At 44.8% G+C, this 72,089-nt stretch overlaps 1 protein-coding gene across 1 annotated transcript; it reads right to left on the bottom strand.

The window, feature by feature from the left end:
• Nucleotides 1-20,371: 20,371 nt before the first annotated feature.
• slc52a3-1 (solute carrier family 52 member 3-1) lies at nucleotides 20,372-63,092 on the bottom strand. The gene is made up of 4 exons (XM_072243811.1): nucleotides 62,960-63,092; nucleotides 50,657-51,807; nucleotides 36,875-36,998; nucleotides 20,372-26,038 (listed from the first exon to the last, which is right to left on the bottom strand). The coding sequence occupies exons 2-4, from the start codon at nucleotides 51,724-51,726 to the stop codon at nucleotides 25,826-25,828; spliced, it is 1,407 nt and encodes a 468-aa protein (XP_072099912.1). The 5' UTR covers nucleotides 51,727-51,807; nucleotides 62,960-63,092; the 3' UTR covers nucleotides 20,372-25,825.
• Nucleotides 63,093-72,089: the final 8,997 nt, after the last annotated feature.

Genomic DNA, 72,089 nt, shown 5'->3' with positions numbered 1-72,089 from the left:
ATGAATGGTAGAGGTATGGAGTGATATGGTACTGGTGCAGTTTGGTGGAACTAGGCAGTTTAAATAGTCTAGAGTGGACTAGATGGGCCAAAGGGTCTGTTTCTGTGCTGTACTTTTCTGTAACTCTATGACATCCATGCAGAATTGTCACAGTGAATGGAAATAAGTCCTTCTGCCCACCAAATGTATGCTGAACACCAACCGCCCATTTAAATTAACTTTATACTAATCTATTTTAATTTCTCCTGCATTCCCTTCAACACCACCGCCCTCCCCCCCCACCTCAGAATCTACCATTCACCTACACAGTACGGGCAATTTCCATTGGTCTTTTGGCCTACAACCTGCACGCCCGTGTGGTGTGGGAGGAAACTGAAGCAGCCGGAGGGAATCACAGGGGGAATAACTGAACTCCACACCCACAGCACCTGAAGTTAGGTCAAAGTAAATTTATTATCAAAGTACCCATATGTCACTGGTAGACATGAAGCAGCCTCTTTATTTGACAGTCATACAAGATCTTAGTTAGACCCCACTTGGAGTACTGTGCTCAGTTCTGGTCACCTCACAACAGGAAGGATGTGCAAACCGTAGAAAGGGTGCAGAGGAGATTTACAAGGATGTTGCCTGGATTGGGGAGCCTGCCTTATGAGAATAGGTTGAGTGAACTTGGCCTTTTCTCCTTGGAGCGACAGAAGGTGTGATGGGACCAGATAGAGGTGTATAAGATGATGAGAGGCATTGATCGTGTGGATAGCCAGAGGCTTTTTCCCCAGGGCTGAGATGGCTAACACATGGGGGCATAGTTTTAAGGTGCTTGGAAGTAGGTACAAGGGGGAAGTCAGAGGTAAGTTTTTCACACAGAGAGTGGTGGGTGCATGGAATACACTGCCAGTGATAGTGGTAGAGGTGGATGCAATAGGGTCTTTTTTAGGAGACTCTTAGATGGTACACGGAGCTTAGAAAAATAGAGGGCTATGCAGTAGGGAAATTCTCGGCAGCTTCTAGAGTAGTTTACATGGCCGGCACAACATTGTGGGCTGAAGGGCCTGTAATGTGCTGTAGATTTTCTATGTTCTATTCTGCATACTACCTTGAGATATGTTTCCTTGCGGACATTCGCAGTAAATACAAAGAAACACAATGGAAGCAATGAAAAACAGCCACACAAGAAGATGGACAAACATCCAATGAGCATAAGACAACAAAATGTGCAAATACAAAATCAAACATAATAAATAAATAAATTAATTAATTAATAAGCAAGCAAGTAATGTTAAGAGCATGAGATGGAGAGTGCTTGAAGTCCTGATGAAGGGTTTTGGTTCGAAACACCGACTGTTTACTCTTTTCCATAGATGCTGCCTGGCCTGTGGAGTTCCTCCAGCATTTTGTGTGTGCAGCAGTATCTGCAGATTTTCTCGTGTTTGTGTAGAGTCCTTGAAAGTGAGTCCATGGGTTGTTGGAACAGTTCAGAGTTGGGGTGAGTGAAGTTATCCCCTCTCGTTCAGGAGCCTGATGGTTGAGGGGCAATAACTGTTCCTAACTGGTGGTGTGAGTCCTGAGGTTCCTGTACCATCTTCCCAATGTCAGCAGCAAGAGGAGAGGTTAGGATCGAACCCAGCTCCCTGGAGCTGTAAGGCAGCAACTCTACCAGCTGTGCCACTCTGTGATTATGTAAGGAGGCGAGAAGCCGGGGAACTTGAACCTTGTTTCGAGGAAGTCACCTGAATCAATAAATGAGGACAATATTGATCCAAAGTCATTGACCTGAAGTAGTAACTCTGTTTCACTAAGCACAGATACTGCCTCAACCGCTGAGTTATCTACAAGCCCAGAGTTGAAGGCCTGGAGTTTGGGGTCCTGTCACAGGCAAGTCTGACAATTGAAGCCCGAAAGTCGATTGGAAGTCCAGAAGTCAAGGTTCAATGGCCAAATTCCTGGGGCTGCGAGTCTGCGAGTCCACTGGGGAAACTGGAGTCCTGATGTCTGCGAACCTGTGAGTCAAATGGAACTTTCAGGCCCAGAGGCAGCATGTCCTGGGGTTGGACCACTGTGTGTGTGAGTCTGGTGGGTGGGTGTAGGGGAAGAAAGGGGCTTGCTTTGCTGTTACTGTTGTTTCCTGTGTTGGTTCTCAGCACAAACAACACATTTCACTGCATGTTTCAATGTTCCTGTGATAAATAAGATAACCTGAATCTGAATCTGAATCTGTGTGTTTCCAACATATTTGGTTTATTATTTACTTATCTCTATAAGATTGTAACAAAGAGTAAACCATCTACTTGCTGTCTCTATCCTGGTCCTACTACACTTTGTAAGGACTCTTTTAATAGTGCTTTCAAATATGCTAGGAAAATTATTATAAAGCCAAGCCTTGATAGTGAGGTAACAGCTAACCACAAGCCGATGTAAAATCTTCCCGTCCTCGGCAAGACTCTTGAGAAAGTAATTTCAAATTCAACAACTTTCTGAATCGGGATAATATCCTAGAAGAGTTTCAAGCAACACACACAAGATGCTGGAGGAACTCAGCAAGCCAGGCAGCAACTATGGAAAAAAGTTTCAGGCTGAAACATCGACTGTACTTTTTTTCCATAGATGCTGCCTGGCCTGCTGAGTTCCTCCAGCATTTTGTGTGTAACGCCTGGACTTCCAGCATCCGCAGATTTTCTCTTGTTCTAGAAAAATTCCGGTCAGGTTTTAGAGCAAACCACAGCATGGAGATGGCCCTTTCCGCAATTGTCAGTGCACTTCTGCTCAGCACTGATGCCAACAGAATCTCAGTTCTAAATCTTCTAGATCTAAGTGTTGCCTTCGACATAATTGACACGTCATTCTCCTAGACTGCCTTGAAAACTGGGTTGGCCTCTCTGGTAATGCTCTTAATTGGTTTCATTCAGAGACCATTTATCTAAGAAATATAATGTAGTTTTTGGTGTTGCTTGGGGAGGCTGTCTTGGTTTACTACTTTTCTCTTTGTACATATCATGAGAGACCATAAACTTGATTTCCACAGTTCTGCAGATGACTCACAATTGTATCTCTCAGTTAAACCTGATAAGGATAACACACTATCTTCTCTAACTTCTGGTCTGGCTGCATAATCAAGTGGATGTGCAATAATATCCTAAAACTAAATAAAGATAAAACTAAAATACTTCTGATTGACCCCAAAGTCAAAAGAGAGAAACTTCATTCTCAACTTGGGAACTTGGCCTCCCTTTTAAAATCAGCAGTAACTACCTGGGAGTTACTCTTGATTCAGATTTGAATTTTAAATCCCACATAAAGAAAGTAACCAAAGCATCATTTCTACACTAAGAGATATTGCAAAGGAATGTTCATTTCTGCCATGTAATGATACTGAAAAACTAATTCACACTTTTGTATCGAATAGAGTAGATTACTGAAATGCACTTTTTACTGGCTTTCCAAAGCAATCTATTGACAAACTTCAGCTCATTCACAAATGCCTGCTTGACCTTTAACCAAAACCAGGATAACAGAACATATCATCCCATACTAGCTACTCTGCGTTGGCTTTCTGTATCTTTTAGAATTAATTTTAAGGTTCTCTACTTGTTTTTAAAGCTCTTAATGGTCCGGGACCAGAGTACATCACAGAATCGTTCTTGTTTTGTAATCCTGCTCGAGTTCTCAAGTCATCTTCCATCGGTCTCGTAAATTTAAACAATGTCCCTCAAAAGATAATTGGCAGGTCTGCTGTTTTGAACTGTGCTCCTGAACTGTGGAACTCAATACCAAAAACTATAAGGGATGCAAGCTCAGTTGACACCTTTAAACGCCAACTCGAAACCTATTTATTTAATCTTACTTTTAACTATTTATTTAATCTTACTTTTACTTTTTGTCTTTTATTTTCATGTTTGCACTTTATCCCATTGTGAAGCACTTTGAACTACATCAGCTGTGTGAAAAGTGCTCTGTAATTAAAGTTATTATTGCTATTTATTTTTATTTAGAAATACAGCACAGTAACAGGCCCTTACAGCTCAGTGATCCTGCACCACACAATCGTATGTATATGACCAATTGACGTGTGCGTTTGGAATGTGGCACAAAACCGGTGCACTCGGAAGAAACCCACGCAGTCATGGAGAGAACGTACAAACTCCATACAGATGGCAGTGGGAAGCTTTTCTTCCCACTTTCATATCATAATGACAGACAAATGTACCTACTCGGCCGATGCAGCAAGAATTTTCTGCTTGGAGGAGTCCGAAGCCCATGAAAGATTTGAATTCATAACCTTGGAAGTAAATTACCCTGAAGTCTTATTCTGTTGTAAGCTTTCTACTGTAAGGCAGACTCAGAATTCAAAACAAGGTCAGGGGCCATTATCATCCCCTTCCCTCTCATCGCCAAAGGGTGACAGGAGGCTTGAATAATATGTTCCAGTTTTATTAAGATTCAAGTCAAATTTAATTCTACTGAAGATCTCCACACTTACCATCTGTAGCACAAGGGAAATATAACTCATAGGGATGCATTTGCCTCTGATTTTAATGGATAAACTCTTACCCTGTGACCCTATATTGTGTGGTGGCATGGTAGCATAACGCCATTGCAGTAAGTGACCCAGGTTCAATTCCCACCGTAGTTTGCAAGAGTTTGAATGTTCTCGTCGTGACTGCGTGGGCTTCCTCCAGGTGCTCTCGTTTCCTCCTACATTCCAAAGATATACAGGCTAGTAGGATAATTGGTGTGGAAATGTATCTGCAACCCTTAAGTCTTTATGAATTTGTAACATTTGCAAAATGTGATGTGACAAAATGGAGCCTGTGAGATCCCAGGGTGCTTTGCTGGTTTGCTGATTTGGATGAGAGGCTTACAAGTCTGTGTGCATTTTATCAAGGTGTGCGTTTTATGACAGGAAGATGTGTGTGGTTATGGTGGGGGGGGGGGAATATTTTGACAACCAAGAAGAATAGAACACGGCTTCTAAAGATGCATTGAAGAACAAATGTTAGGAACTAGAGATGATGCAGATAACAGAAGAATGTTATGGACTGGAACGACCTAAGTACTGTTCTCTCTAAAAAGTATAAAAGTGCTTTGTTTGAGTTGTGAGACTGAAGCTATTCTCCAACGATAATGTGTGAGTAGCTTCCCTTGCAAGTGAATAAAATGTGCCTATAATTTGATCCACTCTGAACCTGTTGTAGTTTGTTACTGTCTATTGAGAAGACCTAGCTCTACGGTACATAATAATGGTCACATGGGTGTAATTGGGTGATGCAGGCTTATTGGGCCAGAAGGACCTGTTACCATGCTGTATCTCTTTAAATAAATAGACTGTTTGTTTTCTTATTTTTAAAAGAACCGACTAGAAGTTATTCACCTTCAAGCTGTGGGAATTAAGGAGCTGATTGGTAGTGGGTAATTGATTTATTATTGTATCATGTACAGAAGTACAGTAAAAAACTTTGTTTGGCATGCTGTCTGTATGGATCATTTCAGGTAGCGCAAGAGCAAATCAACAGCCAAGTGTAGAACAAAAGGTGTTTCAGTTACAGAGAAAGTGCAGTGCAGGCAGACAATATGGTGCAAGGCCATGACGAGGTAAATGGGTGCCATGGTAACGTGATGTCATTACAGCTCAGGGTGTCCTGATGAAGGGTTTTGGTCCGAAACGTCGACTGTTTACTCTTTTCCATAGACGCTGCCTGGCCTGTGGAGTTCCTCCAGCATTTTGTGTGTGTAGCTCTAAATTTCCAGCATCTGCAGATTTTCTCATGTTTGTGTACAGTCCTTGAAAGTGAGTCCACAGGTTGTTGGAACAGTTCAGATTTGGGGTGAGTGAAGTTATACCCTCTGGTTCGGGAGCCTGATGGTTGTGGGGTAATAACTGATCCTAACTGGTGGTGAGAGTCCTGAGGCCTCACTGTGATTCAGTGTCAGTTCAATAAGTGTTCATGCCTTGTTCCCATATGATGTTATTTCCGTTTCCTTAACCCCTGGCTTGGTTTGTAATCTTTTCAAATGGACACACAAGTACTCTGGAACAAATCTCCAGTGACATATTGCTACCATTCTCTGAGAGGGTTATTCTGTGCACTGTTCACCATCTCCCTCTCTTTTCAGAAGGTGGGTGAGCTGAAGTGGGAGTTAAATATATTCCAGACAAAGTTAGATAGCAGGGGAATTAGGGGTTATGAGTGAAAGATAGGTAGATAGAGCTGAATCTGGCACTTTGCTGTCTCTGAGGGAGTTTGGTGAGGTTACAGGGAAGCATGCAGCCTGAAGGCCAAGGCCAGGAAACTTGAAGATGGGGCATGAGCCCAGGATCGACTGAATTTCTCTCTCTCTCTCTCTCTCCCCCTCTCTCTCCCCCTCTCTCCCTCCCCCTCTCTTCCCCCTCTCCCCCGTCTCTCCCCCCTCTCTCCCCCTCCCCTCTCTCCCTCCCCCTCTGTCTCCCTCCCCCTTCTCCCCTCTTCCCTCCCCTCTCTCCCCTCCCCTCTCTCCCCTCCCCTCTCTCACTCTCTCTCCCCTCCCCTCTCTCCCCCCTCCTCCCTCTCCCTCCCCCTCTCTCCCTTCCCCTCTCTCTCTCCTTCCTCTTCCTTCCCCTCTCTCCCCCCCTCCCCTCCTCTCTCCCCCCCCCACTTTCTCTCTCTCTCGCTCTTTCTCCCGCCCTCTCTCTCTCCCCCCTCTCTCCTCACAGAGTGTGGTAAACCATATATATGTTGTGACTGGGTTAACTCTGGACAAGCCCCTCTGCTGACTGCCCCTGCGGCTCCTCCAACAGAGACCTGTATAAAGGTGTTCGCCTTGCCCCTCCCCCTCAGTCCGGGGGCAGACACTCACTGTGAAGGTCGTATTGTACAGAGAATAAAATCCTTTCAGTATTTTACCCAACCTCAGTCTTTTGGAGTTATTGAAAGTGCTTCAATTTTATTCGCTGTACATTTTAAGGCATGGAACATGCACTGAGACCTGACAAATTAGACCTCGATCCGCAAACACCTGAAGCTGGAAATGCTTTCGAACTCTGGCTGGCCTGCTTCGAAGCGTACCTAGAGGAGATTAAAGCGACCGACCCCGTAGCGAAGCACAGACTTCTACTCTCCAGGGTCAGTCCACGGGTCTATTCGCTAATCGGAGACCAGCCGAGCTACGATGGCGCAACGAGCGTACTCAAAGGACAATACCTGCGGCTGATAAACAGCGTCTATGCTCGGCACCACTTAGCGACACGGCAACAATGCCCCGGGGAATCAAGTGCTGAGTTCGTCCAAGCCCTACAGACACTCGTGTGGGCCTGCAATTGCCAGGAGCTGATGGCGACGCAGCATGCAGAACTCCTAGTGAGAGACGCCTTCGTCATGGGGCCCAGGCCAGCGGCTGTTGGAAAAAGCCCATCTTACCTTAAGTTCAGCAATCGAGCTGTCCAATATGCTGGAGGCCGCTCTGCACAACTCTGAGGCTCTCCAGGCACGCGATCCCCCGATGGCCTCGTGGGCGCTGCAGACCCCACAACCCGCCGGCGAATCGACCTCAGCTGCCGCCAGTCGCAAGTCCCCGCAACCCGCCGGCAAATCGACCTCGGCTGCCGCCAGTCGTGAGTCCGCGAAGTGCTACTTCTGCGGACTGGAGAAGCACCCCCGGAAACGCTGCCCGGCCCGAGAAGCTACCTGCTCCGGCTGCGGAAAGAAGGGCCACTTCGCCAAGGTCTGTAAGTCCAAACCGCGAGTGGGTTCGACCAGCGCCGCGTACGAGACATGGGGGTCGCCATCCTGCCTGCCACCATCTTCCCTGCATGCCGCCACCACGTGTGAGACATGGGGGCCACCATCTTTCCTACACACCGCCACCACGTGCGAGACATGGGGGCGGCCATCTTGGTTGGTGCCACCTCTCACCGCCTACGACCAATGGGTGCTCACGGGCACCCCACCGTGCCGGAACAAGACAGCGACCCCACCCTGGCTTCCGTGACCCTCGACCAAAGCGCTCCCCACCAGCTCGCAAGGTCAATGATGGACATCCTGGTGGAGGGGCGCAGGACAAGCTGCCTGTTTGACACAGGCAGCACGGAGAGTTTTATCCACCCGGACACGGTGCGGCGTTGCGGACTCGTGATACGGCCGGTAAGTCAGAAGGTCATCATGGCCTCCGGGTCGCATACAACAGACATCCGGGGGGGTTGTGTAGCGACGCTAGTGGTACAGGGCACAGAATATCGGGACTTTACATTACTGGTCATGCCTCAACTGTCTGCCCCTGTGCTGTTGGGGTTGGACTTCCAGAGCCACCTGAAAAGCATGACAATGGAGTATGATGGGCCCCTCCCACCAATTACTGTTGTAAATCCCCAGTTTTGTAGGGATGCATCACATACCCCGCTACTGACCACACACACACACCGACCCGCACATCCCACCCAACATCATGCCAACTGCCACACTACCGACACCACTTGCGGCCTCTCCACCCTCAGGATCCCTCCCCCACCGCTGTTCGCCAACCTGACCCCCGACTGTAAACCTGTGGCAACTGAAAGCAGGAGGTACAGCGCGGGGGACAGAACTTTCATTAAGTCGGAGGTGCAGCGGCTGCTCAGGGAGGGGGTCATTGAGGCAAGCACAAGTTCTTGGAGGGCGCAGGTGGTGGTTGTTCGGAACGGGGAGAAGAATAGGATGGTCGTGGACTATAGCCAGACCATCAATAGGTTCACGCAGCTCGACGCGTATCCTGTACCCCGCATCGCGGATATGGTCAATCAGATAGCACAGTACAAGGTGTACTCGACCATAGACCTAAAATCCGCTTACCATCAGCTCCCCATCCGCCAGGAGGACCGCCCTTACACTGCCTTCGAGGCGGACGGCAGGCTTTATCAATTCCAGCGCGTCCCCTTTGTTGTCACGAATGGTGTATCTGTCTTCCAGAGGGCAATGGACCGGACGGTGGACCAGTGCCAACTGAAGGCCACGTTCCCATATCTGGATAACATCACCATCTGCGGTCACGATCGGCAGGATCATGACAACAATCTCCAAAAATTTCTCCAAGCGGCCAAAGCCTTTAACCTCACCTATAACAAGGACAAGTGTGTATTCGGGACCACCCGACTTGCTATCCTTGGATGTGTCGTGGAGAATGGAGTCATTGGCCCTGACCCCGACCGTATGCGCCCCCTGTTGGAACTCCCTCTTCCCAACACCCTCAGAGCCCTCAAAAGGTGCCTGGGCTTCTTTTCATATTACGCCCAATGGGTCTCTAACTATGCAGACAAGGCCCGCCCCCTGGTCAAATCCACCACATTCCCCCTCTCTGCTGAGGCCCGCGCGGCCTTCAGCCGCATAAAAGGGGACATTGCCAAAGCAGCAATGCATGCGGTGGATGAGGCCATTCCCTTCCAAGTAGAGAGTGACGCCTCCGACTTTGCGCTGGCTGCTACCCTCAACCAGGCAGGAAGACCAGTGGCGTTCTTCTCCCGTACCCTTCAAGGCCCTGAAATTCGGCACTCTGCGGTAGAGAAAGAGGCCCAGGCCATAGTGGAAGCTATTAGGCACTGGAGGCACTATCTCGCCGGCAAAAGGTTCACCCCGCTAACTGACCAGCGCTCAGTTGCATTCATGTTTAATAACCAACAACGGAGCAAAATCAAAAATGATAAAATTCTGAGGTGGAGAATCGAACTCTCCACCTACAACTATGACATCATGAACCGGGTTGGGAAGCTCAACGAGCCCTCCGGTGCCCTATCCCGGGGATCGTGCGCCAGTGCGCAGATCGACCGGCTATATGCCCTACATGTAGATCTTTGCCACCCGGGGGTCACCCGGCTTTTCCACTTCGTGAAAGCCCGGAACCTGCCTTACTCCCTTGAGGAGATCAGGATGATGACCAGGGACTGCCAAGTCTGTGCAGAGTGCAAACCGCACTTCTACCGACCCGAAAAGGCACCACTCATCAAGGCCACCCGCCCCTTTGAGCGACTGAGTGTTGACTTTAAGGGCCCCCTTCCCTCCACCAACCGCAATGTGTACTTTCTTAACGTTATCAACGAGTACTCGCAGTTCCCCTTCACCATCCCCTGCCCCGACACCATTACCACGTCAGTTATAAAAGCCCTGCGCAAGCTCTTCACTCTGTTCGGATACCCATGCTATATCCACAGTGACAGAGGGTCCTCGTTTATGAGTGACGAGCTGCGCCAATATCTACTGGCTAGGAGTATTGCAACGAGTAGGACCACGAGCTATAATCCCCTGGGGAATGGACAGATGGAGAAGCAGAATGGCACAGTGTGGAAGGCCACACTCTTAGCCCTCAGGTCAAAGGGACTGCCGGTCTCCCGCTGGCAGGAGGTCCTTCCCGAGGCACTCCACTCCATCCGCTCCCTGTTATTCACGGCCACCAATGCCACCCCTCATGAGCGGCTCTTTTCTTTTCCCAGAAAATCGACCACTGGAACCACCCTACCATCTTGGCTGACATCCCCGGGGCCAGTGCTGCTCCGGAAACATGCGAGGAGCAATAAATACTCCCCGATGGTCGGGAGGGTTCACTTACTTCATGCGAACCCCCAGTATGCCTATATGGTTTTACCTGATGGGCGGGAGGACACGGTCTCCATCCGCGACCTGGCGCCCGCAGGAGCTCCGGGCCCCTACCCTGAACACTCCGTGGTGACTATTGACCCCGTACCCACCAATGTATGTACCTACGAGACACTGTGCACCCCAAACCCTATACAGACACCACACGACACTCCCATACCGGGCACGACACACACGCACGAGGGATTACTGACGCCTAACATGCTGGCACCTGAAGTCAGGCCGGAGCCAGCACAACCGCCATCGCCGGTGCAATCACCGCCGGTGCTACATAGATCACAGCGACGGACTCGACCGCCTGATAGACTTAACCTGTAAATATACTTCTTGTAAATATTGTCAGTCACTTCACCCCGCGGGACTCTTTTTAAAAAAGGAGGAGTGAATGTGGTAAACCATATATATGTTGTGACTGGGTTAACTGTCTGGACACGTCCCTCTGCTGACTGCCCCTGTGGCTCCTCCCACAGAGTCCTGTATAAAGGGATTTCGCCTTGCCCCCTCTCCCTCAGTCTGGGGGCAGACACTCACCATGGAGGTCATATTGTACAGCGAATAAAAGCCTTTCAGTATTTTACCCAAACTCAGTCTTTTGGAGTTACTGAAGGTGCTTCACAGAGCCAGCTCGATGGGCCAAATGGCCGACGCCTGCTCCTATTTCATATGTTCTTATGTTCACTCCCTTGTATTTCCTACCCGATGGGAGGGTGGGGGAGAAGGGAGACTGTCCAGGCCGGGCGGGGTCTTTGATTATACTGGCTGCTTTACCGAGTCAGTGAGATGTGTAGACAGAGTCCATGGAGAGGAGGCTGGTTCCTTTGACGTGCTGAGTTTTGACCTCTATTCTCTGCAGTTTATTAATTTAGTAATACAGTGTGGAACAGGCCCTTCTGGCCCTACGAGCCGCCCCACCCAGCAACCCCCGATGTAACCCTAGGCTGAACTCAGGACAATTTGCAGTGACCTATTAACCTCCAAACCCATATACCTTTGGACTTGGGAGGAAGCCCACACATTCACAGGGAAGACAGGCAGACTCGTTACAGAGGATGGCTGAATTGAACTCAGAACTCCGACTCCCTGAGCTGTAATCGCGTCGCACTAACTGCTAGTCTGGAGCAGAGCTAGGATAGAATGATGGGCTGAGCAGCCTTCTCCCATGCTCTACCTTTGGAGGAAGGCATCACCTTGCAGGATGGCCTTGCCAGTTTGTCACAGTGCGCAGAACAGAGAGACGATGGATTCTGCAGCCGGATGGGGGGAAGCAGACAGGCGAGGGTTAAAACTTCGAGCAGATGGAGGAGCAGTCTCTCTCACAGAGCATTCCTCGTGGCACTGATCGAAACTTGTGGAAGAAGAGAGGAGTGCCAGGTGGCAAAGGTACCACCCAACCAGCTGCGTGGCTCTGACCATCTGATGGCGCTGCGCTGCCTACCCACCCGCAGCCGCAGTGATACAAAGAGACCCAGGCTGGACTGAAATCTTCCCTCTCACCCTCACCCCGAACACCCCACCATCAGCAGAGGCAGCAACTCTTAAAGGGACTCCATGTCAGCTGAGAGGTCGAGAGAGAATGGGGCATGAGGTGGGCATCTCATTGAAACCTATGAAAACTAAAAGGCCTTGATAGACTGGACCTAGAGACAATGTTTGCCTTAGGAAGAGAGTCCAGGATCTAAGAACGAAACTTCAGAATAAGGGGATATTCCTTTAAAACTGTGATGAGTATCATTTACCTGCACTGCACTTTTTCCATAGCTTTATTCTGCACTGTTATTGTTTTACCTTGTTCTACCTCAATGCATTGTTGTAATGAACTGATCTGCATGAACAATATGCATGACAAGCTTTTCACTGTAACCTGGTACATGTGACAATAATTAACCCATCCTACCAACTGCCTGTTACACTGCTGGCACCTGGTGCAGCAATGAAGGTCCTCCATCTCTGGCGGTGTTCAGGGTTTTCACAGCTTCCTCTCGGTTTTCACTACCGTCAGTCACGCAAGTCCCAGGTGGAGACTCAGGAATACCATCACACTCAGGCGTAGAAGGACTCTTCATTGCTGTTTCCATAACAATTTTGTTTAGTATTACTAGTCAAGGCGGTTAACACTGAGCTGAACCCCTGAACCTGGACCACTCTTAGTCTAGCCTCTACCCTTTGACCTGTTTGGCAGAGGTGACCTTACCAAGACCCAAGGCACAAAGCTCTGACTCCAACCAGCATAGTGCTCCGCGTCACTGAGCACGCAAGCCTCCAAATTCTACAAGTTTGTGGTCCTCTTGGAGGCATAAACCAATACCATTATCAATTTCTTCGGCCACATGGTGGTGAATGTGTGGAATTCAACGCCACAGAGGAGGCCACGGCACTGGGTATATTTAAGGCAGAGATTGATGGGTAAGGGGATTAAGGGTTCCGATCCAGACTTATGTATCACATGTACAGTGTTACAGGGAGAAGACAGGCCAATAGGGATGAGAAACAAACTCAGCCGAGATTGAATGGTGCAGCAGACTCGGTGGGCTGAATACCCAAATCCTGCTCCGATATCTCATGGTCCTATGTAGGTAGAGGAGGGAGACATAGATGTTTCAGACGTCTCACACCCACGGTCTTTTGCTTCCATTAGGGAGAGAATCAGTGACCCTTTTGTGGCTTTCACACTCTACCTCATCAAGGCCTTGTACCTGCACACAGCACTGTGTTTGGGATGGGGAGCATCTAGGGCCAGAGATCACAGCTTCACGGTAGAAGAACATCCCTTTAGAATGGAGATGAGGTGGAATTTCTTTGGCCGGAGGGTAGTGAACTGTGGAATCCATTGGCACAGATGACTGCGGAGGCCAAGTTATTCGAATATTTAAAGGGGAGAGTGATAGGTTCTTGATTAGTAAGGGCATCAAAGTTTATCAGCAGGAGGCAGGAGAATGGGGTTGACTGTAAGACATAGGAGAAGGCTAATAAATCAGCCATGATTGAATGATCTAAATGGCCTAAATCTGCTCCAATGTCTTATGACCTTATGGTCTTAACTGAATCCTCCTTTGTGATACACAAGGGTGTGGAATATCTTTGGGAACTATTTAAAATGTGCTCATTATGTGTGACATGCTTTGTTATTGGACTTGTCCAGTTAAAATTATACTTGGTTCATGTACAGTGTACTCAACCCATGGATTTTAAAAGACAGTGACTACTGACTACTTGCGAAATCTGGGTCAAAGCGCTGATACTGTGATTCAGTGTCAGTTCAATAAGTGTTCATGCCTTGTTCCCATATGATGTCATTTCTGTTTCCTTAACCCCTGGCTTGGTTTGTAATCCTTTCAAATGGACACACAAGTACTCTGGAACAAATCTCCAGTGATGTATTGCTACCATTCTCTGAGGAGGTGATTCTGTGCGCTGTTCACCATCTCCCTCTCTTTTCAGAAGGTGGGTGAGCTGGAGCGAGAGGGAAGTTTTCAATCTGATCCCGTTGTTTAGCTTCTCTCGGGTTAGATGCTCCAACGGGAATCGGTGCCTTTGAGTGATGTGGGGTAAAGTTGTTTTGTGACCAGCTCCTCCTTCATCCTGACCTCACCAGTCCTTGCTCCTGACCATTACCCATTCTGATATGCAGGGATAATAGGACGAGCAGGTTTAGCTCTGCAACCAGCTATGAAGGAGATTTAAAGTACAAATCATAAACAGGAGAAAATCTGCAGATGCTGGAAATCCAAAGCAACACACAGAAAATGCTGGAGGAACTCAGCAAGCTAGGCAGCATCTATGGAAAAGAATAGAGAGCTGACTTTTCAGGCCGAGACCCTTCTTCAGAAATGAGAAGGAAGGGGAAGATACCAGAATAAAAAAGTGGGGGGATGGGAAGATGATAGGTGAAGCCAGGTTGGCAAGAAAGGTCAAGAGCTGGAGAGGAAGGAATCTGACTGGAGAGGAGAGTGGACCGGGGGAGAACGGGAAGGAGGAAGGGACCCAAGGGGAAGGTAATAGGCAAGTGAGAAGCGGTAAAAGATCAGAGTGGGAAATGGTGGGGGGGGGGCGTGGGGGAGTGGGAATTTGTTTTCTGGAAGCAGAAATCAATATTCAAATGATAGTTAGGTTGCAAAGCAATGGGGATAAATTATAAAGTGAAAATTACAGACAAAAAGTGCAAGATGAGACCATGCAGTAAACTCTTCACCAAAGACTGTGACGATTTTTGTCATTGGGCCAAGCCAAGACTATTTCTCTCATCTGCAGGGTATGGGTGCCCCCTGTTGGTGCATCCCTGCCACTGCAATGAGAAAAACTGCGTAACAGCAATCACGTACACAAAACGCTAGAGGAACTCGGCAATGCAGGCAGCATCTATGGAGGGAAATAAACGGTGGACATTTCGGATCGAGTCAACTCAAAATGTCGACTGTTTACTTCCCTCCAAAGATGCTGCCTGACCTGCTGAGTTCCTCCAGCATTTTGCATATGTTGTTCAAGATTTCTAGCAACTGCAGAATTTCTTGTGTGTCTCAATTACAAACGTAGATTTGACCAAAGCATTCTATATTGAGCGTGGGTGAACGTTTTTGATGTTGTACCCTTCAGTGATGTACAGCTACAGTGTCTACCATATAAGTTGCATTAAAGCAACCCAACTAAGCATCTACCATGACCTCTGCTACCCAGGACAAGTGCAGGGAAGTCGTAGAGTCATAGAGCACTACAGTTCAAACCCAGACCCTTCAGCCCATCTAGTCTGTGCCAAACTGTTATTCTTTCTAGTTTATTTACCCACACCTGAACAATAGACCTTTATTACCCCTCCCATCCATGTACTATAAAAGTTCTCCCTAGTCCCATCGACCCACGCCCACCCCTTCTGCTGACAGCTTGTTCCGCACTTGTACCACTCTCTGAGTCAAGACCTTCCTCCTCCGGTTCCCCTTAAATATTTCATCTTTCACTCTAAATCCATGACCTCTACTTATAGTTTCACCCAACCTCAGTGGAAAAAGCCTGCTTGCATTTACCCTGTCTATACCTGTCATAAGTTTGTCTAACTCTATCAAATCTCCCCTTATTCTGCTACGTTCAAGGGAATAAACCTATTCAAGATTTGAGTGCACAATACTCCAGATTTGACCTCACCAACATGGTGGAAGTGGTGCCTCTTGAAGGTGGCATCATCACTAAGCATCCTCACCACCCAGGACATGCCATCTTCTACAGGAACCTGACGACCCATGCTCAATGGTTCAGAAATGGCTTCTTCCCATCCGCCATCAGATTTCTAACATTCCATGAGCCCGTGATCACCACCATTCTATTCCTCTTTCATGCCTGTGATATTAAACCATGATACTTGGGTACCATGATAGAATAGCAGGTTAGTGTGGCACTATTACTGCTTGGGCATTCTGGAGTCTCTGTACGTCTTCCCCGCGGAATGCATGGGTTTTCCCTGGGTACTCTGGTTTCCTCCCACAGTCTGAAGGTGTACCGGGTAGGTTAATTGGTCATTGTAAATTGTCCCCTGATTAGGTTAGGGTTAATCAGGGTTGTGGGCTTGCTGGGGAAGTGGGGCTCAAAGGACCAGATGGACATACTGTATCCCTAAGTAAATAAACACGATTTTGATTTATTATTGTAATTTATAATAGTTTTATTTCTTTGCACTGTACTGCTGCTACAAAGTAACAAATTTCATGTCATCTAGGTTAGTGATAATAAACCTATTTCTAATTTAAAATCCTTGAAATGTATGGCACAGAAGGAATTTATTCAGTCTGCTTTCTGCATGCCAGCTGAAACCCTTATTCACCTCCAAGATCTTGGAGCTTAAACAGTTGATGTCAAGAGGAAATCCTTCATTTCCAAAAAGGAATATGGGTTTGCAGTTGTAAGGTGACAACTTTTGCCGGTGAAATGTCAGTCATGTGACCTGCGCTGGATGGATGAGCTAAGTTAAACAGTTGGATAATTTTCCCAATAGTAGCTCTCATGTGAAGCATTCAGCAAACAGTCACATGCTATCTGCTGTTACCCAGGGCCAACAGAACAAGCTGGATGTCCAGCAGCCTCAGGTCCCACACCACCAGGTTCAAGACCAGTTATCAGCCTACAACCACCAGGCTCCTGAACCAGTGTGGATCACTTCATTCACCTCAACACTGAATTGATTCACAACCTATGGACTCACTTTCAAGGTCTCTACAACTCATGTTCTCGGTATTATTTATTTAATTTCTGTGTGTTTGCAGTTTGGCGTCTTTTGTACATTGTCTGTCTGTTTTTGCTCGTGTAGCTTTTCATTGATTCTAGTGTATCTCTTTGTTTTACTGTGAATGCCTGTAAGAATCTCAGGTTAGAATATGGTGACATATGTATACTTTGATAATAAATTTACTTTCAACCCAGTATCACATTTAGCATCCAAGTACATCAGAGCATCTTCCCTGATCTTTGTACCAGCAACATTTGAAGTATTGTGTGCCGTTCTGGTCCACTCTATCTATGTCACTTATCATCTTGTACATCTCTACCAAGTTGCCTTTCATGCTCCTTCAGTCCAAAGAGAAAAGCCCTAGCTCACTCCACCTATCCTCACAAGACATGCTCTGCAACCCAGGCAGAATCGTGGTGGATCTCCTCTGCATTCTCTCTGAAGCTCCTACATCCGTAACTGATCACCATGGTCCAAGTGTGGTCTAACCAGAGTTTTATGGAGCTGCAACATTACTCATGGCTCTTGAACTCAATCCCTGGACTACTGAAGGTCAACGTATCATATGCTGCCTTAGCAGGAACTTTGAGGAATCTATGGACTTGGACCCCAAGATCCCTCTGCTACTCCATACTGGATGTGAATCCTGGCATTCCTTGTCCAACAGCATTTATGGAAGCAGCTTCCCCCGAAGGACTGAAAGAAAGCACTTCATTCCCCTGAGCACAGGAAATTTGATAGAGGTATACAAAATTATGGAGGATATAGACAGGATAAACACAGGCAGGGTGGAGGTACATCGATACCAAAGGAGGTGTAAGGTGCTCCTTCCCTCCGCTAGCCTGCAGGTCACCCTTGGGAAAGGTGTAGCACCTGCTTAGCCTGCCCAATCAGGGTCATGTGAAGCCATGCGAGCAGGTGGTGGATGGTCGTGTGAGCAGCTGGTGCAGATCACAAGTCCTGGTTACGTGACCACTGACGCCAGGCAGACAATCTCTGAAGAGTCACACTCACAAAATGCTGGAGGAGCTTAGCAGGCAGGCAGCATCTATGGAAAAGGGTAAACAGTCGACCTTGGGTCAAGACCCTTCATCAGGACCGGAAAGGAAGGGGAGAAGTCAGAGAGAGAAGGTGGCGGGAGGAGGGGAGGAAGAAGTACACAGTGGTAGGTGATAGTTGAAACTGGGAGAGGGGGAGGAGGTGAAGTAAAGAGCTGGGAAGTGATAGGTGAAAGAGGTAAAGGGCTGGAGGAGGGAGAATCTAATAGGAGGGGATAGAAGAGCATGGAAGAAAAGGAAGGAGGAGAAGGAGGACCAGAGCCAGGTGATGGGAAGGCAATGAGATAAGGTAAAAGAGGCAAACAGGAATGGGGAATAATGAATGGGGCCAGGGAATTACCAGAAGTTTGAGAAATTGATGTTCATTGCATCGGAGGCTATCCAGATAGAATATAAGGTGTTGCTCCTCCAACCTGAGCATGGCCTCATCATGGCAGTAGAGGAGGCTGTGGACTGACGTGTCGGAATGAGAATGGGAAGTAGAATTAAAATGGGTGGCCACTGGGAGATCCCACTTTTTTTGGCAGATGGGAGTATGGGTGCTTGGCAAAGCTGTCTCCCAGTCTATGGCGGGTAGAGTAGAAGACCCCAACAAACTCAGAGGTGAAGTGTTGCCTCACCTGGAAGGACTGATTGGGGTCCTGAATGGTAGTGAGGGAGGAGGTGTAGGGGCTGGTGTAGTGCTTGTTCTGCTTCCCAGGGTAAGTACCAGGAGGGAGATTAGTGGGGAAGAAGGAGTGGATAAGGGAATTGCATAGGGAGTGACCCCTGCGGAAAGTGGGGGGAAGAGAAAGGTGCGCTTGGTGGTGGGATCTCGTTGGAGATGGCGGAAGTTACGAGAATCATGTCTTGGATGCAGAGGTTGGTGGGGTGGTGGGGGAAGACAAGAGGAACCCTATCCCTGTTGTGGCACCAGGAGGATGGAGTGAAGGCAGACATACGTAAAATGGCAGAGATGCGGTTGAGGGCAGCGTTGATGGTGGAGGAAGAAAAGCTTCTTTCTTTGAAGAAGGAGGATATCCCATTTGTTCCGGAATGAAAAACCTCGTCCTGAGAGCAGATGCAGCAGAGATGGTGGAACTGAGCGAGGGACAATAGACAATAGGTACAGGAGTAAGCCATTCGGCCCTTTGAGCCAACACCGCCATTCACTGTGATCATGGCTGATCATCCACAATCAGTACCCCTTTCCTGCCTTCTCCCCATATCCCTTGACTCCGCTATCATTAAGAGCTCTATGTAACTAAGAGGGAGGAACTAACTGAGAGGGAGATGGCATTTTTACAAGTGACAGGTTGGGAAGAGGTATAGTCCAGGTAACTGTGAGAATCAGTGGTTTATATAAGATATCAATCGATAAACTGTCTCCAGAGATAGAGACAGAGAGATTGAGAAAAGGGAGAGAGGTGTTGGAAATGGAACAAGTAAATTTGAGGCAGGGTGGAAGTTAGAGGCAAAGTTGTTGAAGTCGATGAGATCAGCATGGGTGCAGGAAGCAGCACCAATGCAGTCGTCGATGTAGTGTAGGAAGAGTTGGGGAGCGATACCGGTGTAGGCTTGGAACATGGACTATTCTACGTAACTGACAAAAAGAGCAAACATGGCTACACCTTTAGTCTGAAGGAAATTGGAGGAGCCAAAGAAGAAATTATTGAGAGTGGGGACCAGTTCCGAGAGACAGAGGAGAGTGCTGAAGGGGGTTCTGGTTTGGTCTGTTGTTCAGAAAGAAATGGAGAGCTTTAAGGCCATCCTGATGGGAGATGGATGTGTATAGGGACTGCACATCTCTGAAGAGTAATGATAATGGCTGGGGTCCACTGTCTTATAAAGACACTGCTCAGAAGAAGGCAATGGCAAACCACTTATGTAGAAAAATTTGCCAAGGACAATCATGGTCATGGAAAGACAATGACCGCCCACGTCATACGAAATGGCACATAACAAACCAAGCTATCGAGCAAGCGTTTTCCACTGAGATTGGGTGAGACTAGAACTAGAAGTCATGTGTTAAGGTAGAAAGGTGAAAGGTGGAGGGAAGAACTTCTTCACTCAGAATAAGGAATGAGTTGCTAATAGAAGCAGTGCATGTGGTTCGATTTCAAATTTAAAGAGAGGTTTGGATAGGTTCACAAATGGGAGAAGTATGGAGGGCTATGGTCCAGGTGCAGATTGATAGGACTCGGCAGAATAATATTTTGACACCGACTAGATGGGCTGAAGGGCCTGTTTCTGTGCCGTAGTGCTCCATAACTCTAAAGCATTTCATCAATCCATCCTCCTTGATGAGAGTTCATGATGATTAGCAATTCCCACACCCTACAGTGAATAAACCGACCAGACTGTGCTTCTCACGTGGCAACTCTCCCGCATGCAGAAATTGTCAATGGCTGTTGGAAACTCTGCGAATCCAAGGCTCCGGCAAAATTTTCAATTAGAACCCAATGATCCAGACACAGGTTAGTCTCACAGCCATCTCTAATACAGAAGAAAAAACACACAATTTTATGGATAATTTATTTTTAATGCATTTGTGATTTTTAGCAGTGTACAAGGATGCAACCAAGCAGTAATCTTAATCCTATATTAGTTGCCTCCCACCATCTCTTTTCAGCAGAACGCTCTCCAACCGATTCTTACAATTGACATGATTTTTCATTCAATAAAAAAAATCCTGTTGTTAGAGCACCTTTAAAATTGTAAAACTCGCAAGGGTTCAAAGAAGGATTATCAAAGTACAGTGCATCGACTCAAGTAGTGTTTCACAATCACACAACGCCTTGTAATCTGCTGCTGATCCCTATCCTAAATCATATGTCTCTGTTCCTTTGTAGTGGTTACTCAACCATTGGAAACAGCCTGCTTATCTGCAAACACCTCAGAGAGCAGTGAGTGCCCATTAGCATCACGCTTAAGGAAGGGGCAATTTCAGAATGCAAATCCATAGTTCAAAGGCGGCAGATTAAAATCCACTTTCACTTCCCAGTGAGTAAAATTAATAAATGCAAAACAAGGTGCTGGAACTATAGAGTAAAAATGGAAATTGCTGGAAATCCTCAGGGCTGATGGTATTTGTGGAGAGTGATGCAGTTAACATCCAGGGCCTTTAATCAAAACTGGAAGAAGTTAAAAAAAAAATTAAACCATTTTTAAAATGAGTGAAAGCGATAGGAGGGAGGGGGATCAAGAAGATGGATTAGAAACTTATTGATGGTGAGAGGCCTCAAAAGAATGGATGTGGAGAGGAGGTTTACTATGGTGGTAGTGTCTAAGACCAGAGGACACAGTCTCAGAATAGAGGGACGTCCTTTTAGAACAGAGGTGAGGAGGAATTTCTTTAGCCAGAGCGTGGTGAATCTGTGGAATTCGTTGCCAAAGGCAGGTGTACAGGTCAAGTGACTGGGTGTGTTCAAGGCAAAGGTTGATAGATTCTTGATTACAGGTACTCAGGGCATGAAGGGATACAGGGGGAAGGCAGGAGATTGGGGCTGGGAGGGAGAATAGATCAACCATGATGAAATGGCGGAGAAGATGATGAGCCTCTGCTCCTATATCTTATAGAACATAGATCAGTTCAGCATTGCAACGGCCCTTTCAGTCCACCATGATGCCCGGAACCAAATAAATTAGTAATCAAGTGATCAACCAAACTAATCCCTTCTGCCTGAAGAATATTCATACCCTTCCATTTTCCTCACATTCATGCGTTTATCTAAATGTTTCTTAAAAGTTCCTAATTTTTCTGCCTCCTCCACCACCCCAAGCACACAACGATCCCTGTGTAAAAAAACTTGCTCTCATTATCTCCTTTGAACTGATCTCCTCTCACCTTCAATACATGCCCTCTGATATTAGAAATTTCAACCCTGGGAAGAAGATACTGTCGGTCTACTCTATCTATGCCTGAGGTTAGCATGAGGATAAGGAGGAAATGACTGAAGGATAACTGTTTAAGAAGGGCTGGTTCAGCTCGCTGCTCCATGATTTCTGAGCTGGACTGCACCCTCTTGCTAAGCTCTGGCATTGACAGAGTAGACAGACAGTATTTCTTGTCCCAGGGTTGAAATGTCTAATATCAGAGGTCATGTATTGAAGGTCTTTGGAATGTGGAAGGAAACCAGGGCACCCAGAGGAAACCCATGTGATCATGGTGGGAACATGGCGGGAATTGAACCCCAATCAGTGATTGCTAGTGCTGTAGTAACATTACGCTAACTGCCATGCTGCTGTGCCACGAGCATTTTGCAATGACCTGTATGGAAGGCATGCAAAGTAAGATTTTTCAGTGTATCACAATATATGTAACAATAATAATTGACCAACGACACGTATGGTCCATTTCCCAGTCATCTCTCTCACCCTAAATGTGCAGACTATGTTCTAAACATAGAGAAAATCCAAAAATCTGAGATGCAAAGGGACTTGGGAGTCCTTGAGCAGTACACCCTAAAGGTTAACTTGCAGGTTGATTTGGTGGTGAGGAAGGCAAATGCAATGTTAGCATTCATTTCAAGAGGTCTGGAATACAAGAGCAGGGATGTAATGCTGAGGCTTTATTAGGCACTGGCGAGGCCTCACATTGAGTATTGAGAACAGTTTTGGGCTCTTCATCTAAAAAAAAATGTGCTGGTATTGGAGAGGATTCAAGGAGGTTCACAAGGATGATTCCAGGAACGAAAGGGTTATCATACGAAGAACGTTTGATGGCTTTGAGTCTGTACTCGCTGGAATTCAGAAGGATGAGGGGGGATCTCATTGAAATCTTTTGAATATTAAAAGGCCTGGACAGAGTAGATGTGGAAAGGATGTTTCCCATGGTGGGAGAGTCCAGGACAAGAGGGCACAGCCTCAGGATAGAGGGGTGTCCATTTAAAACAGAGATGCGGAGAAATTTCTTTAGCCAAAGGGTGGTGAATTTGTGGAATTTGTTACCACAGGCAGCTGTGGAGGCCAGGTCATTGGGTGTATTTAAGGTGGAGATTGATAGGCTTTTGATTGGCCATGGCCTCAGAGGTTATGAGAAGAAGGCTGGAGAGAGGGGCTGAGGAATCAGTCATGATTGAATGGTCGAGCAGACTCAATGGGCCAAATGGCCTAATTCTGCTCCTATATTTTATAGTATTATGGTACCTCTCCTCCCACACAGAAAAAGCACAGTGTTTTCCCTGACCTTGCCTTCTCACTCCACTGGACTACAAAGGATCCTCTTGCACAATTCCCAACAAGTCCTAAGTGACATCCTCCCTTCTCCTCTCCTTTCAGAAAAACTAAGAACTCTGTGATACTCTGGGTTATTCTGGCATCTCCATCAAAATCAATAGGTTTTGCATTTTGGAATCGGGCAGATGGGGCTTGTCAGGCATGGCTGGCAGCTCATCTAGGAGAAGGAAAACTCTAACCTCTGCTGCCTTGTGGCAATACCCACCCATGGGGAAGGCTTTGGGAGTAAACCCCCAGGAAAAATACAGAGCTGGAGTTCCCAAGGCAGTCTTACATTGAGTCCAACACTGACTGGCATCTCCTGCGATTCCGCTGGGGCCAAGCTATATCGGTCCCTGCCGTTCCTTTGGATTCACTGGCTGTGTGGAGAAAGGGAGCCTGCTGCATGGGTAACAGCTTGCTCTCCATATCGTACTGCCGTGGCTTGTGAACTGGCTTGCGTATCATGTAGGCAGCCAGAACACAACATCCATGGTCAACCACAAACAAGAGAGGGCCTTGGACTTTCATCTTGGAAGGTTGAATCCAGGTGAGACTTTCACAGTAAATGACAGGGCCCCGAGGAATATTGTAGAACAGAACGACCTTGGAGTAGAAGAACATGGTTTGCTGAAGGTGGGGTTTCTGATAGACAGGTTGGTGGAGAAGACTAATTCCTTCTGCCTATACAACGTACATACCTCTGCATTCTCTGTACATTCAGGTGTCTATCTAACAGCTTCTTAGATACCTGTTTCATATTTTCCACCCGCACCTCCCCTTGCTGTGCATTCCAGGCATTCACTGTAAAATAATTTGGCCTACACATCTCCTTTGAACTTTCCCCCTTTATCTTAAATGCAGTTCTTCTTTTATTAGACATTTTGACCCTGGAAAAAGATGCTGGCTGTTTACTCTATCTGTATCTCTCATAGTTTTATAAACATCTCTCAACTCTCCCCTCAGCCTCTGACGCTCCAGGGAAAACAACACAAGTTTGTCCAGTTTCTTCTGATAGCTCATGCCTTCTAGTCCAAGCAGCATCTTGGTAAACCTCTTCCGCACCCTCACCAAAGCCTCCACATCCTTCCTGTAAGGTGTAGCCATGACTATGTTGCCAGGCACAGCTCAAACACCATCTATTGTTGGCAGAATTTCAGATGGTAGCAAGGGGGTGTACAGGAGCGAGATAGATCAGCTGATTCAGTGGTGTTGCAGCAACAACCTGACACTCACGGTCAGTAAGACCAAGGAGCTAATTATGGATTTCAGAATGAGGAAGTCAAGGGAACACACACCAGTCCTCATTGAGGGATCAGAAGTGGAAAGGTGAGCAGTTTCACGTTCTGGGTGACAACATCTATGAGGATCTATTCTGCACCCAACATATTGATGCAATTACAAAGGAAGCACAACAGCAGCTATATTTCACGAGGAGTTTGAGGAGATTTGGTATGTCACCAAAGACTCTCACAAATGTCTACAGATGTACCATGGAGAGCATTCTAACTGGTTTCATCACCATCTGGTATGGAGGGGCCACGCCATAGGATTGGGAAAAGCTGCAGAAAGTTGTAAACTCAGCCAGCTCCATCATGGGCACTAGTCTCCCCAGTATCCAAGGCATCTATAAAAGGAGATGTCTCAGAAAGACAGCATCCATCAATAACGACCCCCATCACCCAGGTCGTGCCCTCTTCACATTGCTACCATCAAGGAGGAGGTACAGGAGCCTGAAGAGACACACTCAACAGTTCAGAAACAGCTTTGTCCCTTCCACCAATAGATTTCTGAATGGACAGCAAACCCATCAACACTTCCTCTGTATTTTTCCCTCTCTTTTTTTACTACTTATTTATTTTTTATATATATTTTTCAAAACATATGCCAGTGATATTAAACCTGATTCTGATTCTAATGGAACAAGAAGAACTAAATGGAATACTCCTGGTGTGATTGAAGCAGAGTTTTATAAAGCTGCAGCATAACTTCTTGACTCTTTAATGCAATGCCTTAACTAATGAAGGCAAGCATGTCATCTGCTTTCTATAATACAAGACTAGCCTTCACCTCCCTGTCAGCCAGCACCACCACCACTTTGTCACTCATCACCCTCTTGATGTCCAACCAAGCACAGACCTCCCACTATGTGCTTCATTTGCTCTTACATTCCTAATCTCTTCTCCATTCTAACGAAAGGTCACCAATCTGAAATGTTAACTATGTTTCTCTCCTCACAGAAACTGCCTGGCCTTCTGAGTGTTTCCAGCATTTTATTCTAAAGTAAAATTAGCCTTTAAGTTGGAATCTGACAGGTGAAAGGACAATAGATAGGTCTGGAGGAGGTACATGTGAGACCGAGTTGTAAATTATTCAATGACTTGGAAAGAGTAAGTCCATTGCCACAGTTTAAGAATTAGGGGTAGGCCATTTAGAACGGAGTTGAGGAAAAACTTTTTCACCCAGGGAGTGGTGGATATGTGGAATGGTCTGCCCCAGAAGGCCGTGGAGGCCAAGTCTCTGGATGCTTTCAAGAAAGAGATGGATAGAGCTCTTAAAGATAGCGGAATCAAAGGTTATGGGGATAAGGCAGGAACTGGATACTGACTGTGGATGATCAACTATGATTACAGTAAATGGCGGTGCTGGCTCGAAGGGCTGAATGGCCTACTCCTGCACCTATTGTCTATTGTCTAAATCCATTCAAGTTTTGAACAGCAAGACTCCTTCCCCTCTCTTTCTTCACCACTGGAGTCGCCTTCGTTGCTGTTTGGTTAGAGGGAGCAGTTTGCATTGCAGCTGTCCCCGGTTTTGAAAATCTTAAGCACGTTTACAAGCGGAAACATAGTCAGTGCTCCAATCATGGAACCGAGCTGCACTGCTGCTCCACACCACACCAGGGCGCTGTGGCTCTCATCACGGAAAATGATTCCAATCATCACCTTGACATAAGACAAGGTCCCGGTAAATAAAATCCACGATAGGACCTGTACAAACAGGAATCATACCTTGTTATACAAAAACACATAAAATAATCAAGAAAAATAGACATAATATACAATAGTTTTGTACTGAAAACAAACACGAGAAAATCTGCAGTTGTTGGAAATCCAAAGCAAGACATACAAAATACTGGAAGAACTGAACAGACCAGGCAGCATCTATGGAAAAGACGTTTCAGGCCGAGACCCTTCATCAGGACTGGAAAGAATGAAGGGTCTCAGCCCAAAATGCTGAAAATTTACTGTTTTCCATAGATGCTGCCTGGCCTGCTGAGTTCCTCCAGCATTGTGTGAGTCTTGTATTGGACCCTGCCTCCCCCACTATGGACTCCATCTGCACTTCTCACTGCCTCAGTAAAGCAGCCATCATAATCCACATAGAGACCCCCATCCACATAGGATGCTCTCTCTTCTCCCCTCACCCGTCAGGCAGAAGGTACAAAAGCCTGAAAGCACGTAGCATCAGGTGCAGGGATAGCTTCTACCCTGTTGTTATAAGACTATTGACTGGTTCCCTAGTATGATAAGCTGGACTCGACCTGACAATCTACCTAGTCGTGACCTTGCGCTTTTTTTCCTGCACTGCACTTTCTCTGTAGATGTTACACTTTATTCTGCATTCTCATATCGCTTTACCTTGCACAACCACAGTGCACTTTCGGATGCATTGATCTGTGTGCACTGTGTAAGGTATTCACCTGTATTTAGTGTACCTCAGCCTTGCTTGGCCTCACTCATTACAGCAGAAATATTACTTAACAAAGGTCACCAAAAGCAGGCACAACAGTGATGCCACAAAAACGAGGAATTCAAATGTAAGTTGTTGCTGCAAGAAAAATTAGCACTTTGGGATTTTAAAAAAGGAACAGTATTATTAAGGCAATCTCCATATTATGGTAAGTGTGATTATATAATTACAGCGTTACTTTACGATGAGAGGTAATATCTCTGTAAACCACAAAAATGCTGATATACTGTATAAATGCATTAAGCAGAAACTAATTAGAATGATGTTTTTATATTATACAAACTTAGCCTCAAGGGAGCAGTCAAGTGCTCAACCACAGCCACAGCGTTGATTTAAAAGTCTCTCTGGATCCAGTTTAACTCGCTATTAATCTATTGAGATACTTGGAAGGAATAGAGAAAGAGAACGCATTCTCACTGTGTCTGACTTTGTGGAACGAGAAAGCAGGGAAGGGGATAGGCACCTTGTCTGCTCTACCAATACCAGCTCTTGCTTGACTCCTCCCACCCCCTCCATTTTAGACCATAAGATCATATGATATAGAAGCAGAATTAGGCCACTTGGCCCATTGAATCTGCTCCACAATTTCATCATGGCTGATCCATGCCCTCTCAGCCCTCTCCCTGTAGTCCTTCATGTCTTGACTAGTCAAAAATCTGCCTTACATATACCCAATGACTTGGCATCCACAGATGCCCGTGGCAACGAATTCCACAGATTCACCACTCTTTAGCTAAAGAAATTCCTCCTCATCTCCATTCTAAATCAATGTCCCTCTCCTATCAAGGCCTTTCAATATTTGATAGGTTTCAATGAGATCCCCCCCCTCATTCCTCTCAATTCGAGTGAGTACAGGCTCAGAGCCATCAAACGCTACTCGTATGATAACCCTCTCAATCCCGGAATAATCTTGTGAACCTCCTTTTCCCACACCCATGGAAATACCAGTGTCCAAGAACAGAAAAGCCTACAGAAAGTGGTTGGTAAGTTGATGAAGAAGATCCTGAGAAGCGGAATTTATGAACATTTGGAGAGGTATAATATGATTAGGAATAGTCAGCATGGCTTTGTCAAAGGCAGGTCGTGCCTTACGAGTCTGATTGAATTTTTTGAGGATGTGACTAAACACATTGATGAAGGTAAAGCAGTAGATGTAGCATATATGGATTTCAGCAAGGCATTTGATGAGGTACCTCATGCAAGGCTTATTGAGAAAGTAAGGAGGTATGGGATCCAAGGGGATGTTGCTTTGTGGATCCAGAACTGGCTTGCCAACAGAAGGCAAAGAGTGGTTGTAGACGGGTCATATTCTGCATGGAGGTCAGTGACCAGTGGTGTGCCTCAGGGATCTGTTCTGGGACCCCTTCTCTTCGTGATATTTATAAATGACCTGGATGAGGAAGTGGAGGGATGGGTTAGTAAATTTACTGATGACACAAAGGTTGGGGGTGTTGTGGATAGTATGGAGGGCTGTGAGAAGTTACAGCAGGACATTGATAGGATGCAAAACTGGGCTGAGAAATAGCAGATGGAGTTCAACCCAGATAAGTGTGAGGTGGTTCATTTTGGAAGGTCAAATATGATGGCAGAATATAGCATTAATGGTAAGACACTTGGCAGTGTGGAGGATCAGAGGGATATTGGGGTCTGAGTCCATAGGACACTCAAAGATGCTATGCAGGTTGACTCTGTGGTCAAGAAAGCATACGGTGTATTGGCCTTCATCAATCGTGGAATTGAATTTAGGAGCCGGGAGGTAATGTTGCAGCTATATAGGACCTTGGTCAGACCCCACTTGGAGTACTGTGCTCAGTTCTGATCACCTCACTACAGGAAGGATGTGGAAACCATAGAAGGGGTGCAGAGGAGATTTACAAGGATGTTGCCTGGATTGGGGAGCATGCCTTATGAGAATAGGTTGAGTGAACTCAGCCTTTTCTCCTTGGAGTGACGGAGGATGAGAGGTGACCTGATAGAGGTGTATAAGATGATGAGAGGCATTGATCGTGTGGATAGTCAAGAGGCTTTTTCCCAGGGCTGGAATAGCTAGCAAGAAAAGGCACAGTTTTAAGGTGCTTGGAAGTAGGTACAGAGGAGATGTCAGGGTTAAGTTTTTTTCACGCAGAGAGTGGTGAGTGCGTGGAATGCACTGCCAGCGACTGTGGTGGAGGCGGATACAATAGGGCCTTTTAAGAGACTCTTGGAGCTTAGAAGAATAGAGGGCTATTGGTAACCCTAGGAAATTTCTAAAGTAAGTACATGTTCGGCACAGCATTGTTGGCCAAAGGGCCTGTATTGTGCTGTAAGTTTTCTATGTTTCTGTGTTTTCTAAAGTGGTGGGTGCAATCCAACTCATCACAAGAAATGCCCTCCCCACCGTTGAGCATGTCTACAAAGCTCGCTCCCACAAGAAAGCAGTGTACATCATCAAGAACCTCCATCTTCCAAGCCATGCTCTCTTCTCACTACCACCATTGGGCAGAAGGTACAGGAGCCTCAAGACCCACACTACCAGGTTCAGGAGCAGTTATTACCACTCAATCATTAGGCTCATGAACCAGAGGGGATAACTTCACTCATCTTCACTGAACTGATCACAGAACACAACCTATGACTCACTTTTTGAGGTCTCTACAGTTCATGTTCTCAGTATTATTTATTTATGTATGTATGTGTGTACGTATGTATGTATTTAGAAACATAGAAACATAGAAAACCTACAGCACAATACTGGCCCTCCGGCCCACAATGCTGTGCCGAACATGTATGTACTTTAGAAATTACCTAGGGTTACCCATAGCCCTCTATTTTTCTAAGCTCCATGTACCTATCCAGGAATCTCTTAAAAGATCCTATCCTATCTGCCTCCACCACAGTTGCCGGCAGCCCATTCCATGCACTCACTCTGCGTAAAAAAACTTACCCCTGACATCTCCTCTGTACCTACTTCCAAGCACCTTAAAACTATGCCCTCTCGTGATAGCCATTTACACAGTTTGTCTTCTTTTGCACACTGGTTGTTTGTCAGTCTTTGTGTGTATTTTCACTGTTTCTATTGTATTTCTTTGTTCTATTGTGAATGCCTGCAAGAGAATGAATCTCAGGGTACCACATGGTGATATATCGGTACTTTGATGGTAAATTTACTTTGAACTTTAAAATACCTACATTGTATGAATTGACTGAATTCTCTCTTGAGAACTACCAGTGAACCTACTTCCAATGCCTTCTGGTGACAGCTCACAACAAAACCAATATTTTTATTTTGGTTGCATTTCATTTGACAATTTCCTTGAATTTCCTTTATCACTGAAATGGGTGGTGGGGTGGAGATATGCCTCTACCAAAGGAGGTGTAAGGCGCTCCTTCCCTCCACTAGCCTGCAGGTCACTCTTGGGCAAGGTGTAGCACCTGCTCAGACCCCCATCCCCCACCGGTCAGGGTCATGTGAAGCCATGGGAGCAGGTGGTGGATGGTCGTATGAGCAGCTGGTGCACATCACAAGTCCTGGTTATGCAACCACTGACGCCAGGCAGGCAATCACTGAAGAGTGTTAATAATGGCTGGGGTCACCCATCTTGTAAAGACACTGCCCAGAAGGCAATGGCAAACCACTTTTGTAGAAAAATTTGCCAAGAACAATCACGGTCATGGGATCAAGCTCGACTATGTCATATGATACGGCACAGAATGATAATGATGATCACTGGAAGTAGCTTCCTCCGTTCAAAACATTTAAAGGTTTCATGTAATATTAATCCTCCCTTTAATTAACTCTCAGCAATGGAAAGCAAAAAAATTGCAGAAAAGAAGGAAATGATTGCAGGAATGTATGGGTTAATGTATGAGGAGCATTTGATGGCTCTGGGCCTATACTCGCTGCTGTTTAGAAGAACGAGGGGTGATCCCATTGAAACATATTGAATATTGAAAGGCCAAGGTAAAGTGGATGTGCAGAGGATGCTTGCTATGTGAGGAGTCTAGAACTAGGGTGCACAGCTTCAGAAGAGAAGGATGTCCTTTTAGAGCGGGGGTTCTCAATCTTTTTTATACTGTGGACCAAACCCATTAAGCAAGAGGTCCGTGGATACCAGGTTGGGAACTACTGCTTTAGAAGATGATGAGGAAGAACTTCTTCACCAGAGGGTGGTGAATCTGTGAAATTCATTGCACAGACAGCTGTGGCGACCACATCATTGAGTACGTTTAAAGCAGAGGTTCATAGGTTCTTGATTAGTAAGGGTGTCAAAGGTTATGGGAAGAAGTGGGAAGAGTTGGGGAGTGATGCTACTGTGAGCTTGGGACATGGACTGTTCCACGTAGCTGACAAAAATGCAAGCATAGCTTACCTTACACCATTCTTTTAAAATAATACATAAGACCCTTTGGTCTCCTTGCTTACTCTTTGCACCACCTTGAATTCAAGATTCAAAATTATTTGTCATGTGTACATTGAAACTTACAGTGAAATGCATCTTTTGAATTAACAGCCAACACACTCAGGGGTATGTTTGGGGCAGCCCGAATGTGTCGTCGCCATTGTCTCCTCTAACTTGTAATGAGCAATGTGCCCAAAAATCATGTGCTGTGCAATTTTTTGCTCAGTGACAACAACAGGTGTGCACTGAATTTTATATACAGAGGTATTAATTTTATCAGCTAGCAAAACACTGACGATAAGAACTTTCATCTCCTCTGGGTTTGATCATTTTCATCTCGTTCATCTGCACTCTCACAAAACACGCGTAGCAGGTAATGAAGGAATTTCTTGCTGGTGCTTTTGCACACCATCCATATGAGATTTGCTTGCTAAATGACGCTTTAAAAAGTCAAGTTTCCAAATATCACTCCATTTCTTCCCACTTGCAAATTTTCCAGCAACTTTTGCATCACGGCAACACCAGTTTCTGTATTGTACGTAAATATTTCTCATAGCTGTGTGTTCCTGACCTCATGAGCTTTCAGTGTAGCAGCTTCTACTGTTTCATTAAGACATTCCACTTTAAATGAACTAGCAGTTCTTTTGTTTTACACGCTGTTTGGAATTTGACATACTAAATCAATAATTTCTTCTATAAAAACAGTACAAATAATCTAGTTCTAAAATCTGCAGACAAGTCATAGAAACATAGAAAACCTACAGCACAATACAGGCCCTTCTGCCCACAAAGTTGTGCCAAACATGTCCTTACCTTAGAACTACCTTGGCTTACCCATAGCCCTCTATTTTTCAAAGCTCCATGTATCCATCCAGGAGTCTCTTAAAGGACCCTATCGTTTCCGCCACTGGCAGCCCATTCCACGCACTCACCGCTCTCTGCGTAAAATACTTCTGACATCTCCTCTGTACCTACTTCCAAGCACCTTAAAACTATGCCCTCTCATGCTAGCCATTTCAGCCCTGGGAAAAAGCCTCTGACTATCCACACAATCAATGCCTCTCATTATCTTGTACACCTCTATCAGGTCACCTCTCATCCTCTGTCGCTCCAAGGAGAAAAGGCCGAGTTCCCTCAACCTATTCTCATAAGGCATGCTCCCCAATCCAGGCAATATCCTTGTAAATCTCCTCAGCACCCTTTCTATGGTTTCTACGTCCTTCCTGTAGTGAGGCGACCAGAACTGAGCACAGTACTCCAGGTGGGGTCTGACCAAGGTCCTATATAGCTGCAACATTACCTCTCAGCTCTTAAACTGAATCCCATGATTGATGAGGGCCAATGCACTGTATGCCAAGTCATTGCAAACTCCATGTTGTCAACACCGTCCAGATCAGAAACTGGAAAAGGAAATGTGGTTGTGTTTGATCATGAAATATATTTAACATGCCAACGAGGTAGAGGGTGACAAGCTTGTGTGTGCAGTTGCGGGCTAGTAGCAAAAGATGTATGTGTTCGCACACGCGCACACCCTAAAGGGAACACTGGTCGCCACACATTCTGGCACCAGAAAAGCATGTCCATAATACAGAACACCACAAGCAACAAAACAACAGCAAGAACCAGCCTAATTCCTCCTTGCCACCCACACACACACAGTCCTTCAACCCCAGGACAGGACTCCAGCCTGCAGCGGATATGGACTCAAGCATTCAAACACCGCGCTTCGATCTCCTCAGCAGGCTTGCAGAAGCCTGATGTCTGTGGGCCGCCTCAGTTAGCATGATACTATTACAGCTAAGGGTGTCGGAGTGTGAGGTTCAATTCTGGCATCCACTCTAATAAGTTTGTACGTCCTTCTCATGAGCACACGGGTTTCCCCCAGGTGCTCTGGTTTCCTCCCACAGTCCAAAGACGTACCAGCACAGAAAAGAGTTAAAGTTCCACTTACAGTTTCTGAATTGAAGCAGGTGGTGCTGAAAGAATTAAGTAAGCTCATGATTGATTTACGGATTGTACTGAGAAATCAATCCTTGTGTGAAAAACTCAGGTCAATTCTCACGACCTCTAGCCTACATGAATCAAGGAAGTGGAGGAAGTGTTCAGATCTTTGACAACAGATGTTGGGCGGGAACGGTGCTGAATGGGAGTGAGTACGAGTGGGAATGAGGGACTCTGCATAATGGGCCATTGTAAAGCGGAGATTTTAACAGCTGAGTTCATCTGAATAAACTCGCAGCCTAGCAGGGCGGCATGGTATCGCAGTGGTCAGCGTGACACTTCACAGTGCCAGTAATCAGAAGTCTGCAGTTAAATTCCTGCTACTATCTGTAATTTGTTCGGCTGGTAGTGCAGTGGCATCCACACTGGACTTTGAGGCGAGTGGTCACAGGTTCAGATCCGGCCGACTCCTTGCACACTTTCCATTTACGCTCGGTCTAGTGTCAAGCATCTGATACACCACAAGGTGTGGAGAGGAACAATGACAATCTGTAATCTGTATGTTCTCCCTGTGACCATGCAGGATTCCTCTGGGTGCTCTGGTTTCCTCCCACTTTGCAAAGATTACAGGTTAGGGTTAGGGTTAAGAAGTTGTGGGGAGATGCTTTGTTGCTGTCCAAGTTGCATGCCATCTTGGACAATGTCTCCCATCCACTACATAATGTACTGGATAGGCACAGGAGTACATTCAACCAGAGACTCATTCCACTGAGATGCAACACAGAGCGTCATAGGAAGTCATTCCTGCCTGTGGCCATCAAACTTTACAACTCCTCCCTTGGAGGGTCAGACACCCTGAGCCAATAGGTTGGTCCTGGACTTATTTCCTGGCATAATTTACATATTATTATTTAATTATTTATATTGTTATATCTATACTCTATTCTTGGTTGGTGCAACTGTAACGAAACCCAATTTCCCTCGGGATCAATAAAGTATGACTATGACTATGACTATGATGCCAGAAGCATGGCAACATTTGCAGGCTGCCCCCAACGCATCCTCTGATTCTGTTGGCCTTTGATGTGAATCAACGCATTTCACTCTATGTTTCAATGTTTTCATGTTCATATGACAAATAAGGCTCATGTTTATCTTTAATCCAAGACAAGGATGTAATTATGAGGCCTTATAAGGCATTGGTCAGACTGCACTTGGAGTATTGTGAGCAGTTTTAGGCCCCTTATCTAAGAGAAGATGTGCTAGTGCTGGAGAGGGTCTAGAGGAGGTTCACAAGAATGAAAGGATTAATGTATGGGGAGTATTTGATAATACTTGCTGGAGTTTAGAAGAATGAGGGAAGATCACATTGAAACCTATTAAAGATTGAAAGGCCTAGTTAGAGTGGGTGTGGAGAGGATGTTTCCTATGGTTGAGGAGTCTTAAACCAGATTACATAGCCTTAGAACAGAGGGACATCTATACAGAACAGATGAGAAGGAATATCTTTAGCCAGAGGGTGGTAAATCTGCAGAATTCATTGCCATATTCAGCTATGGAGGGCAAGTCACTGGATATATTTAAAGCAGGAGTTGATAGGTTCTTGATTAGTTGGTGTGTCAAAGGTTATGGGGAGAAGGCAGGAAAATGGGATTGAGTGGGATAATAATCAGCCATGATGGAATGGTGGAGCAGACCTGATGGACTGAATGGCCTAATTCTGCTCCTACAACTTACCTTTCTGTTCAACAGATGCACTCCTAGTCAGCTTTGCAATGAATAACTAATGCTCTTGTGGGGGGAGCCATTCATTGGAGAATCACCACAGACCTTTACAGCATGGAAATAGGCCCCTCGGCCTACATCATCCAGACCCATCCAGTTATGGCTGACTTTTTTCAACCCCTTTCTCCTGCTTTCTCCCTGTAATCCTTAACAGCCTTACCACTCAAGAACTTATCAATTGCTGACTTAAATGCACCCCCAATGACATGGCCTCCACAGGTATTTCTGGCAACAAGTTCTACAGATTCACCACCCTTTGGCTGGAGATATTCCTCCTCTTCTCTGTTCTAAAGAAACATCCCTTTATTCTGAGTCTGTGCCCTCAGATCCTAGCCTCTCCTACCAATGGAAACATCCTCTCCACATCCATTCTATCCAGGCCTTTCAATATCTGGTAGGTGTCAATGAAAATCCCATCTCATCTTCTGAACTCAACCAAGTACAGGCCCAGAGCCATCAACCATGCCTGATATGCTTGAATAAAGGGGACAAACTATTTTTGGGGGACTCTTCTTGTTCCTCAGTATATTTGTTTGCACACTCTACCAATGGACTGTATCAGGAATCCACAGAAATCACACATCCCAAAACAGTGCAATGCACACAAAATGCTGGTGGAACTCAGCAGGTCAGGCAGCATCTGTGGAGAGGAATAAAGAGTCAATGTTTCAGACCAGGGCTCTTGGTGCTCATTGATGCCACATGGGGAGTGAGATGGAAGTGGGTGTGACATAGATTCATATAGCCCAGAGACAGGCCACTCATCCCAAGCTGCCCACCTCAGCTAGTCAAAGTTCCAAGTAAGTTTATATTCAAAGTACATATATGTTTTGTGGGCACATGGCCAAGTGCTTAAGGCATTGGACTAGCTCCCTGAAGGTTGTGAGTTCGAGCCCCAGCCGAGGGAACGTGTTGTGTCCTTGAGCAAGGCACTTAATCACACAGTGCTCTGCGACGACACTGGTGCCAAGCTGTATGGGTCCTAGTGCCCCTCCCTTGGACAACATCAGTGTCGTGGAGAGGGGAGACTTGCAGCATGGGCAACTGCCGGTCTTCCATACAACCTTGCCCAGGGTGAAGACTTCCCAGGCGCAGATCCATGGTCTCGTAAGACTAACAGATGCCTTTACTTTACCTTACATATAAATCACCATATACAACCCTGAGATTCATTTTCTTGCGGGCATACTCAATAAATCCAATAATGGAATGAATGGAAGGCCGCACCAATCTGGGCATTCAACCAGTGTGCAAAAAGACCACAAACTGTGCAAACACAAAGAGAAAGAAAGGATAATAATAAATAAATAAGCAATAAATATCGAGATCTTACAAAGACTGAGTTGCTTTTGGTCTGTATTCCTCTTTCCTATCCATATCCTTATCCAAATTGCTTTTAAATATGTTATTGCACCTACCTCAGCTGCTTTATTTATTTATTTAGCGATAAAGCACAGAATCGGCCCTTCCAACCCTTCGAGCCAGTCTGACCAGCAACCTCCAACAACCCTGATTTCTGGCAGGAAGCTTGTTCCATAAATCCACCGCCCTTTGCGTGAAGGAGTTTTCCCTCTGATCCATTTTAAATCTCACCCCCCCCCCACCCCATGTTAACCCCCATACCCTCTAGTTTTTGGTTCCCCTTCCCTAGAAGTAAGACCCTATCTACAATACGCCCTTCATGATTTTATACAAGTCTATATACTTTCCAAGGAATAAAGGCCTACCCTGCCATTATCTCCCCATAACTCAGAATCTCAAGACCTGGTTACATTCTCATAATCTTTCTTCATGTGATGTCAGGAATCGTGCTTTTAACAGGCTCTTGAACTGCATGGACATGACTGCCCAATGTAGCATTATCTTCAGCAACACACACAAGTGCTGGAGGAGCTCAGGCAGCATCTATGAAGGAGAGTAAACATTCGACATTTCAGCCAGACCCATCTCTTCTTGTCCCATACTCACAATCAGGGCAGAGCCAGTCCAAGAATGCAGCAGCAAGGGGCAGGGACTCAGGGCAGCTATGGCCATGTTATAGGCACCGAACATCGTCCCAAGCAGAGACAGGGATCCCAGCAGCACTAAGGACCTGCAGAAAGGAGAAGACAAAAGGCTTGGCAACTTTTTTTTTGCAACATTTGCTAAAAAACTGCCTCTTTGATTGTAGGTCTAGGCATTCTGATGATCTGTGCTATGGATCTAGAACATTCTTTTGTGACAATATAATCTATGGTTTGATAAGAGAAAGAGTTACATTAGTCACAATGTTAATGAGTGACCAGAAAGAATTGGAAATGGAATTGGGTGACTGTCATCACATGTACGAAGGTACAATGAAAATCTTTTTTATTTATATGACATTCATACAGATCATTTCTTTACAACAGTACATTGAGGAAGTACAAGGTAAAACGATAACAGAATGCAGAACGGAGTGTTCCAGTTACAGAGAAAATGCACTGCAAGAGAACAAGATGAAGCAAGGTCATAATGAGATAAATTGTGAGATCAAGAACACATAACACAGGACATTTCAGTATAGTACAGGTTCCTCAGCTTACAATGTTGTACCAGCCTTTAAACCTACTCCACAACCAACCTAACCCTTTCCTCCTACAGAGCACATAACCCTCCAATGTGCCTATCTAAGAGTCTCTTAAATGCCCCTAATGTATTTGTCTCTAACACCACCCGGTAGGGCATTTCTAGCACTTACCGCACTCCATGTAAAAAACCTACCCTCTGTCATCCCGCACCCCCCACCAAATGTTCCTCAGCTTAAAAGATACCATATTATCATATGAAAGACCACTCAAGAATCTCATAACAGAAATCTTTATAACAATGGAAGTGCTTTATAATCTGGATATTTCCACTCACTTGAGAGTCTAGTGGACATGATAGTCAATAGCTTCAGATGTGATTAGTGCATTATAATTGACCAGCCTGGAAGTTATTTGAAGCAAGTAATATTTGTGGCAGGGTGGTGGGGTGGAGCTATGTCTCTACCAAAGGAGGTGTAAGGTGCTCTTTCCCTCCGCCAGCCTGCAGGTCACCCTTGGGCAAGGTGTAGCACCTGCTTAGCCTCCGATCAGGATCACGTGAAGCCATGGGAGCAGGTGGTGGATGGTCGTCTGAGCAGCTGGTGCAGATCACAAGTCTTGGTTATGCAACCACTGACACCAGGCAGACAATCTCTGAAGAGTATTGGTAATGGCTAGGGTCAGCCAGCTTGTAAAGACACTGCCCAGAAGGCAATGGCAAACCACTTCTGTAGATAAGTTTGCAAAGAACAGTCATGGTCATGGAAAGACCATGATCGTCCATGTCATACGACACAGCACATGATGATGAGGATAATGGACCACTCAGGAGTCTCATAACAGAAATCTTTATAACTCTGGAAGTGTTTTGTAGTCTGGACGTAGAGCAGGTATAACTCCACTTGCTAGAGAGTCCAGTCTGGTGGACATGAATATCAATAATCCTCAGGTGTGATTAGTGCAATGGAATTGACCAGTCTGGAAGTATTTTAAGTAAGTAGTGTTCATGGAACACAAATTCAGCTTCAGATTCATTTACTTATCACGCGTACATTGAAACAGACCGTGAAATACATCGCTTGCATTAACGACCGAGGATGTGCTGAGGAGCCGCCTGCTGGTGTCGTCACACATTCCAGCACCAACACAGCCTGCCCATGATGTCCAGCAGGACAACAACAGCACCACAAAACAACAAAAGAAAGCATCAGCAGCAAAACGAGCTCCTTTCCTCCCCCGCACTCAGACTGTCCTCTAATCCCAGCACAGGCTGCTTCTGGGTGTCCAGCTTCTAGCAGGCTCATGGACTCTTCGACATCAGGCCGCTAATTTCCCCATTAGACTCACAAACAGTGGGCCTACAACTTCTGGACACAGCAACCCAGGGTGCAAACCATCGCCACTCCACTTCTGACTCGCTGATTTCACTCCTCGGCCTTTGGACTTTCATCTTTGGTATTGACTCCCGAACTCGCTAATCATCTTGGATGCTAGCCTACAAAGTACCCAGGATATCTTTAGGGAATGGTGTCTCAGAAATTGTTAAGGACCTCCAGCACCCAGGGCATGCTCTTTTCTCATTGTTACCATCAGGTAGGAGGTACAGAAGCCTGAAGGCACACACTCAGCGATTCAGGAACAGCTTCTTCCCCTCTGCCATCCGATTCCTAAATGGACATTGAACCCTTGAACACTACCTCACTTTTTAAATATATATTTCTGTTTTTTTGCATGATTTTTAATCTATTCAATATATGTATACTGTAATTAATTTACTTATTTATTTGTTTATTTTTTCTAAATTATGTATTGCATTGAACTGCTGCTGCTGAGTTAACAAATTTCACAACACATGCCGGTGATAATAAACCTGATTCTGATTCACAAGACTCCAGACTCCAGGCCTTGAACTCTGGACAGGCAAGGACCTCCAACCCCAGAATAAGGGGACGAATGTAATAGGAGGACATGTAGATAACCGGGTGGAGGAGTGAGAGGAAACTGTTGTGGAGCACAAACACTGCCGATGACCAGCTGGGCCGGAGATAATGTGTCAGAGCCGTAAATTCAATGAATTCTGAGCCAGGCTCCCAATAGTCTTGTTGAGCTATTTGGCCTTTTCATGCCAGTTCTTTTAATGACAACCTTGCATTCTTGGTCAAGTTACAACTTCGCAACAGCACAGTACCAGGGTGGCATAGTGGCACGCGGTTGGAGATCGCGTTACAACACCAGAAGATCATCAGTCTGGGTTCTATTCCTACCACTGTCTATAATTTGTTCTCCCTGTGGCCCCCATGAGTTTCTTCTGGGGGTTCCAGACTCCTCCCGCTTGGCAAAGACATATGGGTAAGTTATGGGCGTGCTAGGTTGGCGCCAGGAGCATGGCAACGCTTACAGACTGCCCCACGCAATCCACTTTGATTTGACGCAAGACAATGCATTTTGCTGTATGTTTTAACATTTTGTTGTTCGTGTGACAAATCAAGCTAATCTTTATCTTTAATGTTTCTCCTTTAACCTTGGGCAATTCACTTCTACAAACCCAGTGCCAGCTCCATCCTGTGAATAGTTCCAGTACTGCAATCATCCTGTGCTTACATCATCCTTCCAGTCGTAATGTGTTCTTTATACTTGATACTTTATTGTCGCCAAACAATTAGTACTAGAAGGTACAATCATCACAGTGATATTTGAATCTGCGCTTCACACTCCCTGGATTACAAATATTAAATACTAAAAATATTAAAGTAAATATTAAAAAATTAAATTATAAATCATAAATAGAAAATAGGAAAATGGGAAGAAAGGTAGTGCAAAGAAACCGAGAGGCAGGTCCGGATATTTGGAGGGTACAGCCCAGATCCGGGTCAGGATCCGTTCAGCAGTCTTATCACAGTTGGAAAGAAGCTGTTCCCAAATCTGGCCATACGAGTCTTCAAGCTCCTGAGCCTTCTCCCGGAGGGAAGAGAGATGAAAAGTCTGTTGGCTGGGTGGGTCGTGTCCTTGATTATCCTGGCAGCACTGCTCCGACAGTGTGCGGTGTAAAGTGAGTCCACGGACGGAAGATTGGTTTGTGTGATGCGCTGCGCCATGTTCACGATCTTCTGCAGCTTCTTTCGGTCTTGGACAGGACAACTTCCATATCAGGTTGTGATGCACGCTAGAAGAATGCTTTCTACGGTGCATCTATAAAAATTAGTGAGGGTTTTAGTGGACAGGCCAAATTTCTTTAGTTTTCTCAGGAAGTAAAGGCGCTGGTGGGCCTTCTTGGCAGTGAACTCTGCTTGGTTGGACCAAGTCAGGTCATTTGTGATATTGACCCCGAGGAACTTAAACTTTTTGACCTGTTCCACTTGCGCACCACCGATGTAAACTGGGTCGTGCGGTCCACTACTCCCTCTGAAGTCAACAACCAATTCCTTCGTCTTGCTGACATTGAAGGATAGGTTATTGTCTTCGCACCATGCCACCAGGTTCTTAATTTCCTCTCTGTACTCAAACTCATCATTACCTGAGATATGGCCTACAATTGTTGTGTCATCAGCAAACCTATATATTGAGTTTGATGGAAACTTGGCTACACAATCATGGGTGTACAGTGAGTACAGCAGGGGGCTGAGTACACAGCCTTGTGGGGCACCGGTGCTCACAGTGATTGTAGAGGGGAGCTTGTCCCCTTGTTCTCATATTGTATCTGTGAACCCTACACCTTCACAGAAAAGGTGAGTCTCTACACTGATAGCAACCAGCAAGAATGGAAAGTACGTTCCTTATTCAGCTGTTTGTATGAAGGTGGAGTGAACCATGGTTTTGCCATGGAGTTAACAGGTAACTTAAAACCCGACCAGAACCAGAAGGTTTATAATATCTTACATACAGTACATGACCCAAGTATAAATAGTACTATAAATATACTATTGTTAGCAGAAAGATCTTCAGATGGTGAAGAGAAGGCATATGGGAGCAAGGTAGATCAGCTGCTGGAGTGGTGCTGCAGCAACAATCTTGCACTCAGCGTTATTGATTGTGGACTTCAGAAAAGCCAAGATGAGGGAACACACACCAGTCTTCATAGAGGAATCAGATGTGGAAAGGGGGAGCAGTTTCAGGTGTCAACATCTCTGAGGATCTGTCCTGGGCCCAACATATTGAGGCAGTCACAAAGAAGACACAACCATGGCTATATTTCATTAGGAGTTTGGGGAGACTTGGTATGTCACCAAAGACACTTGCAAATTTCTACAGATGTACTGTGGAGAGCATTCTTACTGGCTGAATCACTATCGGGGGGGTCATGGGGGGGAAGGGGTGTGAAGCTACTGCACAGAATCAAAACAAGCTGTGGAAAGTTGTGAACTCAGTCAGCTCCATCATGGGCACTGGCCTCCCCAGCATCCAGGACATCTTTAATCAGCGATGCCTTAAAAAGGTGGCATCCATCATTTAGGACTCCCACCACCCAGGACATGCCTTGTTCTCACTGCTACCACCAGTGAGGAGGTACAGGAGCCTGAAGGCACACACTCAATGATTCAGGAACAGCTTCTTCCCCTCTGCCATCAGATTTCTGAATGGACATTGAACCTACGAACACTACCTCACTATTTTTTAATTTCTATTTTTGCACAACTTATTTAATTTAACATATATATATTTACTGTAATTTACAGTTTTTTTATTATTATGTATTGCAATGTACTACTGCTGGATAACAACAAATGTCACGACGTATGCCAGCAAGATTATATCTGATTCTGATTCTAAATGTATTAATTGTAAACAACTGGAGTATTAAACACCAAACGTTGACCGAGAATAGAGAACATATGAAGCAATCCTGAGAAAATCATCCCAACCTGATAAAGATCCATTCAATCTCAATCCAAACACCAAATGTTTCATCAGAATACACAGCCAGCCAGACCTGACTCTGACGTACGTAGTCAGGGTTAATCAGGATAGGGTCAGGTAGGCAGGCATTAAGTGAAAGTTCAAAGTTCAAATGTACTATCAAAGTACGAAGTATGTCACCATATACTACCTTGAGTCTTGTTTTCTTGCAAGGATTTACTGGAAAATAAAGAAATACAATAGAATTTCTGAAAATCTGTAAGTAACAAAAACAGACAAACAACCAATGTGCTAAAGAAGAGAAATTGTGCAAATAATGAAAAATAAATACATTATACTGCGTTGTAATGTCCTTGAAAGTGAAGTTGTTGAATCAGTTCAGGGTTGAGGTGAGCAAAGTTATCCACTTTGGTACAGGAGTCTGACGGTTGTACACACAGAGTGATAGGTGCCTGAAGTGGGCCGTCGAGTTGGTGATGGAAGCAGATGTGTTTAAAAAACTGTTAGATCAGGGGTTCCCAGCCTTTTTTCACCAATAGCATGACCTCTGTGGTTAGACAGACACATGAATATGCAGGGAATGGGGGGATATAGATTGTGTTATTTAGTACAGACTCATATTTGGCACAGACATTGTGAGCATCAGGGCCTGTTCTGGTGCTGCACTTTTCACTTGCTTATTTAGAGAGAGAACGTGGTAACAGGCCCTTCTGGCACGATGAGCCCGCGCTGCCATCATGTGACCCATTAACCTACTTTGGGCGCTGGGAGGACACCAGAGCATCTGGAGGAAACCCCTGTGGGAGAACGTGCAAACTCCTGACGGGCAGAGACAGGAACTGAACCTGGATCGCTGGCACTGTAAAGCGCCACGCTACCGCACCACCCTGTTTTGTGTTACCAGTGCCGCCAGTATTTTTCTCCCAGGGTCAGACTGACTATTACAAAATGGAAGGCATTTAAGGTGAGAAAGTTCAAAAATGATGTGTGAGGCAAATAAGTTGCTTTAACAGCTTTAGAGTTTGGACCCTACCAGGGGTGGTAATGGAAGTAAATATGATAGAGGTGTTTAAGAGGTTATTAGACTGGCACAGGAATATGCAGAGAATGGAGGGAACTAGAGATACAATGCAGAAAGGCTACTGACCAGTAACCCAACTATTAAACCTAGCCTAATCACAGGGCAATTTACAATGACCAATTAACCTACTGACCGGTACGTTTTTTTGACTGTGGGATGTAACTGGAGCACCCAGAGGAGAGACCGTACAAACCCCCGACAGACAGCACCGGTATTGAGCTCCGAAATCCAAATCGCCTCGAGCTGTGATAATGTCACGCTAACCGCTACACTGCCATGGCGCCCATACGGACCTTGTCTAGGGAGTAGGAATTGGGCTCTTACTGACTAGTTTAATTTATCCAGCACAAAACAGTGGGCTGAAAGGGCTGTTCCTGTGCTGTTTATTTCTTTTTTTATTTAGAGATACAGTGTGGGGCAGCCCCTTCTAGCCACTGAACCGCACCACGCAGCAACCCACTTATTTAATACTAATCTAATCACACCTAATTTGTGTTGAGCACGTGGCCAAGTGATTAAGGCGTTCGTCTAGTGATCTGAAGGTCGCTAGTTCGAGCCTCAGGTGTACCAGCGTGTCTGTGTCCTTGAGCAAGGCACTTAACCACACATTGCTCTAGTGTCTGCGCGAGGAGTGGTGCCCCACACAGATTTCCAATTTTCATGTAAGGCATGAAAATGCCCGACGCAGGCCTCTCAAGGTGTGAGTCAACATTCCCTCAATTTACAATGACCTATTAACCTACAAACCAGTCGGTCTTTGGGCGGTGGGAGGAAACCAGAGCACCCGGAGGAAACCCACGCATTCGCAGGAATAACAGAGGACACAGGAATTGAACTCCAAACTCCAGAGAGCCTGTTACTATAATAGTATTGTGCCAACTGCTACACACAGTGGCGCCCTTATTGGCCTTGTGTAGCTGCCGAAGGGGTTAGGATTTTAGTAACGAGCTTAATTTGTTTAGCACAACATAGTAGACTGAACAGCCCATACCTGAACTATGTTGTATGTTCTAAATCGGCCCTTGCTGAATGATGAAAACACAGAACGTGGCGAAGTGACCATGACCTGCAGAGTAACAAGGAAGTGCTGACGGAAGGGAAAATCAGCAGCGCGAAGGCAAAGAGCAGAGTGCAGCCAACAAAATGCTAATTAGTGCTTTCCACAGGGAAAGGAGAAAATATTATAAATGGTGATTGCTTCCCAATTTGAGACTGCTCTGCATTAATATAGACTTTAACTGTTGCAGCTCTTCTGAAGTGTAAGGGAGATTTGATAGAGGTATATAAAATAATGAGGGGTATAGATTTGGGTGGTGGGGAGGAGATATGTCTCTAACAAAGAAGGTGTAAGGCGCTCCTTCCCTCCGCTAACCTGTAGGCCAGCCTTGGGCAAGGGGTAGTACCAGCTGAGCCCCCGATCAGGGTCACGTGAAACCACGGGAGCAGGTGGTGGATGGTCGTACGAGCAGCTGCTGCATATCACAAGTCCTGGTTACGTGACCACCAGCACTAGACAGCCAATCCCTCAAGAGTATTGATAATGACTTGGGTCACCTGTCTTGTTAAAGACACTGCCCAGAAGAAGGCAATGGCAAAACACTTCTGTAGAAAAATTTGCCAAGAACAATCATTGTCATGGTTAGCAACTCACACAAAATGCTGGAGGAATTCAGCAAGACCTGCTGAAGTGTCTCAGTCTGAAACGTTTTTCCATAGATGCTGCCTGGCCTGCTGAGTTCCTCCAGCGTTTTATGTGTGTTGCTTGGATTTCTAGCATCTACGGTTTTTCTCTTGTTCGTGAATGGTCATGGTTAGACCATGATCGCCCAGGTCATACAATAGGGCACATAACGAACGAAAAACAAGGTAAATTGCATCAGGCTTTTCCCATTGAAACTGTAACTAGAGGTTATAGGTTAAGGTTGTTTAAGGGGAACATGAGGGGAAACTTCTTCACTCAGAAGGTGGTGAGAGGGTGGAATGAATGGCCAATGCAAGTGGTGAATGCAGGGTAGATTTCAACATTTAAGAGAAATTTGGATAGGTACTTGGATGGGAGGGGTGGGGGGCTCTGGTCCCGGTGCAGGTCAATGGGAGTAGGCAGAATAATAGATCAGCATATACTAGATGGGCCGAAGAGCCTGTTTCTATGATGTACTACCAGACAGGTATATGGAGGAATTTAAGGTGGGGGGTTATATGGGAAGCAGGGTTTAAGGGTCAGCATAACATTGTGGGCCGAAGGGCCTGTATTGTGCTGTACTTTCTATGTTCTATGTTCTATGTAGTGCTCTATGACTAAAACTCTATAGCATATTCAATCCATTGCAGAATCATTAGAGCACAGGAGGAGGTAACTCTGCCATGCATGGTTCCTGGCCTGACTGTGAAAGGATGAGGTTTTGGCATGAGGCTAACAACCCCATCCCATAAAAACCCAGAGCTACAAACACAAACAAGAGCTCCAAACAACTTAATCCTGAGGTAGGAAGGATCTTCGACAACTTGAAAAACTGACCCAGGACAGAGAACTACACCCCAGTAGGGGTGATGGGCTTACTGACTGACCGGAAGCCATTTGGCCCATTGCCAATCCTAGCAATGCAATCCCTTTACCTCCAATCCTTCACTAATTCCCCATCACCCTGCAAGTTATTCCCCCTGAGTCCTCTTCCAGTCCCTGCCATATGTAATGACAGAGTTTGTTTCTGTAGGCAATCACCTCTACAGCTAGACTAGAGCCAGGTTTGGGTCACACAGCCCAGAAGAAGGCCCTTTGCCCATCGAGTGTGTGGTGGCCATTACTTTCATATTCAGATTCATTTATTTATCATATGCATATTGAAAAATACAGCAAAATGCATCGTTTGTATTAACAGTCAACACAACCTATGGATGTGCTGGGGGCAACATTCCCTGTAAGGTGAGTGCATGTATGCACGCACACACATATTTTGCTACTAGCACAGAAAGGAATTTAAACTGCGCACAAAAGGTCGTCACCCTCTACCTCGTTGGCATGTCAAGTATATTTCTCCATCGTACACAATCACATTTCCTTTTCTGGTATCTGATGCAGACGGTGTTGACAACATGGAGCTTGTGATGATTTGCCTGCAGATTTTAGAACTGGCTTATTTATACTGGTTTTATTGAAGGAATTATTCAGTGTGCACACGTAGTTGTCACTGGGCAAAAAATTGCACAGCAGAAGGTTTTTGTGCACACTGGTCATTACAAATTAGAGACAGCATTGGCTGGGGGCACCCCACAAGCGTCGGTATGCATTCCGCACCAGCATAGCATGTCCACCATGTTCAGCAAAACAAGCCCCTTTCCTTCCTCCCACCCTCCCACCCACCCACTCACACAGAGCCCTGCAACCCCAGGACAGGGTGCCTCCAGGCCTCCAACCTCCATTTGACATAAGGCCTCACAGACTCCAGGCTTCAAACTTCCCCAGTGGACTCACAGACTGACAGACCTACGGCTTGCCTTGACCTCCGGACCTCGGATCAAGCATTGGGCTCCCATTTGCAGGAACCCCTTGATTCTTCCCACCTTCTCATCAATCTCCCTGTACTTCATTCACCTACTGTTGTCTGATTACCTCCATGGAGCTCCATGGGGGAACTGCAGCATCGAGAGGAATCTCACTCAGTCACAGGGAGAACGTGAGCAGATGCCAGCAGAGATTGGGATAGGACCTAGATGACTGGTGGCTCTACAGTGCTCACTGTTTACCTCTGAGTAAATATGTTTGTCCTCTCATTCCTTCTTGTGTCTTTCTGCCCAGAATTACACACTCAGTGGTCATTTCATCCGGTACACTGTACACCTGCTCATTAATGCAAATATCTAATCAGCCAATCACGTGGCAGCAACTCAATGCCTAAAAGCACGCAGACGCAGTAAAGCATGAAACACTGCTGTCTGCAAGGAGTCTGTGCGTTCTCCCCATGACCACGTGGGTTTCCTCCGGGTGCTCTGGTTTCCTCCACAGCCCATAGACGTCCCGGTTTGTACTGGTTTTGTAGGTTAATTGGTCATTGTAAATTGTCCTGTGATTAGGCCAGGGTTAAGTCAGGGGTAGGTAGGTAGTGCAGCTCGAAGGGCTGGAAAGGCCTAATTCACGCTGGTTTCCTCTACATTCCAAAGGTGGACCGGTTGGTAAGTTAATTGTCCATATGGGTGTAATTGGGCGGTGTGGGCTTGTTGGGCAGGAAGGGCCTCTTACCTTGCTGTATCTTTAAATAAATATTTCTCAATATACATATAAGCCATTCTAATAACAGCAGTTATCCTCTTTTTATTAAAGAGTTTATTCAATTATGAGATGTGAGCAAGGCCACTGCCATCCCCTGATTAAAATATTATTAATAATATCTGTCCTTACAGTCAGGCCAGTGTGGATCAAAACACTGGAAAATACAAATGAAAAATGCAAGTGACGTTTGCTTTTAGAACATTGATGGTCGGGGACACAGCAGTAACCCTGCTGTTGAATCTCACACGCGGCTGCTTAGGGTTCGCCCTTGAAGTATGAGTTCAAGTTTGTTGTCATCAACCACATTCATGTATACTGTTAGACGAAACAATGTTCCTCCGGGCCAAATTGCACAACGCAGCACGTAACTCACACACAACGTGGTAAAGAAACATTGTCACAAATAAATTAACAAATAATGAAATATGTTCCAGGAGATTGACATTTAGCATATGGTGCATTTATGTCTCAAGCCAAAGAGTAAATAGTAAAACTCCACTGACACTTCAGACGTGATGAGATCTGGGTGGTGGCGGGGAGTTCAGTAGGCTCACGGTCTGGGGGAAGAAGCTGTATCCAATCCTAACCGTCCTTGTCCTAATGCTATGGTAACTCCTGCCCGATGGTAGAGGATTAAAGGGATTGTGGGAAGGATGGGAGTGATCTGTGAAAATACTGAAGGCCCTGAGGATGCAGCGTTCCTGACAAATATTTATTTATTTATTGAGATACAGCATGAATTAGACCTTTCCAGCCCTTCGAGCTGCACTGCCCACTGACCCCTGATTTAACCCTGGCCTAATCACAGGACAATTTACAATGACCAATTAACCTACAAACCAGTACAAACCGGGATGTCTATGGACTGTGGAAGGAAATTGGAGCACCCAGAGGAAACTCACACAGTCACGGGGAGCAGTAGGAATTGAATCCAAGTCTCTGGTACTGTAAAGCATTGAGTTAACCACCATGCTACTGTGCTGCCTCGAAGGGTGGAAGAGAGTCTCTGACGATCCTCACAATCCTTTGTAGGGACTGTCCTTACCCTTGCTCTTGTCCTTAATAATAAAATTGTCAATCGTACTTGCAGGCAGGTATTTACTGATCATAACACATTTTTCTAAGGGTGAAGAAATAGCAGGTCAGCAGATCTCTTTTTCAATAACAGGTCTATTATTAAGCTTTCTGCAAAACAGAATATTTCATTCTGATTAAAATGCATATTTGCTTGCAGGCGAATTCCACTGCATTCCATTTCTGCCTTTCCTGGCAGATTATTGTTTGAAAATTACAGGCTCAGTAGATGCATTAAGACACAGGAGCAGAATTAGCCCATTCAGCACATCGAGTCTACTCCACCATTCAATCATGGCTGATTTATTATCCCTCTCGTCCCCAATTCCCTGTCTTCTCCCCATAACTTTTCATGTCCTTACTAATCAAGAACTTAGCAACCTTCACTTTAAATATACCCAATAACTTGGTCTCCACAGCCGCCTGTGGTGATGAATTCCACAGATTCATTTCCCTCTGGCTAAAGAAATTCCTTCACATCTCTGTTCTAAAGGGACATCCTTATATTCTCAATCTACTCTGATCATAGGCTCCCCCGATATAGAAAACATCCTCTCCACTTCCACTCTATCTAGGCTTTTCAATATTCACTGGGTTTCAAAGAATCACCTCCTCATTCTTTTAATCACCAGTGAGTACAAGCCCAGAGCCATCAAACAGTCCTCATACATTAACCCTTTCATTCCTGGGATCATACTCATGAACCTCTTCGGGACTCTTTTCAATACCAGCACATCTCTTCTCAAGGAAGAGACCCAAATCTTCTTACAATACTCGAAGTGTGGTCTGACCAGTGCCTTATAGAGCTTTAGTATTATACCCTTGCCTTTATATTCTCGTGCTCTTGAAATGAAGGCTAAATCTCAGCCACTATAGAGGCACTTCAAGTAATTAAAATTAATCTGTAATGTTTAGAAACTCATAGACTGTACACCTAAAATAGCACACTGGACAACAAAGATTTTGCTTCCTGAGTACCTTTAGGTGTATCTTATGAATTTTGGGCTACTGGTCATGAAAATCACCATGAAATTTCCCTATCACGCACCATTTTTTTAATAAACTTATGTGTTTGTTAAGATTATGAGGACACTCAGTCCTCGTTTATTGACATTTAGAAATGCGTGCATTAAAAAATGATACAATGTTCCTCCAGAACATTGTTCAATTCATAATTCAAGTCAATTAAAATGTTGCCTACAATGTAAGCTGGAAAGTTTCCTATCTTGTCCAGGCATGCTTGGGCATCCTGACCCGGGTTCAGTTCCCGCTGCTGCCTGTAAGGAGGTTGTATGTTCTCCCCCTGACTGATTGGGTTTCCTCCGGCTGCTCTGGTTTCCTCCCACACTCCAAAGACCTCCCAATTGGTAGGCTAATTGGTCGTTGTAAATTGTCCTGTGATTAGGCTCGGGTTAGGTTGGGGGTTGCAGTGCAGGGTGACTCGAAGATACTGGAAGTATCTATACCGCACTTCACCTCTAGAAAAGAAAGCTGCAGAGGATGTAGGCTCGGCCAGCTCCATCACAGGCACTATCTTCCCCACCAGCAAGGACAATTTCAAAATGCAGTGCCTCAAGTAGGTGGCATCCATCATTAAAGACCTTCACAATCTGGGCCATGCCCTCTTCTGGTTACTACCATCAACTAGGAGGAACAGGAGCCTAAAGACGGTGTTAGGAACAGATATTTCCCCTCTGCCATCAGATCTCTGAGTGATATTGAACCCAAAATCACTACTTCACTATTCAACTTTTGCACTATATTTATTTACAGTGTTTTTAAAAGTATTGCACTGTAGTGCAGTATTTTTTGTATTGTACTGTACTGCCACCACAAAACAACATCTTTCATGACATAGGTCAGTAATAATAAAGCCAATTCTGATTCTATCATTTCAGTAAAACCCATGGATCGCCATTGTGACTTACCTGTTGGGCAGGAATAAAGCAATTATACAAGCGCCAGGGTTAGCAAAGGAACTCAAGACAGCAGACAGATGGTAGGCAGTGTTTCCATAAGGCAAACATGAATAACTCTGCACTGGTGGTAGGAAGCCATTAGTCAGTGAATTCACCCAGACCATCAGAAGGTAAAGGAAGAGGAACTGATGCTTGGAATACCCCGCCAGCACTCTGATGGTCAGATTCTGTGCATCAGCTGCAAGCACAGAATTGGCCGCCTGCTTCTGAGGGTTGTTCATACCAGGGTTTTGGATGTCTGCTGGTCTCTTGGAGACGTATTTGCTCAGTTCTGATTCAGTGATGGAGACACAAACTACTTGATTGGAGACCCCTTCTTCGCTGGGATTCTTGTTTGGTAAGCAGGCGACTCGAGTGAGGAGAGCAAAAGCCACCAGGCAGAAGACCATCATAACCGTGAGGAAAATCAGGAAGGCTTCAATGGAGAACTTGGCAGGCAAGTAGCGGGCTTCAATCTGGTGGAGACTTGCCCCATCAGTGAGGTTCGCCATGGACACATTGGCTGGTGTCGAGACATTCACACACATGATCATCCCTGCACCTTGGCCGATGGCCACTAGACCCGGGAGGAAGCCGCTCAGCCCTTCTCCGATGAAGTAGCTGGTGGTGTACTTGGTCTGGAGCCTCATCATGAATGGGAGGAATGTCACAGAAGAGGTGCAGTCCACCAATGATAAGAAAAATGTCAGGATAAGAAACGCTGTGCTGTGCAACCTGCCTGCCAGGAGTGTGGTTTCTTTCCAAAAGAACACCAGCAACAAGCTAGCCATTATCCCAATGCTGATGATGACATAGATGGTGATAATCTCCTTCATCTTCCCTGGTGCAAACTTGTGCATGAGAGTGACTGACAGAGGCCCCACATTGGCCAGCTGGATGATGACAGTGATGTACGAGGGGAGGTCCCAGCCCTCGGGAAGTACATTCACGATGAGCGGCAGCTCCACCCAGAGCCCGTTGATGGCGATCCACGCACCCGTGCCGAATATACAAGATAGGAGGTGCACACCGAGCGCCATGGTGCAGCCCCGGACTGGTCAGTAAAGGGGACGGCGAGCGCTTGCCTTCGAAGGTGGGCCACTGAAAGTCGCACACGTTTCCTGAAAGCATCAAAGGAAAACAGTTAGCATACAGGGCCTGCTTGGTGCTGCATGAACCAAAGTTTGACAGTTTTAAGGTGAACAGCTGTACCAGGGTGTGGCCGCTGTCACATACAGACAGCTACTTGGAGCCGCAGGTGAGAACTGAGTGTCCGGTGGGGACCAAAGCTTGGCGAGCTGCCCCAGAAGGGACACAAGCCCCTTCACCAGAGGTGCTACCCCTCCCTGGACACCCCATACACCCTACACTACTACACTTAGCAAATAAATAATTACTGCTGCAATGTATGGATCTATTTCATTTAGAGCAATCACTCCCCCCCCAACCCACTTAGCACTACATATTGATCTGTTGTCTGTGCATGCAGTTTTGTCTATGCATGCACATTGTTTTCTCTCTCTCACTGCAATGTGAGTACACCAGTTAAAGCCATCTCCCATGTGCATGCTTTTATTTAATTGATACGTATTTGTGCACAGACACAACAAATGGGTAATGAGTATGAACCTAAATGCCAGAAAATATCAGGAACTGCACCAAAAGTTACGGAACAAAACAACAAGAGTTAAGCAACATGAGGAGGCCGTCGCAGACACAAACAAACATGTGAATAGAGTGTATAGAGTAAAAAACATGCTGGATTTGAAGTGAAAATAATATGGCATTAGTTCCAGTTGAGAAAGTTGACAAATAATATGGTGCTAATGAAGGCTGGGAGTCATATATTGAGAGGGTTGAGCTGTATTGTAATGCAAACAACGTGGAGGAACAAAAGAAAGTCTCTACACTTCTTAGCTTAATGGACCCAAGAACGTACAGTCTCTTACGCAACCTAGCAAAGCCAGCGAGCAAGACATTCAATGAAATTGTTACAATTTTACAAAATTACTTGAGTGCTGGTAATAGCTGAGAGATTTAGATTTTACAAAAGGAACCAGTCAAAAGATGAAAGCATTTCTGAATACTTTGCAGAACTGCGCAAACTTTCCCAGTACTGTGACTTTAGAGATGGACTTTCTGATGCATTAAGGGACAGGTCTATATGTGGCATGCATAGTCAAAGCATTCAAAGGAGGCTACTATCCAAAAGAGACCTAACCTTAGAATGGACATTGACCATTGCAATATTGTTAGAAACTGCAGCAAAGGATGTAGCAGATCTACAGAAAAGGAGGTCAGAATGTGAAATGCACAAAATGTCCCTGAATTATGCAAAAAGTCAAAGATGTTATTGATGTGGCAAATCCTCCCATGATGCAAATGACTGTTAGTTCAAAGAAAAGGTCTGCAGAAAGTGTCACAGACAAGGTCACATAGAGAGAATGTGCAACTGAATGAAAAGTCTCAAACACAAAACTAAGCAATTGCATAAAGTTACTGAACGGAAAACAGATTCAGACAATGTAGAGTTTGACAAAGGTCAACTGTCATGCCTAGAACTGCATAGTATAACTGACGCAGATCACAAAATAATTTGGATCACAGTATATGTATCCGATGTAAAACTGCAAATGGAGCTGGATACGGTGTCAGCTTTGTCCATAACTCAGAGGCTGACTACAACAGACTGTTTTCTAAGATACCATTAGAGAAGACCTCTGAGATGCTAAAGACCTACACAGGTGAAAAAGTATCTCCCAAAGGTAAACTAAAGGTGAATATGATGTATGGAGGCCAAACACAGCAGCTAGAGCTTTATGTATTAAAAAGTGGAGCACCAGCACTTTTCTGATGTGAATGGTTGAGAAAAATCCAACTAGTCTGGCACTCAATCAAACCCCTCAGTGTGGCATCAACAGGCAACGGGAGCCCAAACGGTAGCACTAACCAGAGACTGTCACAGCTGCTTAATGCTAATGAGAAAGTGTTTGAGAAGGGAATAGATAGACACACTGAAGACTTGGCTAAAAGCTGTTCAGGATGCCAAAGAGTTCAAATGCACCCCCACAGGCAGTGTTAAACCCATGGGAGTGGCCATTGTGGCAAAGGGTACATATTGACTTTGCTGGACCATTCATATTCCAGATTGTTGTGTATGCTCACTCAAAGTGGCCGGAGGTTATACCAATGAAGTCAATCACCTCAGCAAAGACTGTCTCCGCTCTGAGGACTATGTTCACCAGAAACGGCTTACCTGAACAAATTGTGATTGACAACGGACACAATGCACATCTGAAGAGTTCCGACTGTTCAGGAAGGAAAATGGCATCAGATATTTCAAGTCAGCTCCTCACCACCCAGCAATGAATGGATTAGCTGAAAGGTCTATCCAAACCTTCAATAAGTCCATTGAAATGATGGAGAAGGAGGAGATTTCTCTACAGCACAAGGTGGCCAACTTCCTTTTTGTGTATCACAACTCTGTTCATGCAACAACAAATCAAACACAGCAATGCTGTTCATGAACGGGAATCTCAGATCTTGCATAGACCTCCTGAAATCCTTTCTGTGGAGGGAAGTGCAGAATAAACAGTTCAGCCAGTTGCCAAGAGAAGACAAGAGGACACCTGGTAGGACAGCTACAAGACCTGGATCACTGATGTACTCAGTGGATGTTGGAGATCAGATATGGAGACATCCTGCGGAGCAGATACTGGAAACTGAACCAAAGAACACATTCGAGTTGACTGCATCCAACAAGATTGACACATTCCAGTCACTGGACTGATCTCTCTGTGATGATTGTGTCACTGACAGCAACGTGACATGGGAAGCCGAAAATATTGTCCTAGACAAGACACCGACCAAACCCAATGCCACTCCACAGGCCAGAGGTGTTATCCTGCAAGGTAAACAGCCCCACCCAGTAGACTGATTCTTTAGAACAGTGAAGTTAGTTATGGATTGATATTGTGAAAGCATGTTTAAAAGGGAATATGGGTTTAATAAAGGGAAATTGAATGTTTTGTACATATACAGTTTTATGTTGCATTAATCTAAAGAAGGAGGAATAACGTTTGGATCTATTTCTTTTACAGCAATGTCCCCCCACCCCCCCGCAGCACTAGATATTGATCTGTTGTCTGCACATACACTGTTGTCTACGTATGTGCATTGTCTTGCTCTGTCTCTCATTACAGTGTGAATTCTGTCATTACATCAGGCTCTGGGACAGCTTCTTCCACCAGGCCATCAGACTGATGAACTCATGCTGATTTGAGTGTACTCTATATTACATTGATTGTTCTATCTATCATAAATCACTATGATTACACATTGCACATTTAGATGGAGACATAACGTAAAGATTTTTACTCCTCATGTATGTGAAGAATGTAAGAAATAAAGTCAATTCAATTCAATTCAATACACCCAGCACCCACGTGCGTGCTTTTATTTAATTGTATGTAGTTGTGCACAGACACAACAATTAGTTCATTATTATTATTGTCTCATGTACTGGTGAAAAACTTGTCACGCAGACAGTTCATATGGATCAAATCGTTACACAGTGCGTTGAGGAAGAACACGGCAAAAGTAATCAGAATCAAATCTGGTTTATTTTCACTGACATATGTCATGAAATTTGATGATTTTGTGACAGCTGTACAGTTCAACACAAAGTAAATAACTCTGTTACAATAAAAATAGATAAGTAGTGCAATAGAAGAATAGTGAGGTAGTGTTCATAGGTTCATTGACAGTTAAGAAATCTGATGGCAGAGGGGAAGAGGCTGTTCCTAAAATATTGAGTGTGGGTCCTCAGGCTGCTGTACCTTCTCCCTGATGGCAATAATGAGAAGAATTAGAATCAGGTTTGGAAGGAATAATAGAAGAGCAGATTATTATTTAAATGGTGAAAGATTGCAGCATGCTGTTGTGCAGAAGGACTTGGGAGTGCTTGTGCATGAATCGCAAAAAGTTGACTTGCAGGTACAACAGGTTATTAAGAAGGCAAATGGAATGTTAGCCTTGATTGCTGGAGGGATTGAATTCAAGAGCAGGGAGGTCAAGCTGCAACTATACAGGGTACTGGTGAGGCCGCACCTGGAGTACTGTGTGCAGTTCCGGTTTCCATACTTGAGGAAGGATATACTGGCTTTGAAGGCCGTGCAGAGGAGGTTCACCAGATTGATTCCAGAGATGAAGGAGTTAACCTATGAGGAGAGATTGAGTCGCCTGGGGCTATACTCTCTGGAATTCAGAAGAATGAGAGGGGATCTTATAGAAACATACAAAATTTTGAAAGTGATAGATAAGATAGAAGTAAGAAAGTTGTTTCCATTGGTAGGTGAGACGAGAACTAGGGGACATTGCCTCAGATTCAGGGGAGAAGATTTAGGACGGAGATGAGGAGAAACTATTTTTCCCAGAGAGTGGTGAATCTGTGGAATTCTCTGCCCAGGGAAGCAGTTGAGGCTTCTTCACTAAATATATTTAAGACACAGTTAGATAGATTTTTACATAGTAGGGTTATGGGGAAAAGGCAGGAAGATGGAGCTGAGTTTACAGAGAGATCAGCCATGATCTTATTGAATGGCGGGGCAGGCTCGATGGGCCAGATGGCCTACTCCTGCTCCTATTTCTTATGTTCTTACGTTCTTATTATCACTGGCATGTGACATGAAATTTGTTACTTAGCAGCAGCAGTTCAATGCAACAGATAATCTAGCAGAGAAATAATAATAAATAAAATAAAATAAATAATAATAATCAATAAACAAGTAAATCAATTACGTATATTGAATAGATTTTAAAAAGTGCAAAAACAGAAATACTGTATATGAAAAAAAAGTGAGGTGATGTCCAAAGATTTAATGTCCATTTAGGAAATGGATGGCAAAGGGGAAGAAGCTGTTGCTGAATCGCTGAATGAGAGCCTTCAGGCTTCTGTACCTCCTACCTGATGGTAACAGTGAGAAAAGGGCATGCCCTGGGTGCTGGAGGTCCTTAATAATGGACGCTGTCTTTCTCAGACACTGCTCCCTAAAGATGGAGCTGACTAGATTTACAACCTTCTGCAGATTCCTTCGGTCCTGTGGAGTAGCCCCTCCATACCAGACAGTGATGCAGCCTGTCAGAATGCTCTCCACGGTACAACAATAGAAATTTTTGAGTGTATTTGTTGACATGCCAAATCTCTTCAAACTCCTAATAAAGTATAGCTGCTGTCTTGCCTTCTTTATAACTACATCAATATGTTGGGACCAGGTTAGAACCTCAGAGATCTTGACACCCAGGAACTTGAAGCTGCTCACTCTCTCCACTTCTGATCCCTCTATGAGGATTGGTATGTGTTCCTTTGTTTTACCCTTCCTGAAGTCCACAATCAGCTCTTTCGTCTTACTAACATTGAGTGCCAGGTTGTTGCTGCGGCACCACTCCGCTAGTTGGCATATCTCACTCCTGTACGCCCTCTCATCACCACCTGAGATTCTAAGAACAATGGTTGTATTGTCAGTAAATTTATAAATGGTATTTGAGCTATGCCTAGCCACACAGTCACGTGTATATAGAGAGTAGAGCAGTGGGCTAAGCACACGCCCCTAACGTTCGCCAGTATTGATTGTCAGCATGGAGGATATGTTATCACCTATCCTCACAGATTGTGGTCTTCTGGTTAGGCAGTGGAGGATCCAATTGCAGAGGGAGGTACAGAGGCCCAGGTTCTGCAACTTCTCAATCAGGACTGTGGGAATGATGGTATTAAATGCTGAGCTATCGTCAATGAACAGCATCCTGATGTAGGTGTTTGTGTTGACCAGGAGGTCTAAAGCCATGTGGAGAGCCATTGAGATTGCATCTGCCATTGACTTATTGCGGTGATAGGCAAATTGCAATGGGTCCAAGTACTTGCTGAGGCAGGAGTTCAGTCTGGTCATAACCAACCTCTCAAAGCATTTCATCACTGTCAATGTGAGTGCCACCAGGCGATAGCCATTAAGGCAGCCTATTTTATTCTTCTTAGGCACTGGAGTAATTATTGCCTTTTTGAAGCAAGTGGGAACTTCTGCCTGTAGCAGTGAGAGGTTGAAAATGTCCTTGAATACTCCTGCCAGTTGGTTGGCACAGGTTTTCAGAGCTTTCGCAGCATCTCTAGGAAGAGGTACAGTCGACGTTTCAGGCCGAGATCCTTCGTCAGGACTAACTGAAGGAAGAGCTAGTAAGAGATTTGAAGATTAGTAAGATCTCTTACTAGCTCTTCCTTCAGTTAGTCCTGACGAACGGTTTCGGCCTGAAACGTCAACTGTACCTCTTCCTAGAGATGCTGCCTGGCCTGCTGCGTTCACCAGCAACTTTGATGTGTGTTGCTTGAATTTCCAGCATCTGCAGAATTCCTCGTGTTTGCGTTTTCAGAGCTTTACCAGGTACTCCAGCGGGACCTTCCACCTTGCCAGGGTTTGCCCTCTTTAAAAACAGTCTAACCTCGGCCTCTGAGATGAAGATCACAGGGTCATCAGGTGTAGCAGGGATCTTCACAGCTGTAGTTGTGTTCTCCCTTTCAAAGCGTGCATAGAAGGCGTTGAGTTCATCTGGTGGTGAATCATCGCTGCCATTCATACTATTGGGTTTCACTTTGTAGGAAGTAATGTCTTGCAGACCCTGCCAGAGTTACTGTGCATCCAATGTCGCCTCCAACCTCATTCAAAATGGTCACTTTGCCCTTGAAGTAGCTGTCCACAAGTCATACCTGATTTTCTGGTACGGGCCTGGGTTGCCAGACTTGAATGCCACAGATCTAGCCTTCAGCAGATGATGTACCTCCTGGTTAATCTATGGCTTTTGGTTTGGGAATGTACCGTAAGTCTTTGTAGGCACACGCTCATCCACACAGGTTTTAATGAAGTCGGTAACAACTGCAGCATACTCATCCAGGTTCGAAGACGAATCCCTGAATACAGTCCAGTCCACCGATTCAAAGCAGTCCTGTAGGCGCTCCTCTGCTTCCCTTGTCCATACCTTCTTGGTCCTCATTGCTGGTGCTGCAGTCTTCAGTCTCTGCCTATACTCAGGGAGTAGAAGTACAGCCAGGTGATCAGACTTCCCAAAGTGAGGACATGTTCTGGGTGATAAAGGTCCTTAATTATGATCAAATAATAACATTGCAGAGTAAAATGTAACAGAACAAAGAACACTACCACAAAGTACCAGCCCTTTGGCCCATGATGATGTACTGACCTTTTAACCTACAATCTACCCCTTCCCTCCTACATAGCGCTCCATTTTTCTTTCACCCTTGTGTCTAAGAGTCTCTTAAATATTCCTAATGTATCTGCCACTACCATCACCCCTAGCAGGGCGTTCCACACACCCGCAACTCTCTTAGACATGCCCCAATTTCCTGTATTAGCCATTTCTGCCCTGGGAATAAATCTCTGCCTGCTCAATCTATCTTTCCCTTTTATTATCTTGTAATCAGAATCAGAATCAGGTTTAGTATCACTGGCATATGTCATGAATATTTTTTAGTTTACATTGCAATACATAATACATGAGGGAGGGAGGAGAAGATGGCAGCACGCGCGGCCGTTCCGGATGAATTTGGATTATATGTAACTAGGGGGCCGTGCTCAATCTGGATTTGATGGAGACAGCCGTGAGAAGCGCGGAGGAACACCTGGAGTAACTTCTGAAATGCCCGCTTCGCTGCCATTGCTACTGCACGATCGAGAATCTCCGGAGTCCCAAATCCTCGGCTTTGCCTATTGCCTGTTGCCGGGGCCGGGGTCGGAACGCTCGGCAGAGATGGTGCTCGGTGTCGGAGAGGTGGTCGGAGGCTCGGAGTTTTCGGACGGACTTGGAGTCGGACTGTGGTCGGATGCTTCCAGGATGCTGCATTGGCAAGTTGGCGGTGCTGGAGGTTTACCGTCTGCATGAGATGATGGGACTTTCGAGAGACTTTGAGACTATCACCATGCCATGGTCTGTTCTTATCAAATTACGGTATTGTTTGCACTGTTGTAACTATGTGTTATAGTTAAGTGGTTTTTGTTAGTTTTTAAGTTGGTTTGTCAAGTGTTTCCGTGATATCATTCTGGAAAAACATGGTATCATTTCTTAATACATGCATTACTAAATGACAATAAAAGGGGATTGTGTGTCCTCATAATCTAATCATAAAAACTATAAATTACAATAAGAGGTATGTCCTCATCAGGGAATTAGAGGTGGAGAAGGTTAGCAACTTTAAATTTCCCTGTGTTATCATTTCAAGACAGTACCTTTACTTTCTTAGAACTTTGCGAAGATTCAGCAAGTCATCTAAAACTTTGACAAACTTCCATTGATGTGCAGTGCAGAGTATACCGACTGATTGCATCATGGCCTGGTATGGAAACATCAAAGCCTTATGGAAAAGCCTAGAAAAAGTAGTGTATACAGGCCAATCCATCACAGGCAAAGCCTCCCCATCACTGAGCACCTCTACATGGAGTGTTACCACAGGAAAGCAGCCCCATCACCCAGGCCATGCTCTCTTCTCACTGCTGCCATCAGGACTCACACCACCAGGTTCAGAAATAGCTATCACTCTTCAGCCATCAGGCTCTTGAACCAGAGGACAAGTTTGGAGAAAATTAGAAGTCGAACCTTTGAACCTTTATTTGATTTTGAGAAAAGATGGGGCTCATTTGCTTGTCATTATCATTTGAGTTAATTGATATAATTTTTCCATGATCTAATTGTAAATTTTTTTTAGTATATTTTCTTTTCTTGCTGGCGGTTTGATGTTTATTTTTAGAAGCTTTTTTGTATGACGCATGGCTCCGGGGTTGTACACCTAATGGGTTTTTTCCCCCTCACTTTTCTGCTTAGTAGGTTTTTTTTGTTATCACAATATTTTTCTTCAATCTTTAAGATAATGGTTTTTTTGAGGCATTGTAAGTGTTGTTACTTCAATGTACTCGTTATTTTTCCTGTATTTATTGCTTATTTATTCATTTATTTATTTATTACTATTTATTTTGCTTTCTAGCTTTTTCTATTTGCAGTCTGTTGTCTTTTGCACATTGGTTGTTGGGGTCTTTCATTGATTCTATTATGGTTATTGAGTATGCCTGAAAGAAAACGAATCTGGAGAAGGCTGGAGAAACTCAGCAGGCCAAGCTGCATCTATGGAAAGGAATAAAGAGTCGACATTTCAGGCCAAGACATCTCAGTCCTGATGGAAGTTCTTTACCCGAAACGTCGACTCTTTATTCCTCTCCCTGATGCTGCCTGACCTGCTGAGTTCCTTCAGCATTTTGTGTGTGTTACGTCAACATTATAAAAAGTGGCTTAGAGTGTCTACAGTGCATTGCCGTGATGGGGGTAATTTGAATGGTGGATCAGAATACTGTCTGGAGGAAGGAACTTTTAAGATGGGGTGAAGCTTTTGTTTTAATAGCCCTACAATGCTTTTCAAAAGGGAGATTTAGGAAAAGGCAGTTTGCTGAGTGGGTAGTGTCTACATTGGGTTTTTGTGTCCATTTCTTTATCCTGGACATATACAAGTCCTGCAGCGATGGAAGACTGCAGCCAATGGCCTTTTCTGCTGATCTGACAGTTCACTGTAGCTTTCAGATATTTTGTGAGGATGCTGCACCAAACCAGACAGTAATGGCTGATGTGAGGAAGCTCTCTGTGATGGCCGTGTAGAGTTGTACCAGAATGTTCTGGGGAAGATGGAATTCTGCATTCAATTCCATGCTTTTTAAAACTGTGGTAAACTTTTTATGTAAGTAAGAACTTGCTTTAACAAGTGCGTCACACACAAAATGCTGGAAGAACTCAGCAGGTCAGGCAGCATCTATGGAGAGCAATAAAAAGTCAATGTTTCAGGCCGGAAGTCCACTATACACTGCAAAAGGAGGAGGGTTGGGCATGGGGCTAGCAACCCCATCCCACAAGCCCAGAGCTACAGAAACTCCAAACATCTCAACCCTGGGAGAGAGGAAAGATACACCAAAAAGATGGGCTCCACCTGGAGACAACATGAAAGACTGGCCCAGAACAGAGGACTCTGGCAAACTGCTGTTGGTGGCCTGTGCTCCAGCAGGGTTGAAGGCCTTAACAAGTAGTAGATTTAGGTTGAGACCTTTCATCAGGACAGCAGGGCCTGATGAAGCCTCTCAGCCTGAAAAGTTGACCTGCTGAGTTCCTCCAGCATTTTGTGTGTGTTACTCTAGATTTGTAGCATCTGCAAAACCTCTTGTGTTTACCAAATATGCTGGTGGAGTGAGCAGACAGAGCTGGTGCTACATTGTACTTTCAGTTACTTAGGAAGCAATGCAGTCACACAAGACCCGGATCCCTTCATTTTAATTGCAAGATAAACTCTCCAGCACCGGCCACATATCCGTCAGCTCCTTCATTCCCCCAGCCTCCCTTTATTTATTTCTTTAGATTATGAGGACACTCAGTCCTTATTTATTGTCATTTAGAAATGCATGCATTAAAAAGTGTTCCTCCAGAAAGATATCGCAGAAACACAGGACAAACTAAGACTAAAACTGACAAAACACATTTCATTCCTCTGTCAACTCATTTATTCATTCATTCATTGCAGTGTCCTATGACTTGGACGATAATAGTCTTTCTGTGACCATGATTGTTCTTGGCAAATTTTTCTACAGAAGTGGTTTGCCATTGCCTTCTTCTGGGCAGTGTCTTTACAAGATGGGTGACCCCAGCCATTATCAATACGCTTCAGAGATTGTCTGCCCGGCGTCAGTGGTCACATAACCAGGACTTGTGATCTGCACCGGCTGCTCATACGACCATCCACCACCTGCTCCCATGACCCTGATCGGGGAGGTGGGGGATTGCTAAGCGGGTGCTACACCTTGCCCAAAGATGACCTGGGAATCACTTACACATCATTTGGTAGAGATCCCGCCACTTAACTCCTTCAACATTCTCTTCTAAACCTACTACCTGTCCTGAAATCTGAGGCGTCCCAGTTTCATACTGTGCATTTTACTGTCTTTCATTCACTATGTAAGTGCGTGATTTTTTTGCATTACTGAAAGTCTCTGACACACACATTCCAAGTTCCGACGGCAACGTGTTTGAAGAATGTCAAACCTAATGAAATTTAACATTACTTTCCCGCTTCATCCACGGTTACGAACCGGCATAAACCGGTACTCTGAACAATGGCCACTAACAGGAAAATCAAACACCGAAACAGGCTCAGATTTCCGCCGTAGACAAGTTATCAGAGTTTCCTACCTGCAGAAAGAAGTCAGCACTAAAATTCCTGCGCCCGTAGCTCAGAGTAAATTGTGATCGAGCTTTCAGCCTATTCTGTTCCCGTACTCAAGGGCATATCTCCAAAGTTCAGCCCCAAACACTGCCTTGTACAATAACATTCTCCACCCCCCCCCACCCCCCAGAATGCTGTACTTTGGTCTTCCTCCTACAGCCGTCCCACTTTGATCTGAATAAGGTGTGTTTTATGAGCAGAGATGTCTTTGTCTTCATCTCACATTTCCACACACTATAAATCAAACTGTTTTATCTAAAACAATGGTCAATGAATTGCTTGTGAAGTGTGAATGAATCCCAGGGTTGCATATGGTGACATATATGTACTTTAACAATAACTTCACTTCGAACTTTGGTTGAACAGCAAAAACACCCTAGGCTACAACGTACAAACCCCCACCCCCCGACAATGCAGTTCCGATTTCATAGTTCAAACACCAGACTTCTGCTTAAGAAATTGGAATCCATCTAACCATCTGATATTTTAAACGACATAGGTAGTTTAGGATTTAGTGCTTTAAACGTTTTTGAATTACCAGATAATTGAGATTCAGTAACTTTTAACACTTGTCGGTATTCTGTAGACTTCTCCCAGTTTACTGTTGATCAGTGGCTCCCTCTACTGCTCAAAGAGAGGATGTGCAATTATTTAGGCTGTAGTAGAACGCATTATTACAATATAAAATTATTTAATTTCACTATTTATAAAACAATTAATTTTATTCAACTTAAATAATTATTAAAATAAAAATTGTATATTTTACTAAACATAAAAACTAAATAATAAATACAGCAAACAATTGCGGGCTGCCCCCTGCACATCCTCTGACTATGTTGGCCATTGACGCAAAATAACACATTTCATTGTACACGTGACAAATAATCTTTACATCGTTATAATAAAACACTGATAATTCAGATGATTTAGGATATTGGTGGGTCTGGGATTGGCAGATTATCCGGGCTACTAGATGGGATGGATGGGAGGGCTATGGTCCAGGTGCAAGTGATGTTAGGCAGAATAATATTTCAGCATGGACTGGATGGGCAGAAGGAACTTGCTTATGTGCTTTAGTACTCTGTTATCTTCATTAATACCTCAACACTACCTTTTCACCGTTTAGATGTTATACAGTATTAAATATATAACCATATAACAATTACAGCATGGAAACAGGCCATCTTGGCCCTTCTAGTCCGTGCCGAACTCCTACTCTCACCTAGTCCCACCAACCTGCACTCAGCCCATAACCCTCCATTCCTTTCCTGTCCATATATCTATCCAATTTAACTTTAAATGACAACATCGAACCTGCCTCAACCACTTCTGCTGGAAGCTCGTTCCTCACAGCTACCACTCTCTGAATAGAGAAGTTCCCCCTCATGTTACCCCTAACTTTTGCCCTTTAACTCTTGACCCCTGTCCTCTTGTTTGAATCTCCCCCACTCTCAATGGAAAAAGCCTATCCACATCAACTCTATCAGTCCCCCTCATAATTTTAAATACCTCTATCAAGTACTCGACATAGTTTTTAGTATAATAAATATTCCTGTGTAATAAATATTTCCAGTGCAGCAGTTAAGTTGAAAGGAAGGGCAGGAGAAGGAGCCTTGTTGTATGGAAGGACAGCACAGCAAACATTACATGGAGAGAGAGATAACGAATATGGAAATCTCCGAACAGTTCGACATCAGATGACAGGCGTTTGATTGCTGCCGCTGTACAATTGCACATTTCTTCTCTTGGATTGTGGAATCGGTTCAGAGTTGAGGTGAATAATAACGTATTCATTAAGGACTTGTCACAGTATTTGTAGAATAGAGAACAGAGAAAGCTACAGCACATTAGAGTACCGTTCAGCCCACCATGTTGTGCTGACCATGTAAGCTAGTGTTTGTTAGGTTTATTATGGGTAGTGTAAAGGTGATGAAAGCATTAAGACAAGTGTACGTAGAGTGAATCAACATGAGTAGATAGAAGTGACCGATGTTTCTAACTTACGGAGAAGTTACAGAAGTTAGCTCTCCTATCAGATTCTTCCTTCTCCAGCCCTTGCCCTTTGCCACCCACCTGGCTTCACCTATCTCTTTCCAGCTATCCTCCTTCCCCTCCCACTATCTTTCATTCTGGCATCTTCCCCCCTTCCTTCTCAGTCTTGAAGAAGGGCCTCGACACTAAATGTCGATTATCTATTCCTTGGCACTGGTGCTGCCTGACCTGCTGAGTTGCTCCAGCATTGTGTGTGTGTTGCTTATGGAGAAATCAGCGTACGGGCAGTACTCAGGAATGCAACCATTATGTAACATGTACTCCCCTTGACAGGTGGTGTCTTCCGTCAATTCCATGGCCAAGGAGCTGCCCAGACATGCAGCTAGGATAAATCAAGAAGAATGTGGCATTTGGTTATTTTACAAGACTAGGGATTCTGACAGTGAGCACTCCTGCCCCAGAAATCTGAAATTTACCAGTGCCTACATTCCTGCACTCCCTTTAAACTTAGCAGTTTCACTGAATAATCTATTATTATCTACAGTATAATATCCAAAAGAAATTAAAGTGAGTGTAGGAGCCATGCATCTATTCTCTACCTGCTTTGCAATCTGTGTTGATCGATGGGACTCTCTTTGCAGACTTCAGTTCAGGATGGTATTTACTGTTTGCAAGATGTGTTTTTTTTCTCAGCACTTTGGGTGTTTGAAGGTCTTTTTTTAATCTGGCTGCTTTTGGTTACTTTGTTTTGTGGCTGCCTGTTAGGATATGTGTCTGAAGGATGTATAATGTATACATGCTTTGATAATAAATGTACTTTGAACTTTGTGCTGTGTTGATTATGTTTATTACGGTAGCTAATCATGAGTGGGGTGTGGTAAAAGTGAAGGGAATAAGTTCCACCTTTGTGCTTTGTTCATGACAGTTTGTAGCTGGGGATTGATAGATGTATCTTTTGTTCACCACTCAATCACACTTAATTTCCCTTAAATTTCATCGCTTCAAGATTGTATGGTTCCTAATTGCTGACAAAGGATCAAATACATCTTTGACTTTTGGCGCAATCATTATTGGAGCTGAGGGCACATCATACAAGTATAACAAATCCATGGGGGTTGCTAGCAGTGGCAATCTGGTTTGGTTCAAATTGCCCACTATAATGAGGTAAGGCTTTTCCCTTTGGAGCGAAGGAGGAAGAGAAATGACATGATTGAGGTATACAGGATGATGAGGCATAGTGAGAATGGATAGCCAGAGACTTTTTCCCGGGGTGGAAGTGGCTAACACCAGCGGGCATAATCGTAAGGTGATTGGAGGAAAGTATAGATGGGATGTCAGAGTTAAGTTTTGTTTACAATGAGAAGGTGGGTGCATGGAATGCCCTGCCAGGGGTGGTAGCAGAAGCAGATACAGTAGGGGCATGTAACAGACCATTAGATAGGCACATGGATGATAGAAAAATGGAGCGTTCTATAGGAGGGAAAGGTTAGATTGATCTTGGAGTAGATTAAAAGGTTGGTACATCATGATCAGAATCAGGTTTATTATCACCAGCATGTGACGTGAAATTTGTTAATTTAGCAGCAGCAGTTCAATGCAATACTCTGCTGTAATGCACTGTGTTCTAAAATTGTGATAGTAATAATTATTATTAACACTTTTTTAGAGATACAGAACAGTAACAGGCCCTTCCAAACCAACAAGCCCGCACTGCCCAATTACACCCACGTGAGCAAATAACCTGCTAACTTGTATGTCATCGGAAAGTGGGAAGAAACCGGAGAACCCAGAGGAAACCCCAAATATGAATAGCATTAAATAGTCTGTAAAGTCTTAGTCTGACATGACCAGTGTGCTGAGTGTGCTGGATTATTGGAGTTTTACCAAACTAATTAATGAAAAATTACCTTTAAACAAACACACATCTCGAGGCAGGAAGTGCTCTCAGGCAGACAGCTGTAAAAGAATGTCTTTATTCAACAAATGCATAACTTCTAACATACAAAACTTCAAAGTTCAAAAGTTTAAAGTGAGTTTATTATATAAGTACACATATATCACCATATACAACTCTGAGATTCATTTCTTGCAGACATCCACAGCACATGCAAGAAACACAATAGGATTACTGAAGACCGCACCCAACAGGACAAACAACCAATGTGCAAAAGACAACAAATTAAGCAAAACCAAAAAGAAAAGAACAAACAAAATAATATTAATAAACTTCGAGAACATGAGATAAAGAGTCCTTTAAAGTGAGTCCATAGGTTGTGGGAACAGATCAGTGATGGGGTGAGTGAAGTTATCTCCTCTGGTTCAAGAGCCTGATGGTTGAGGGTAATAACCGTTTCTGAATCTGGTGGTGCAGATGTGGGTTCTGAGACTCCTGTACTGCATTGATGGCAGCAGTGAGAAGAGAGCCTGGATGTTGGGTGGGGGGAGGTCCTGATGGAAGCTGCTATCCTGTGACAGCACTCCATGTAATTGTGCTCAGTGGTGGGGAGGGCTTTACCTGGGATGGACTGAGCTGTAGCTATTTCCTTTTAGAGGCTCTTCCATTCAAGGGTATTGGTGTTTCCATACCCAGGCCGTGATGTAGCCAGTCAACATAATCTCCACCATATATCTGTAGAAATTTGTCAAAGTTTTAGATGACATGTCAAATCTTTGCAAACCTAAGAAAGTAGAGGTGCTGCTATGCTTTCTTTGTAAAAGCACCTATGAGCTAGACCCAGGACAGATCCTCTTAAATATTAACACCAAGGGATTTAATGTTGCTGCCCCTCACCACCTCTGATCAGCCGTTGAGGACTGGCTCATGGACCTCTGAGTTCCTCCACCTGAAGTCAATAATCAGCTCCTTGGTCTTGCTGACAGTGAGTAAGTAGTTGTTGTTGTGGCACCACTCAGCTGGATTTTCAATCTCCCTCCGATATGCTGATTCATCACCACATTTGATTTGGCCAATGACGTGATGTTGTGACTGCCTAGCCACACATCCATAAGTATAAAGGGAGTAGAGCAGAAGGCTAAGCACACAGCCTTGTGGTGCACCTGTGGAGGAGATGTTGTTGCTAATCCAAACTGACTGGTGTCTGTAAGTGAGGAAATTGAGGATCCAATTATACAAGGAGGTATTGAGGCCAAGGTTTGGAAGCTTATTGATTAGTTTCAAGGGGACGATAGGATTGAATGCTAAGTTGTAGTCAATGAAGAATATCCTGATATATGCACCTTCACTGTCCAGATATTCCAGGATTGAGTGAAGAGTCAAAGAAATGAAATCTGCTGTGGACCTGTTGTGACGGTAGGTGAACTGGAATGGATCCAAGTCACTTCTCTGTTATTTATAATCCAATAATAGCTAGTCATGATATCTGAAAAATGGCCATAGGTTAGCCAATGAGAAAAGGCCCTTAGCATGAAGTCAAAAGAGACAGTTAATGCTGGAATCTGGAACAAACTGTAAGAACTCTCACTTCACCACACATCCCACCACCACTACTTTATCATCTCCTGTCAGTCACCTTATGTACAGACACTTTGTGGACATACAATTAATCAATGTAATAAAAGCTAATCTTATGTCTTTATATTCATTGAGCCCTTTATCCTTATTGTTTATTTATGCTGCATCAGATCTAGAGAAACAATCATTTTGTTCTCCTTTATACTCAAGTGGGTGGTGAGGTGGATATACATCACTACTAAAGGGGTGTAAGGTGCCCCGTGCCTCCGCTAGCCTGCAGGTCACCCTGGGGCAAGAGGTAGCACCTGCTTAGCCCCCGGTTCAGGGTCATGTGAAGCCATGGGACCAAGTGGTGGATGGTCATATGAGCAGCCGGTGCATATCACAGGTCCTGGTTGTGTGACCACTGACACCAGGCAGACAATCTCTGAATAGTATTGATAATGGCTGGGGTCACCACCTTGTAAAGACACTGCTCAGACGCAATGGCAAACCACTCTGTAGAAAAATTGGCAAGAACAATCATGGTCACAAGACCATGATCACCCACGTCATACGACACGGCACATAACAAATGAACGAATTGAGTTTCACTCAATTACTGAAGAATGATAAACAACTTTGAATCTTGAACTCAGTGGGTCAAGCAGTACCCATGGAGGTAAAAGATATAAGCTGATGCTTCAGATGCTGCGTGTCCTGCTGAGTTCTCCTGGTTTCCCGTTTGATCTACCAGACCTGTTCTGCCAAATCCGCAAGACCTGGCTGATCAAACCCAGACTTCAAGATTTTAAAATGCAACCATGCAGACGCAGGTGAACGCATTGATGAAAGTCCCATTCCACAACAGTGTACTACAAGCTACAAACACATGCAGAAACTTGCGGAGAATCCCACTAGAAATGAATTAAGACTGAATTCCGAATTATCGCTACCCAACCCTCCTGCTAAATTACTAAACATATTTATTTATGGGAAGAACTCAGCAGATCAGGCAGCATCTAGGGGGAGTAAACAGTTGATATTTTGAGCCTAGACCCTTCATCAGGGTTACTCTCCAAATTGTTGACTGTCTATTCCCTTCATAGATGCTGTCTGACCTGCTGAGTTCCTCCAGCATCTGCAGAATATCTTGTGTTCATGTTCATTTATGACTGTCTTAGCCAGAAGGAAGAGGTCAATTTGAATAAAGACACATTTTCCAGGCAACATTCAAACAAAACTATACCCTGCCATCCTACATTGTACAAATTTCAGGGAGCAGCAAACCCTTTTTGCCACTCTGCTTTGAAGCAAGCCGTAAACACACAAAAAAGTACATTTTTTATCAAATTATGTATACTTCATACATACTCTGATCTCCTGGTGGCCACCTATTTCAATTCTACTATGTCCACACGTCAGTCCAAGGCCTCCTCTACTGTCGCGATGAGGCCACATTCAGGTTGGAGGAGCAACACCTTATATTCTGTCTGGGTAGCCTCCAACCTGATGGCATGAACATTGATTTCTCCAACTTCCGGTAATTACCCCCCAGTTCTCCTCTCCTTCACCATTCCCCATTCCTGTTGCCCTCTCTCACCTTATCTCCTTACCTGCCCATCACCTCCCTCTGGTGCTCCTCCTCTTCCCTTTCTTCCACTGTCTTCTGTCCTCTCTTACCAGATTCCCTTCTCCAGCTCCTTTCACCAATCAACTTCCCAGCACTTAACTTTACCTTCTCCCCCACCTCTCGAGTTCACCTATCACCTATGACCTTATACTTCTTCCTCCCCTCCCCCACCTTCTTACTCCGACTTCTCCTCTTCCTCCAGCATTTTGTGTGTGTTGCTTTGGATTTCCAGCATCGACTAATGTTCTCATGTTTGTGATACTTTATACAACCAAGATTTATCTCCTTATAGACAGCCACAAAACAAAGAAACCCAATAGAATCCATTTTAAAAAAGGACCATTAAACACACAATGTGCAGAGAAAAAAAAACACAAAACAAATCGTGCAAACAGTAGAAGTAAGCTAATAGCATTGAGAGCTGGAGTTTACGAAAGCAAGTCCGTCCATAGATATGAAGACAGGCATCACTACAACTGATCCAAGAACTGGCCACAGCCTCAGTTCTGCGAAGGCAGGGGTCAATAAACATCGCGGAGCAATGAGCTAAACTGGCCCGTCCCTCACCTCCAGCCCCGACACGCTGACCTTTTCAATTTGGCCTGTTCTCTTTTTCTATCTTTATCTCTGACACTCAGTGGAAAATCTGAAGCCCAAAGATAAAGTACATTACAAAATTCAAGGGGTCTACTCATAATTAGCAGCCTTTCTTTGCGTTGCGGCAGACTACTGGCTCAAATTTTCGAGACTTGGAATTATCTACCATGTCCAAAAAAAGGCAACAAGACATGGGAGCAGACCAGGCCATTCAGCCCATCAAGTCTGCTCGGCAATTCCATCTTGGCAGGTTTATTCTCTCTCTCAAACCCATTCCCCTGCCTTCTCCCCGTAACCTTTGACTAATTGAGAGCCTATCAACCTCCACTTTAAATACACCCAATGACTTGGCATCCACAGCGGTCTGTGGCAATGAATTCCACCAATTCACCACTGGCTAAAGAAATCCATCTTCATCTTTGTTCTAAAGGGATGCCCTTGTAGTGTGAGGCTGTGCCCAGACATCCTCTCCAATTCCACTCTGTCCAGGCCTTTCAATATTCATTAGGTTCCAATGAGATCTCCCCTCTTTCTTCCAAACTCCAGTGAGTACAGGCCTAGAGCCACCAAAATCTCCTGATACATTAACCCTGTCATTCCTGGAACCATTCTTATGAACTCGTCTGGGCCCTCTACAATGCTAGCACATCTTTTCTCGGTTTCCATTAAGAAACTACTGACCAACAAATTTTTGGCATGTGTAAGGAAACTGGAGCGACACTGGAGTGAAGAGTCTCAGCCTGAAACATCAACCATTTATTCCTCTCCGTAGATGCTGTCTGACCTTCTGGGAGCTCCTCCAGCATTTTATATATGTTACTCAAGAACGTATCTTCTGAGAGAACGTTTAAGGCATTGAGATGCTAACTACACCACTTGCTGTGCTGACGGTTGGAATGAACACAAGTGAGTGCTGCCAGATATAAAATTCTCCAGACTAAATACTCATATTGAGCAGAGAGCAATTGACAGATACTTAAGCACGTTTTGGTGCAGACCTGATCAGATTGCTGAACAGTAGATGAATCTGACCTTGCCCCAGTATCACAGCTACAGTCAATCATTACATAACTATGCTCCAAATCATGATTGCAAAATCGTTGTAAACTGGTGAATGTATGCTCTTTATCACAGTATTGCACAAGGCATGAAAAATGAAAGATGTTTGCTTTTGTGCTGGTAGGAGAATGCTGAGGAAGAAAGAAGAAACACGTTAATAAGTTGTTTGCTGCAAAACTTCCACTGACATTTGTTCAAACCAAATTTTGGGTGCATGCAGAAGTTCTAGTTGCAATAGAAAATGAACAGGGAAGACACAACATAGATTCGTGGGGGTGATGTCAGAGCATACAGGCTACAATTATTAATGAAGAGTAGAATTCCTTCTTTAAGAAAAGAACTGTTTAATAGAGTATCCACAGCA

Source organism: Mobula birostris, chromosome 2, assembly GCF_030028105.1.
Source record: "Mobula birostris isolate sMobBir1 chromosome 2, sMobBir1.hap1, whole genome shotgun sequence".
NCBI lineage: Eukaryota > Metazoa > Chordata > Chondrichthyes > Myliobatiformes > Myliobatidae > Mobula > Mobula birostris.
The sequence above is the reverse complement of the archived record's forward strand: the minus strand, read 5'-3'. Positions and strand labels throughout refer to the sequence as shown.

Coding starts and splice junctions, on each gene's coding strand:
- slc52a3-1 (XM_072243811.1), bottom strand. CDS start 51,726: ATGGCGCTCGGTGTGCACCTCCTATCTTGTATATTCGGCACGGGTGCG. Junction 36,999..50,656: donor GCTTTATTCCTGCCCAACAG/GTAAGTCACAAT, acceptor TCCTTTCTGCAG/GTCCTTAGTGCTGCTGGGAT. Junction 26,039..36,874: donor GGACTGGCTCTGCCCTGATT/GTGAGTATGGGA, acceptor CTGTTTGTACAG/GTCCTATCGTGGATTTTATT.